Consider the following 72089-nt stretch of genomic DNA (forward strand, 5'->3'; position numbering starts at 1 on the left):
TATTAAATAAATCATGCTTTTGTATCCGCAGAGCAGTGCCTTTGTAGTCTAGGCTAGCATTTTTTCTCTACAGGTTAGCACTTTTGAGGAGAAAGATAGTGCATATGTTAGAATAGAGCTTTTGTTTCCAACTAACAAAATTTTCTTGCAGGCCCAAATGTCCAAGAAATTAGATTTTTTAAACTACTAACATGCATGTGCAGGATGGTGTTTAAGGCAAATTTTTGCATTTCCTCATCTAGTTAATTAAAGGCCTTATTTTGGGAAGTAATATATAATATCTTGTTCATTTAGTCTAACTAAGAGGATAAATTGACAACATGCAACTTGCATTTTTAATAACTTCTCTAAAATAGTTGCACATAGACTTCTAAAAAGGCTAAAATAAACACCATGTTTGTTGGAGCAACATCTCCAAATAGGACTTAGCCAACAATTGCTTTGCAAACGTTAAAAAGAACACTTATATTTTGTGTCTCGAAAGTGGTAGGTATATGCTCTCCCCTTAATTGGGTGACCAAAAAGCCAAACCCACTCTTTTATGCTTTCTTTACTTTCAAGCAATTAAATCATTTAGAGGGCCTGCCTTCTCGAGCTGCCTTGAGGGGGCCAGTGAGAGGGGAATGACCTAAAGTGGAAATGGGCTAATACTGAGTCCTTCCAATCCACTATAAATAAATTGTGTTTGTGACAAAAGTCCCAAACAACATGTGTTGATAAGTTCATAATGACACTATGTTTCCCCATAAACCCTATGGAGCATAACCTCTGTAGGCTGGGAACCTTCTGTATTTATAGAGCTAAAAGTGCTGAGTGTATGGCCACATGATCGGAAGTCTTTACTAAAAACCACTTGTACTAGTTGCCAAAATCCTTCTAGTTGTTGGCCCAGAAGGTCGAACCTCTGAAGTAGCTCACACACATACGGTTCCTAGTAGAGATATAATATTTGTCATGGGGAGTTTTCATGTAAACTAGTGGTTGGCCACCCCAAAGAAGTGAGTGCCAAGGGTGGAGCTAGTGGGGTCAAGCATATAAATATCCGCTTTGAATAGAGTAGCCTTGGGGGAAACCCCATGTGAGATTCAACAACTATTGTCTCAGACTGCCATAAGATTTGTACTTGCTTGTACATTTTGTTTATTAGACATTGTGTCTTCTATGTTTGTTACATGTTCCAAATGGTCAAAAAAATTGAAGAAAATTATCATCTATGCGTGAGAAAATCCAACAAATTGCTGAAAAAGTTTGATCAAAAGGGTAATACAAGAGCTTTCCAACACTTCAAACACTAGATCAAAACCAAAGTGTCAAAATGTTAGTATCAAAATAATTCTTGAAGTAGGTTTGTCTCTAAACCATCATGTATTTTCAAACTATCTCAACAACTAGGTCACTAATCCAACAAGTTATTCCCAAAAAATTCTATAAACATCAACATTCAACAAGATATTGATTCAAACATCTTAAGTGCAAAAAAAAAATCAACATCATTATCAAGTCTCTCATTAGGATAATCAAATCCTCTATCATGAAGCTTGATCAATCTATACTAGGTTCATAAATTTGGATATATCTTTTTTATTTTGAACCTAGGTTATATCAAAATCAGAATTGCACCAACATTGGAATCAAACAAACTTGTAAATTGTCAAATGCTTATATGACTTTTAAGTATCACATTAAGAAAATAAAACCTAGTTATAAAGCTACTCATAAAAGAATAAGATTCTTGTATATCAATCGCAAGATCTTATTAAAACACAGGACATTCCTACACCATTTTCATCACTACTTACATGGTTGCGGTACAGAGTTTGATGGTGAAATTTTGCAAAGACGTTCTTTTCAACAAAGAGATGCTTTATCACAATGAACAAATGATAGCGGTAAAATCAAAAAAGCATATCTTCCTAAACCAATAATCACCTATTGACTTTGTCCTTTGGAAATTTCAACAACTTTGAAATAATCACATGCAAGTTTGGACTAGAGCCCAATACGAACAACTTAGAAAACAACAACAAATGGAGGAAGAAGATAATCCTGTATTTCAAACTTTTGGGTTTACCACTGTTGACAAAGAAGTAGTCAGTAACACCATTAGAGACCTCGAGCAAGATTTCATATTTGATAGGCTAATGGAAAAATTGTTGGCAAAACAAAAAGAGAAATATCTCTTGATGTCGGCAAAATCTGGAGCTAAACTACCACAAGGATTTAACATAGAAATCTTGAAACAAGATGTAGAGGCAAGTAACACCCAAAACATAGATGATCCAAATAATGAAGATATGAACAAAGAAAGTCATGAAGAAATAAGGAAAGAAAGGGATGACACAAGAAAAGAGCGAAGAGATAAAAGAACTCACAAAGAAACAAGAAGAAACTATGTGGATAATCCATTATCAAACCTTACTCAACAAATGCAAACTCTACAACAATAGATACAAGACATGCAAAATGGAACAAGCTCCAAGAAGTATTCATTAGAATATATATGCACATATCCTTTCGATAAGAATTTGAATATGATACCATTTCTGCAACATTGTGAGATTCCTAAATATGACAAATACGATGGAAAATTTGATCCTCAGGATCACATTAGGGAGTTTTGTACTATGAGCATGGAATTTGCTCATGATGAAACTTACCTTATGCATTTTTTCCCTAGGAGTTTAAATGGACAATCAATGGAGTGGTTTTCAATATTACCATCCGGAATCAAATCTTTTGAAGAACTTGTGAATAGGTTTATTTCACAATACTCCTACAATATAAGGAATGAGATAACGATGCTGGATCTCTACAATGTTAAACAAAAGAATGGTGAATCTTTTATTATCTTCTTACAATGATGGAAACACATGTTTAATAGGTATCCCCGAGATGTACCTGATCAAGAAAAAATGGACATATTCATTGATAATCTTATTAGTGAAATGAGTTATCAACTAAGAATGCAATGTCCTCCCTCTTTTGCCAAAATGATCGAGAATGGTCTGAAAATAGAGAATGCAATGGTAAAGAAAGGAGAACTAAAACTTTACAATAATTCATACAACAACAATTCCAACAACAACAATAACAATGACAAACCCAAGTTCTAGTCAAAGAATGGGAATGTCAGCAATGAAGGAAATGACAATAATAGTACTACAAAACAACAACAACCAATTTTTAATCTATCAAGTCAAATCCCAAGCAATAATAATCCAAAAAACAATAAAGCCAAGTCCTTTTTCTCCAATCCTTGGAGGAAATTCACAAACATTGGAGAACCTTTGGAATCAGCTCTAAAAACTCTCCTTGCCAACAAATGGATTGTTTTACCAGAAGCAAGAAGTTATGAACCACTAGTCAAGCAACATTGTTGGAATGACAATCATTTGTGCAATTACCGTTGGAGTAAAGGACACCTAACAAATTATTGTCAAATATTGAAACACTTTATCCAAGATCTAATCGATAATGGAACCATCATAGTGGATAGCCATAAGACAAATGAATCATACCTAGCTTTCAAAATTGCACTTCCAAATTATAACAAAGGTGAACCATCACAATTAAAAGATGACAAAGGGAAAGCCAAAGTGAACTACACTTATACATATGATGATGTGGTAAATGTGATCATTGTTAAAGATAATCCATCTTCAGAGCCATCAATGTTATTACTAGAAGAAAAGCAAAGGTTACCTTTCCAGGTATAGCAAAAGACCCAACATCCACTTCACAGCAATACAATTTAGTAGAACAATTACAAAGAATACTCTCTCAAATATCAATTCTAGAACTTCTCAAGGTTTCACCTATGCATAAGGAAATTTTGGAGAAATCTTAGTAGAAACAATGGTTTCAAAAGATTTGGATATAGATCTGTTCCAAAACATGGTAGGACACCTTATAGCTCCTCATTGCTTATCATTTTTTGAAAATGATGACGCATCCTTACAACATCCTCACAATGCTCCCTTACATGTTGAAGTCTCCATTAATAAAACTCCTATCAAATGTGTACTCATAGATGGAGGAGTTAGCTTAAAAATTTGTGCATTAAGTTTTATAAAAGCTTTGGGATATTCAGAAAATGCAGTAGACCTAAAAAAGAAAATAACCATCAAAGCTTATGATGAAGCAACATTCTTCTAAAGGAATTGTTGTGCTACCAATAAAAATAGGACCTATGGAAAGGGATACATTGTGTCAGGTTTTAGATTTGAACCTCTCTTGCAACATTATTCTAGGATGACCATGGATTCACAAGATGTAAGCAATCCCTTCTACATATCATCAATGTGTGAAATTTCCTCATGAAAGACAAGAGATCACTATAATTGTAGATTCTAGTCAATATTGCTATAATTTGAAGCCAACACAAGATACAAGAGTTCTACATAACAAAGAATCAGTATATCCTACCAAAGAAATTAAGAAAATTTATGGGAAACTTTTGAGGAAAAGCTCAAATTAAATGATGAAGGATTGGGAAAATATTCTTTGCATAATTTTCCACTTTCCCCTAAGTCATATGGAAAGCCTACAGATATTCAATCAAAGACATCAGAAAGATCAAAACATATGTTTAAAGGGACATTTGTTAGTGTTGGAACTCTTGAAGAACAAAATGAAGATAAAGACATTCTTGGTTGGTTGTACAAGGATGAAGATAAAACTATAGCAATAGTAGCAAAAGTCAATATTCCCATAAAACAATATAGCAAAGGTTATGAAATCATGCAAAAAATGGGATATGAAGGAAAAGGACCAATTGGTAAGCAACATAAAGGTATTTCAAAACCTATTCATCCACACTCGTAATCCAAAGAAGATAAATCTGGGATTGGATATCTAAAATCCAATCAAAAGAAACATAATCATCCACAACAAAAGTGGAAAAAGAAATTAGTTTCTAAAGAAGAAAATTGGCAAGAAAAGCTACATCAAGCAGCAAAAATAGTAACAAATAAACAAAAGGAGAAAGAAGAACATGAAAAGCAAGACAAGGAGATTACCATCAAGGGTAAAGAAAAATCTTGTCAACAAGTTCTGAAAATACAAAAAAATGCAAAATTTGAACAAGATATTCCAGAAGCAGTAAAAATAGAGATGACAGAAATCAGGAAACTTTTTGCGCCAGACAACATTCCTGTATGGTATAGTGGAGTAGTCCTAGATCATGATTCAGAGACAGATTCAAATGAGTATGAATGGGGTCTAGATGCCTTATCTACTACATCAAGTAAGGAACACAATGGAGATCAAGAAGCTATCATAAAAGAAGACTTGTCTATTACAAAACAAAAGATGGAGTTAGAAAGAAGACAAGGAAAACTCAGAATTCAGAGAAAAGAGGCATATGCAAAAAGGAAAGGGAATGACAAAGACAAACAAGTAATGCCACAAGAAGTAAAAAAAAGGATAGATCAAGCATCTGAAAAATACAAGATTTTCATCAAAAGAGGAACAAGATGTATCCAGATATGGCAAAACCATAGAAGAATTAAGAGATAGTCAAGTTGGATTGACTATTAGTCCAGAAGAAGTTGAGTTTGAAAGGAGACAAAATCTAGTAAAAGAATCCTCTTTATCATGTACACAAGTATGTCAACTCCAAAATGTAAATGAGGTCAATCAAGAAGGAATTTGCAGTATTAAAGACGTGTGTGTTGATATAGTCCATTCATTTAAGGGACAAACATCAGTTGAAGAACCACTTGAGTGTGAACTACAAAATGCTAATATTTATTTTTTTTAAACTAATTCAAAGACACTTGAGAAAGACAATTCTCAAAAACATTTAATCTATGATAGTACCTATTCTATGCAAAAGCGAAATAAAACAAGGAAAGAGACCTATTGCTGAAAACCATTTCATGGCAACACTAGGTCAATCAAAAGAGAAAACAAAGGACGTATCTAATGGTGAAAACCTCTTTGAGGTGCTAGAAGATGGAAAGTTTGACATTCTTCCTGCATATTTTCAAGAGAGATTTGCTATCTAGATAGAACCAATAGAAGCAGTAAACATTGGTACATCAAAGGATCCCAAAATACTTCATTATGCTGCCTCATTATCAGAAAAAGAGAGGAATGAATACATGGAATTCTTTAAGAAAAGATAAATAAATTTTTCCTGGTCCTATGCAGATATGCTAGGACTTAATCCAAATCTTATCATGCATCATCTTAATATGGATTTAAATTAAAAACTAGTTAAGCAGAAGCTAAGAAAGATGCATCCGCATATTGCTCTTCTTGTAAAAACTGAGCTGGAGAAACTATTAGAAGTGGGTTTTATAAGACCTGTTGCTTATCCAGAATGGGTTTCAAGTATTGTACCAGTATCAAAACCAGATAAATGCATAAGGGTCTATACAGATTATAGAGATCTGAATAAAGCATGTCCAAAAGATGATTTCCCACTACCAAACATTGATATCATAGTGGACTTAACAACAGGGCATGAGATGTTTTCATTAATGGATGACTTCTCAAGATATAATCAAATAATAATGGCACCTGAAGGTCAAGAAAAGACAACTTTCACCTATGCATGGGGAACATATTGATGGAATGTTATGCCATTTGGGCTTAAGAATGCAGGAGCGACTTATCAAATGGCTATGACAACAGTTTTCCATGATATGATGCATACATTTATGGAAAATTATGTCGATGACATACTTGCAAAATCTCATACAAGACAAGAACATTTGAACATTTTAAGCAAGATTTTTGACAGGTTGGAAAGATATCAATTGAGATTAAATCCAAAGAAATGTGCATTTGGGGTAACCTCTGGAAAACTCCTTGGCTACATTATATCAGCTCATGGAATTGAAGTAGATCCTGAAAATGTCAAAGCTATCATGGAGATGGAGTCACCTAGGAACATAAGTCAATTGCGATCTTTACAAGGAATATTGCAATCAATCAGGAGATTTGTTTCTCAGTTAGCAAATAGATGTCTTCCATTTACCCATCTTCTACATAAAAATGTTCCATTCAAATGGGATCCAAAATGTGAAGAATCTTTTTTGCAAATAAAAGAATATCTTATGAGTCCTCCATTACTGATATCATGAACCAAAGGGAAACCATTGTTGCTCTATATCTCAGCAATAAATGTATCATTAGGAGCCCTCCTAGCTCAACATGATGATGAAGGAAAAGAAAGAGAAATTTATTATATCAGTAGCACGCTTGTTGGCTATGAATTAAATTATTCCTCAATAGAAAAGACATGTCTAGCAGTTGCATTTGCAACTCCGAAGCAGCGACATTATATGTTGATTCATTATGTGAAACTACTAGAAAAGATAGATCCTCTCATATATTTGTTGATCAAGTCAACATTGACAGGGAGACTAGCCAAATGGGTTATGATACTGAGTGAATTTGATATAGAGTATGTTGACCAGAAAGCTATCAAGGGACAAGTTATCATTAATCAATTGACTGATGCACCTTTACAAAATAACATGCCTTTGCACATTGAATTTCCTAATGCAGATATCTTGACAGTAAGTACAAACTTTTGGGAATTGTACTTTGATGGTTCTTATACACAATATGGATCAGGTACATGCATCTTTTTCATCACACCTTAAGGACACACAATTCCCAAATCATATAGACAGTGGTTTCCATGCACTAATAATACTGCAGAGTATGAAGCATTGGCTATTGGGCTTAAAATGGCTATTGAATGAAATGTCAAAGAACTACATGTCTATGGTGATTCACAACTTATCATCAATCAAATAAATGATGAATATCAAACAAGGGATGATAAGCTTATGTCATACAAACAGCTAATAGAGGAATTCAAAGGACACTTTACAGATATATCATTCACCCAGATTCCAAGAAATGAGAATAAAGCAATAGATGCAATGGCTACAATAGCATCTCGCTTGCAAAATAAGGAGAATCAACAATGTTACAAATTTCTCGTCTAAGATATCTTAACCCCTACCATTCAATCCCAACATACCTACCGAATTTGCCATATATCAGGAGCCAGTCAATCCTCATATGGTCAAACTTATCAGTATTTAAAAGACCATATCCTTCCTCTGGACTTATCTTGTAATCAAAGAAGGAAATTTATCCACCATTCCTCTCGCTATACTATAATTTTTGATATCCTATATAGGTGTGGTCTAGATGGTACTTTGTTAAGATGTCTTGAACAAGAAGAATCTAAGAAAGTTCTTAACGAAGTTCATGCAGGTATTTGTGGCACACACTCAAGTGGTTTAACATTGGCTAAGAAACTTCTTCGTATGGGTTACTTTTGGCCTACTATGGAAAGAGATTCATTCACATATGCTAGAAAATGCAAACAATGTTAGATCCATGGGAATCTCATTCATGCGCCAACACAAGAGTTATATCCTATGATAGGATCATGGGCATTTTCACAATGGGGCCTTGATTTGGTAGGAAAGATAAATCCCTCATCTTCTAATGGACATAAGTTTATTATGATAGCTATTGAATATTTTACTAAATGGATTGAAGCAGTGCCTTTAACAATAGTGACAGGAAAAAAAAAATCATCATTTATTTTGAATTATATAATCTGTCGCTATGGAGTTCCTATGACCATTATCACTGATAATGGAAGACCATTGAAAAATCAAGATGTGAAGGAGCTATGTGAACAATTTCATATCCAACATAGGTTTTCTACTCCATACTATCCACAGGGAAATGGTCAAGCTGAGGCATCAAACAAAACTATCTTGAAAATTTTGAAGAAAACAGTCAATGAAGCTGAAAAAGACTAGCACACTCAGCTAAATCCTTCTCTTTGGGCATACCGAACTAGCATCCACACTCCAACAGGGGCAACTCCATATTGTTTTGTCTATGGATCAAAAGCCATACTACCTATAGAAGTAGAGATACCTTCTTTATGAGTATCCTTGCAAGGTCTTATACCAGAAGAACAACAATGAGGCTCTTGACTCCAGGAACTAGAACTGATTCAGGAACACTACCAAAATGCAACAGATCATTTGAAAGTATATCTACAAATAATGGCAAGAAGCTATAACCATAGAGTCAAGCCGTGCATTTTTTAGATTGGAGATATAGTTCTGAGGGAGAATCCAAGAAATCAACAAGATCGAGAAAAGAAGGGAAAATTTAAACCAAATTGGCTAGGACCTTTTGTCATAGTAGTAGCATATGGATCAGGAGCATACAAGTTATCTAACCTTGAAGGTGATTGGTTTGATGAACCTATCAATTCTATCCATCTCAAGAAATTCTATGCTTGATATATAAAGTCCTAAAAAAATCAACAAAAATAATATAAAGTCCTAAAAATCAATCAATAAAAAGCATATAAAGTCTTGAAAAAATCAGTAAAAATCGAAAAAGAAAGAAAATCCCTAAAAAGTATAAACAACAAAAAAAAATTAAAAAAATGCAATAAATTTAGATAGTAAAAATTTGGTAAACAGGCGCTATCTAATAAGTAAGTTCCTTCATCTATGATATCGCTTTGAGCACCTATCTACTTCATCATATCCATCTATTGCTTCCATCATATCCTAACTTATCCATTCCATTTTTCACATCCATTTGCTCTGAACCATTTAGCAAGAAATATGCAGCTTACCAACAGTTATCAATCTTTGACATACTTGTCGTAGTCAATGTCTTAGATTTTATCAAAATCAATCATATCTGCATTTGTATCCCGCCATGGTTTGGATCTTGATCAATTCATACATCCATAATAATTTTGTTTCCACTGGGGGCAAAATCGTAATTCCTTTTGCTAAGGTGATCTTTTGAATCTTTGAAAATCCCCAAACATTCGAAAAACTTAGAAAAACCAAAAACACCTAGGATTTTGAAATAGATAACGAGCAACAAAGCAACAAATCAATCAAGGCATTTCATCAACAACTGAATCATGAAACTCAAAAACTGAAGAATCAACCAGCAAGTAATATAGGATTATTAAAGATCATTCATCAAGATGATTATATCAGTTAATGACCATAAGAAAATGTGAATGATATATAAGAGTCAGTGTTTATATCTTGATTTTATTGCTAATCATGTACTCTATGTGACTCAAGGATGTCCATGACTAGAGAAGCTATGATGGGGCATGATCATTTTATTTGATTGTTGTCTGTGGTTTATCTCTTACTACGGTATGAACTTGTCTTAGGATATGATCGGCAAAAGATCAAGGAGGACGTTCCAAGTCATGCATGAAAGGGGATACTCCTTGTCTATTCTACATGCAATACTCAGGTCAACTTGATCCATTATATCAAGTTGCTTGTATTAACTTGCTATATCAAAATCCATGTAAGAAATACCCAGGTCATCTTGAATCTTTATGTCAAGTTGCTTGTGTTTTCTTACAACATTTTAAAGCTCAATGATGAAATCAAGCACTGCTACAAGATAACATATGAATAATGGCAATATCATTTTAGTTAGATCATTTCATTAACTCATTATTCATCTGCATTATAATCATTCATGTTCAATTACATTATAAGCATTTCATTTCATTAATAGATCAATGGTGATAAATAAAGATTGAGTAGACTTGGACAAACAAAAACAATTTACATCTAATCATTATAGGTGCATTCATTTTTAGAATCATTTTAATCATCATCCATTTCATTTAGTTGCATTTAAATCATTGCATTAGTTTGCATTCAATAAAGTGCATTTCAATCATCATATAGTGTATCATCATTATTATTTGCATTATCATTCCATTAACGATAATTTAGTTGCATCTTTGCACTTTAGATTCATAATCATTATAAACATTACATATAAAAATAAAAAATATTTCATGTAGATTATTTGCATTTACATCATCATAAGCATTAAATCAATCATTCATTTGCATATCCATATAGATCATTGCATTTGCATCATTTAGATATCATTTAAGTTAGTAATCATTTTCATTTGCATCCAAGATCATCAAAATAAAAAATGAACAAAAGCATTTATCATTGCATCATCATATAAAGCATCATCATCAAAAAATAAAAAGAATAACATGCATAAATATCACTATCCATCTAAATCATTGCATCCATATAATCAAAGCATAATTTATCATCATTGCATCTTCTTGACTTGGATGAAGAGACCATCTAGACTGGTAGCGGTGATGCTACTCTGGTGGGTGGCATTGCGAAGAGGACCAGGGCCAGTGTCAAGAAAGTTGTGGCTGCTCCTGCAAAGAATCTCCCTAATCTTAGGGATAACATCAAAGAGTTGCATGAAATTAGAAACACTCTGGAAAAAGCTTTGGAAAAAATCAACTAGTTTCTTCTAGACTCTGGATGGCCTGCTGGCTTTATGGGGCTTTTTTTGGTTTTCTTTGGTTTTCTGCTGGTTTTTTGTAGGCATGTCCTCTTTTGTTTCTTGTCATTTTGTTGTTTAAGTTCTACTTGTAAAGGGTTTCGGAGCCCCTTCAAAACCTATTTTTACCTTAATCAAAAACATAATAAAGATCGTCATCATATAGAATCCATGTCTCCATATAGATCATCATAAAAACAATAAAAGTACAAGTATACAATGATATCAAATAAGCAATACAAGTTCCTCCAAATCAAGTCACGGTTGTCATGTACCACTACCACCTAACTTTTTCTGTCTGTGTGGCTATGGGAAAGAAGATCCTCCAGATGCTTGTCTCCCATGATCACCACTCCTCTAAGGAGGTCCCATGACCCCACCACTGCTAGTATCCATCAACACGGTGGTATGATAACTACATGCTCTCTAGCTTTCTTTAACTGCCTCCTCATATCGTCATCGCCAGTGGGAAGTCTCCTTCCCCATCCAAACTAATTCTCTAATAGTGTTAGCTGAGAGAGTACCTGATCCAACTTGTTGAATATGATCAAGAAGGCCTTGAGTATCTTGTTGTCTCCTAACAGCTCTATCCCTCTCAGCCATGACACTCTGCACCTATGCTCAAAGCTGATCAATCTATGCTCTAAGACTATCAACGGTCTCTTGCTTTGGCACATCATGCTCTGGGGCATCCTGCTCTAGCATATCATGCACTAGTGCATCTTGCTCTGGCAAATCCTGTTGTGGTGCATGAACCCCAATCCCCTCCTCACCACCACTCTATCTAACTATTGGAATCTTCATCCGAGTAGCTCTCGCAATCCATCATCTAATAAGGGGAAAATGATCCTTTGGATCCTCATCATCTCCACCATGAGATGCAATAACCCTAGGGTCTAGCTGAATCTAACCAAAATCAATGCCTCTCCCGCAACCCCCATCCAGTCTAGTCACCCTACCTCTTCCTATCAATGGAAACCCTCTCGATGATCTCATACCTACCTTGCCATGCTCCCTCCCAATCCATCCAACATCCCTCCCACCCATAGGACGTGGTCTCCCAATCCTGCCAACTAGTCCAAATGGTCCTCCATGGACTCTCAATCGACCTCCCCTCCATCTAGGTCTCCTACCACCACCACCTCCATCCCCACCCTCATCTCCACCTCCCCCAGCCTCTTAAGCAGCTTTGAGCTCTCATCTCCATCTACATCTCCTCACACCTAGATCATTTGAGTCATCATCCTCATCTCCTGAGCTGGGAGGAGGATCTGTTGGATCAATAATATGAGGAAATGGATGAGCTAGTATGTACTGAGCATAATTTGCAGTAACCCCAGGATAAAGAATGTGTAATCTCATATCATAAGCCACTCTTGGAGTAGAAAGAAACTTTGTGCGAGCAATCTCAAATGACAAAGAAGGTCCCCAATCTTGTCTATCTCTATACCATTGAGCATATATCGTCACACCAGTAGGCATAGGTTGGATGATCCCAAATTGTCTAAGAATGCGACTAATCAACTATTGCTCAACAATGTAAGGAGTCTGACTAATGAGATATCTACTTTGCATGATAAATGGTAATGTCCGTGTATCATTCATCCATGGCTCACAATCAACATATGGTCTCCAAGTAATGCTATCCAATGAATAAAGCACCCAATGCCAATACTCCATCTTACCCAGCATATGCTGAGTAAGGATACCTGCATAAAAATACACATATGGCAGCCTCTCTCCATGAACTCTATGATGGATAGGCCGAGTAATAGCAATGTGCTCCTAGCACTAGATCTACAATAAAGTGCATCCTGTAAAAGAACTAGAACTCTCATCATATGCCACCTGATGAAGATCATGATATAAATGTGCAAGCATGCAAACACACCAAGCATATCGAGTACTACGTTGCATCATACTCAGGAGAATCTCACCCCATCCAATAGAAAAACCTCATGATCACCTATCAGGATAAATAAATCCTCTAATCAAACCAGAAAGAATCATAGGGAGAGTCTCGTAATACATCACCATATCCTCCCATCAGATCTCTCCTCTAGCGATGCTATCTTCAGCAAACATGACTCTGGAAGCCTATGTCCCAGCATGATCCTGAAAATCATACTGCACTAACTTGCCAGTCACTAGGATGTGCAAAATCTTATACACATCCTTGAGTGTCACACTAATCTCACCAGTGGACAAGTGGAAAGTGTTATGCTCACTGTTCCATCTCTCGGATAACACCATCAACAATCCTTTATTATGCATAATCTCAAGCATATACAATAGATGGGGTAAACCACAGGCATCTATATGTCTAACCTTAGCCTGTGTCAGCTTTGGCACTAAATGACGTACTACCAATAATTTCTCCCGACACTGGAGAATATAAAGTTTCTCCTATTTATCAAGAGAATTCAATCAATCGTCAACTAACTATCTATCTATCACATCAAAGCGATCACTAATCTATCAAATCTATCAAATCAAACTGAAGCAACCTACGCTATATCTATCAAATCAAACTAAAGCAACCTACGCTATCTATCTATCAAATCAAATTGAAGAAAATTAAGCTATCCAATAATTTTAAAACCTATCAATCATTGTTTTCTATCAATCACCGAGTTCATTCAAAACTCTGCTAAGCTCTTCCATCAGAAACTAAATTGGTTTCTTAGAGCTACTCAATCAAATGAACCAAAACAAATCAACTCAAATCAATCAATCAATAAATCAATCAATCAAGTCCCTATTCATCATACATGCACATCAAACACGTTAAATCTAATCATCAAAGTAATTTTTAGCTTTTGCACTTATCAAAAACATCAATTTTGAGAAAAAGTGCTAAACTACAGCTTTTGCACTATCCTATTGAGAAAAAACACTAAACAAAAGCATATGCGCTATCTTTTTGATCAAATGTGCTAACCCTATGAACATATGCGCAAAAAAAAGCAAAAGCGCTAACTTTAGCTACAAAAGTGCAAACAAACAAAGCAAAAGCGCTATCTTATGCATATGTGCTATCATACTTAACATATGCGCTAACAAAATGATCATAAGCGCTAAACTATGCATATGCGCTAACCCAAATTGCATATGTGCTAAATAAAAATGCGAAAGCACTAACTTAATATCAAAAATCTTGAAAAGATTCAAAAATTCACAAAACGTGCCTAAAACATTAAAAGTTGCACGACAAGTTGAAAACAAAGCTCGACATAAGATACATACCGGATACCCATACTCGAGAGGTCACTGATATCGTCGCACACACTCAAATAGATGGTTCTCCATAGGAAGCACCATTTCGCCACCTCACCAAGAATATTTTCTTCACAAGCTGACAAGGATAACAATGAAATTAAAATTAGCCTTGGTTAGTTTTATATTTACTATTCGAAGAGTAATTAATGCTACTCAATGGGGCAATTTAATTTGTTTTTTACAAATTAATTTAATTGACAGAATTTTTATCAATTATCATGAGATCAATCATTCAAACCAAAGTTTTCAACAATTTCACGATCAATCTCCTGAGGGGGCACACAATCAGGATTTTGATCTTCATCAGGCGCATTATCTAGACTTGATTTAATCTTTGAAACAATGTTGTCTTGACATTATTTCAAAGAGAGGAAAAATGTATACACATAAAAATGGCTATAAGCAATTAAATAAATATTTAATATTTATTTAATAATTATTCTTCTATTAAATAGTTAATTCGAAAATATTAATTTATTTAATTCATTTTCATGTCTTTCTATTAATTAATTTAATTGAAATATTTATTAATTAATTCATTTATTCTATTCCTCTAAAATAATTAAATATCTAATATTTAATTATCTCCTTCAATCAATTAAATATCTAATATTTAATAGTTATTCTCCTATCCTATAGTCTCAAATATTAAATAATTTCTTAAATTATTTAATCTATTTTGCAACTCACCCTCCATCTCCACTTCATCTTCCCTTTGCCAACTCATCCATCATGTGGCTAAGGAAATTAATATTTCTTAAATATTAATTCATCATTTATCTTCAACCTCCAAACTTAATGAATATTGTGTACGTACACATATTTCAAAACCATCTCCTATATTCTCTCGAACACCCCCTACATCTTAGGAAGGACTTGAGTCCACTTGTCTTATCATGCCTGAATCTTCTCCAACCATCCTTAGATTCTCTTAGTCAACAACCTAGTCAAGGTGAGATGAGTGACACTTGTCTTCTTCTTCCCCCTTTCTCTCAACCTTCACCTTTTCTCATAGCCATCCAAATCTGCAGATATGATCACGACCATTGATCTAAGTCACATAATCTCATCCTCTCAAGGTCTATAAAATCAAGAGCTTTAGTTGAGAGAGAGTTAGACTTCAAGAGACTTCAAGAGACTTCAAGTGCATTTTCAAGCAAATTATTTGTAAAACTTATGCATCCATAAGTTTTAATCTTGAAGCAAATAGCAATTATCATATAGCATAATCATGTAGTATTTCATATCATAGCATTTGTTAACTATCAGTTATCAGTCCATTCTTCATATGCCATCTTGGAAGCTATCAGTGCATTGTCTGAGAGCACACCATCTGCAACTAGGAACAATGGAGTTAGGACACAATGAGACATAAACCATGAAGGTAATATTTGTATTTTTATTTCATATGTATTTCATGTAGTATCATTGGTTGAGTTTGGATTTCCTGTAGCATTTCCATTTGTATTTTGTGAAACTAACTTGTTGCAGGTAACATTCTGAGGATGAAATTCAAGTGGACACACATGCTTTAGTTAGGTGACAACATTTTCTGTTAGGGCGTGTGTTTGAGTTGCATAGTGATCATCGTAGCTTGCAGTACATTTTCACGGAGCTGAACTTGAATGCTCGATAGCATAGATGGATGGAATTCCTCTGTGAATATGATTTTGAGGTTAAATATATTTAGGGGAAACATAATGTAGTGGCAGATTCTTTGAGTCAGTAGATGATATGAGGTTTCAACATTGTCCCTTGGGGTGGATTTGAGAGATAGAATTCATAGGATTCTTCCACAGGATACCTTGTATCAGGATGTTAGAGTCGTGACTGAGACTAGATGACCTTTAGAGGGCAAATATTCTAGATATAACCTTGAAGCAAATGGTCTTCTTTGACATCTTGAGAGGATCTATGTACCTCCATTGGATAGACTTTGTACTTTGATTATGACTGAGGCCCATCATGCACCTTAGTCGGCACATCCTAGTGTCAAGAAGATGCACGCAGATCTGAGACAGATATATCATTGGGCTAGCTTGAAATGTGACATTGTTAATTTTGTGTCGAAGTGTTTGGAATGTCAGTGGGTTAAGGCAAAGCATCAACACCGTACATGGCTTTTACAACCCAATTTGGTATCGGATTGGAAATGGTACATCATTTCCATGAATTTCATAGTGGGGTTGTCAGTTTCTTTGTGTCATCACGAAGCCATCATGGTCATTGTTGACAAATTGACCAAAGTTTCTCATTTTGTTCCTATTCATTTTTCTTATACTACAGCAGTGGTGGAATGAGTTTTCATGGAAGATGTGGTGAGGCTACATGGGATTCCTAGGTGGATCATTTGAGATAGAGATCATGTCTTTGCATTTTCATTATGGACCTCACTTCAGCATGCTTTAGGGACCCAGTTGAACTTTAGGTCAGCTTATCACCCTGAGACCGATGGTCAGATTGAGCGCGTGAATGAGGTTTTGGAGGACATGCTTCACATGTATGTTATGGACCACCAGTCACGTTGGGAGGACAATCTTTATCTTGTGGAGCTTTTTTATAACACTGGATGTGATAGCTCCATAGGTATGTCTCCCTTCCAGGCATTGTATGGTCATCCTTTCCATACTCCTTTGAGCTAGGATCGATTAGAGGACAGGGTACATATAGGACCAGATATGCTTCAAGGGATGGAGTTGTAGGTTCAACAGATTCATGAATATTTGGTAGTAGCGTAGGATAGGCAGAAGAGGTATGTCGATACTCATAGAGTGGATCATCAATTTTCTATTGGTGATCAAGTATTCTTGAGAGTGTGTTCACAAAAAAGTCTAATCCATTATGGAAAGGGTTCTAAGTTGGCACCTCGCTTTGTTGGCCCTTTTGAGATCCTTGAGTTGATAGGACCTGTTGCCTACCATCTTGCCTTGCCATCAAGCCTATCCTACATCCACAATGTCTTTCATGTTTTTTTTCTTAGACCTTATCATCCTAATGTGACCCATGTTCTTGATTGAAACGCATTGCAGGTCGAGGATGGGCAGTTTTCCATGGAGCCTATGCGTGTTCTACAGCATTGGGGTTTGACCCTCAGGGGTCGTGCCATCAACTAGGTAAGGGTCCTATGGGACCCAAATGATGAGACCTTGACTACATGGGAGGATGCAATGAAGATGAGAGATTTTTACCCATATCTATTTTAGGCTTCTAGGAATAAGCCTAGTTTTGGGGGGGAGGATGTAGTACCCCTTCCTTGATCAGACTTTTTAGATACTTATTTTGACCATGGTTGAATTTTTAGTAGATATTTCTAGATACACCATGTGGTGATGTTTTATTCAGATATTATCCTATGTTAGTTTATGCTTTGATTTGAGATTTAGTGAATGTTGTTTACACATTATTTCCTTATTGATGATTAGATGTTAATTTTTTTGGGTTACTAACCATGGACTAACACAATTACTTTATGCATGAGATGTATTATGTATATGTCATCATGTATGTGTGAAAGTGTATGGGGTGCGAGGAGATGATTTTCCTTCACTCACTTCATTGAGACATGGAACGTCACAATTCTCCTTTGTCGATGTGTCTACCATGTTTGAATATATATATATATATATATATATATATATATATGCATGGTTCAGTGATGCAGGAATTACTGGTACAAGGTTCTGACTTCACCTGGTTCCATAGGTCTGAGCATACCTAATTAATCCAATGGAAGTGGATGAGATAGTTTTAAGGCCCTAAATTTCATCCCTAGACTTGCTCGATAGTGAGCATTGTCAGTTGGTTGTCAACCTTCCCTAGGTTGTTATGCGGGTCGTGTCTCTATTTTGTTTTGTTGAGTTGCATGTTATGCAGTTGTAAATTTAAATTATTCTCTTCTTATGATTTTTAGTGAGAAATTAATTATTAATACCTTATGGTTATCAATAATTAATGGATATTGTGTTTATAAAGTTAAATTAGAAATAAATGATTAAGAGCATTGTTGTGGTTAAATAGATTAATCAATTGTTTTAATTGGTTAGTTAAAATTGATTTTTGATTAATCAAATTAAAAAAATAGGTAAATGGAAATATATTGTTTGAAAAGAAAAGAAATTGATTTTTCAATTTTCATTAAAAAATGAATTTGACTTTGTTAGCCCTATTTCTAAACTAGTCAAAATTTGAATTTTTGAATTAAATTTATCACTTGGCTAGTCAAATACCTATGTTTCTTAAGAACATTCAATATTGGTTGTCATAATGGTTTCAATCAAAAAGACTTCATTGAGTCCAAGTTGATGGCCGTTACTTGACCACAAGTTTGTATAACTTCATAAGTTCAATCACTAAATGCAAGAGCTAGCTATCATAATTTATATATCAACAAGTTGGCCAAGTTTTTAAAGAGGCCGATATATTCAATCTCCTAGTATTATTGGTAAGTTGGGTCAGTTTACAAAGAGATTGACAAGAATGTAGACCAAGTGGAAAGATTGAGTTAGAAACTTCTTACACTAACCCAAGTTGGTGGTGAATGAGCACAAATGGTTACAAAAATCAATACCTTAGTCTTCAAGGTTGCCTTAGTATGATCGATTGGTGAGTTATGTTAGTTTCCAAAGTGACCAAAATGATCAACTCATAACTCAATGAGAATTGTTTTAGTTTATAAAGAGCTCTATGCATTAACTCATCATTAGTAAGTAATGAGAGGCATCAGAGTTACCAAAATGCTACATCAATTAACTATGGGCATTTTTGATGTTTATGTTGTGATTGTCATTGATGGACACACACTTGTATTGAGATCCCCTTTATATGTATGAGCTCATGCTCAACTGGTATTTGTTCCAACCAGTATGTTGTATTCTAGTCTTTAGACTAGTGGTGATTTTGCAGAATGTGTTTCCCAGTCTGAAGTGGCATGTCGACCCCAAGCAGTTCGCAGATCACAAGCGGTACGAGGAAGCAAAGCGGCACAACACATTCTTACCAGTCTTCATTTTTGTTAAACCGGCAACCGGCATTTTGTATGAACCGGTAACACTCTGTGATGAGTTACCAATCCATCGATTATTTGACAGTGCTGACACATTGATGGTGATTCTTGTGTCGTGTTACTGAGTATGTCTAGATTCACTGAACCTAGGAAATTATAATGTAATCCTATTGGACCGACATGAAATCAGATTCCTTTAAAAGGACATCATGTCTAGGTTTTTTAAGTTGTTGAAGAAGTTGCAAATAGGGTTTATGTTGAGCTAGGGTTTTAAGGTGGAAGTGGAGAGCGATCTTATTAGAGAAGATCGAGTTGTAACTGAGAGAGATAAAGGAGACTGAAGTAATACTGGAATGCATTAGCTGTGAGCAATACTGGATCTAATCAAGCAATTTGTGCTAGTAGATAGATCAAACACTTGTTGATTACTCACATCTTTGACAAGTTTGTAGCCCTTAACAGAGTAAGCCTCAAAGCCTTTGTAAAATCCTCTAACAAGGTGGTTCACACATGTGATTCTAAAATCCTCTAACAAGGTAGTCTTTAATCGGACTTATCTCCTAATAGAGATTGAGATTCCTAACAAGATCTGTTCTGGTGAAGAACATTGTAAGACCTTAACCGGTCTGGTTTCTATTCTGTAGATAGTGACTTGTGAGTTCCATCTCACTGTGGTTTTTCCTAGTTGGGTTTCCATGTCAAATATCTTGTGTTATGGTTGTATTGCTTTTGTGGGTGAATGTTTTATTCGCATTTTGGTTTGTATGTGTGATAACCAATTTGATTGTCAGACTACTTTACCGGTTTATCTTTAGACTGTGTAAGTGTTTTAGTGCAAAGGTTTTTGGCATACTAATTCACCCCCCCTCTTAGTATTCATCATTAACATCATCGATGAGTTGTGACTTTTGGCTAGGTCACTGAAAGAGTTTGAATGTTTATTTTTGGCAACTTGTGGTACTTATACAAGTCATCGATGGGATGGTAATGTAAAAGAAAAGTGGAGTTATAATGGGTCATTTTGGTGAGTTTCCCAAGTGATACAAAAAGCCAAAAACTATATGGATGAGGTAGTTATCATAACTACCTGTGCATACAACAAAGAAGCATAAAAGATGGCATGTTTTATTCAACATGATGATCTTCTCTCACGGAACATAGTTGGCCTTCATGTTCATTTTTGTTATCAGCAGAACAAGGCACATGAACTTTTTGACAAATTGCTTGAATGAAAAGTCATCTCACCAATTGCGTGATTGTAGCTCATGTACACTTGATTAGTAGGTTCCCATGGTTGACCCTTACCCTTGTATTGGCTATCTTGAGAATGTCCTAATCATTATTATTAAGATGCAAGTTAGGCCTATGATGAAATGTGTACTGAGCACATTTTCTTGGAACCTGAATCATTTGAGTATAGACTACCTTCAAATTGATGTAACTTCATGCTATGTTAAGGTCTTAGAATTTTTGAATAAAATGCAAGCGATGGGTGTAAAGTCAAGTTCCACAATCGTCTCATGTGTCATCAATTCTATACCTAAATGGGATTTTTGGAACACGTTATAAACATTCATCAAAGCATGCGAGGTGCTCATAGAGACATGCATACATGTGTGAAATCTCAAACAATTGATAATGGTGATTGCAAAATATATTTTCACAAAATGAATTTGTTGACAAGGTTTTAGAAACTTTCACGTAGATACAAGTATTGGGACAAGTGCGCAAACATGCATGTTGATTATGGATTCATACACCAAGCACATGAATTATTTCAAAGAGTTCATCTGATAAAATGAGATTACAAGATACTCCACAAAACTCAATTGTTGAAAGTAGTTTAGAAACTTGAGGCCAATGCAATCGGTAGGAACAAAGCCAAAAGAGTCAACCATCGACAACTTGTGATAATTTCACAAATGGCCGATAAGCTAAAAACCAATCCAAAATCTAAGTCACTCCATCTTTGGCATTTATCAACAACTTATCTTTTTCTTTCTCATTATTAAGTTTTGGCTTTGGACTAGGTCACCTATACAAGCATATATATTTAAAAAAGATCATTTAAAGCCTTCATGATGATTCGATGAGTTGTTTGTGATTGCAAAAACACTGACGCCTCCTCTTAGAGTTAGTCGCTATAACTAATTATTGAACTGTTTGTAAACTCCATACACATGGTTCTTATTAGAATCTTCTCATTGTATACACACTTTTGGGTTAGGTGATGTGAATCAGTTAGAAAGGCTCAAGAAACGTCTAAGGCAAATGCATACATTTGGCGGGTGTAAAGTCAAAATCCACAACCACTGTTGGCATTCTCCCTGCCCGCACAAAAATGGAAGCTTCAAAATGGTGTATGGACATGCATCAAGATATATTGTTATCCTTATTTTTTGTCAGATTATATGGTTGGAAATGATATCACATACATGTATGCAAAATGTGTAACCGTGGACAATGCACCAAGGTTATCATCGAATGTTTTAGTTGCTATTACCCTGACCAAGGTGAATGCAAAATGTGGAATCATATACGCACAGCTAAAGTGATTGGCCAAGATCCTCAAAGGGATGTGATTTCAAGGATGAAATAAAAAGGTTGCAAAATGTGTCAAGAATTGTGGTCTCACAAAATGTACAATTTCATCTTACACATGATAGATTTAGTGAGATCTATTTGAAAAATTTTGTTTGCTAGCATTCTTCATGCATGAATCAAAGCTCTTGAGGATATTATTAAGAGGTTTGATCAGATGTGTGGTGGTTGTGTGGACATAATCTTCTGTTATTCCCAACAACACTATAATTTCAAGATTATTTGCTCATAGAGTTGATGATAAAATTCATAGAGTTGATGATGAAATGGTTACAAAGACATGGAGGCCACCTCGACAAAATCAACATCGAGTTCTTTCTTCAATGTAATGGGTTTCAAATTGTGTTTTAAAAAAAAAGTGACTTATGTCACTTATTGTAATTAAAGTTAGCCTTTTGAATTAGCTTTGTAAAAGTTAGGTAGATCCTAACTTATCTTCAAAAAGGTAATTTTTCTAAGAATTCACTTAGGTAGTTATCTTATATGGGTTAGCCAGGTAGTTATTCTAAGTAGTTATCAAAGGTGCTTATTCAAAGTGGTTAGATTAAGTGGTTACCAAAAGTGGTTATGAATTAGTTATTCTTTTAAACCTATAAATACAAGGCTATTTCATTTGTAAAGGGGGACTTTTTAGAGAGGGGAAACTCTACTGAAATTCTAGGAGAAACTTGTAAAGACATTTTTATTTGCACTATGTATAGAAATGATTTTGAACTTATATATTTCCAAAAGGATAATGAAGAATACATCTTAGTTCGTGTGTTCTAAATGTATTCATGTGTTATCAATATTGATTTCTCGTATGTCAAATTGGTAGTATTTTTATGCATATGTGATTTGTACAATTGATGTGATGATACACAAGAAGCCTTTGGTATCTTAGTTTGAATGTTGAAGTATCTTATCTCTACGTATGTTGAGATTTGTCATTCTTCTTTATCATAATCTCATGGCTAAACATATTATGTTATAAACTCCCCTTGTAATTTGTTACAAATGTTGAGAAATATCAGTTGATGTTTGTATGTCTATTTTTGGGGTTTCTATCTTTTATTTCTTTTTAGTTTTATGTTTTCTCCTTTATGTACTTTCAGGTTAAAAGTACATAGAAATCCCAAAAACACCCCATCATATGAGGGAGTTTCCCCTCTCAAACACAAAGGAAGATTGCAGTTTGATTGCAATCTCTCCAATTTTTAGAATGGTTGTCACTACTCTTTTGACAAACAGGGTCAATTTTGAAGGATAATTCACAGTGAAAAATCTGATTACTAACAAATTTTTGGTGACTATGTTGGGGAGCGAAATACCAGTGTGTTTTGTTCCTTGGAAATTTCAAGGTATCTTATTCAAAATGAAGGTTGGTGACTCTATCTGAAAGATCAAATTTAGAACAATGGTTTGGTACAAAGGAAATTTGGAAAGTGACAGTGAAAGTGATGATGAAGACTACTCATATCAAAAGAAGCAAGATCATGATGAGCCCATACAAGTTGAATTTTCAAAGAGCTTTTATGGTGGCATGTAGTTTACTCCTAATAAGATTCACCCCTCCTTATGTCAAGTGTTGCAAGATATTGAAGAAAGGATGAAAAAGAGATTGGTTTTCTTGCTGATGATCATTTACTCAAATCAACAACAATGAAGAGAGATGAAGATAAAAGTGATCTTTCTCCTGTACCACTTACTCAACATAATCAAAGTCTTGATGATCATGAACAAGTCAACTTCTTGAAAAAATTCTATGGTGGAAAGCAACTTGATCCTAATAAAATTCATCTTTATCTACTCCAATCTTTGAAAGTAATTGAAGAGAAAGAAGGAAGGGTAAAATTATTTCTTGCTCATAATCATTCACTTAAAACAGAGGTAAACAACAACAACAATGAAGAAAAAGATCTTCTTGTTTCATTGGCTGCTCAAAGAAATCAAGATCTTAATGATGTTGAACAAGTTCAATTTTTGAAAAGCTTCTATGGTAATAGGCAACTTCATCCTAACAAAGTGCATCCTTCCTTGTTTCAAAAACTGCAAATGATTGAATAAAAAGAGGAGAGAGAAAATTATTGTCTTGAAGATGTGCACATTCCTGATGAGATGTCTTGTGATCCAAGTTTTGAAAAGGATCCATCACATTATGCATGTATTGAGGAAGATGAAGCCATATCAGTTCACAAGGATACATGTCAAAAGAAAGATCAAAATAAAGTGTGTAAAGAAGAAAAAGAAGATTGTATCCATGGATGCCATGAGCATTATGAAGATTACCACATAAAGGAAGAAGTCTTCCATGAACCTGGAAACAAGGAGCTTGAAGGAGAAATAAATGATTTCAAGACTTCCATGCAACCCAAGCTTCAAGAGAATGATGAAGAGGAGAAGAACAAAGATGAACCTCACATGATATTTATTCCAAATTGGTGTCTCAATGCTTTTGAAGATGATTTCCTTTGTGGAGAAGATATTCCTATTTGCCCATCATTAATTATTGAAGAGGATAAATCCATTGATGAAGTCAAATATTTGAAGACTAGTAGTCAATCTTTTGCTGTAATTAAGAGGAAACCACAAGTGAACCTTATATACATGCAAATTTTCTTTCCTCTTTTACATTTTCACATTCTTCAGAGAAAGAATTTTTCAAAATTATTATGGCAAAAGAGGAAGAAAATATTATGATAAAGGATGATCCTATTCTATTGGAAATTGATATTTAGGAACAAGATTCAAAGATTCCACCTATAGAGGCTTCTTCACATCTCAAATTATATAAAGTTTGTGGGTCAATATTTCTCAATTCAAATCATCAAAAGGATATTCAGATAGAGAAAGTTGATATGCTTAGCACAATGCCAAGAAACATTATCAACACTATAGAAAGAGGTACCAATATCATTCAAGAGGAGTCACAATTTATAATGAGATATGGTTGCTTGACTTGTTGATCAAAATTCTTCCACATCTCACATTTGTCAATGTTTTCAACCTACTGAGCTTATAGGTGTTACATGGATGCACATCACTTTTTTGCAAAGGTACCTATTTCTCTAAGTTTGTAAATGGCTTTGTATCACCATCTTGGAGAAATTTGAGGTAGGCTTTGCCTACCATGTACATATTTAGTCATAATTTTTAGTTATGTTTGTCCCATTTTTGGTTTGTGTCTAGTCTCACCAATTAATCTCTTTTGTTGTCTTCTCTCCTTGAATCTGTTACCCAATGGATAAGGCACTAATCATCTACAAAACCTCTAGGTTCATCATGTATCCCTTACAGTCTTTGTCCCTAGTCAGAGTGAGCTATTAGACCTATTTCTAAACTAGTCAAAATTTGAACTTTTGAATTAAATTTATCACTTGGCTAGTCAAATACCTATGTTTCTTAAGAACATTCATGATTGGTTGTCATAATGGTTTCAATCAAAAAGACTTCATTGAGTCAAAGTTGATGGTCATTACTTGTCCATAAGTATGTATAAGTTCACAAGTTCAATAACCAAATGGAAGAGCCATCTATCATAATTTATATATCGGCAAGTTGGCCAAGTTTTAAAAAAGGCTAGTAGATTCAATCTTCTAGAATTATGGGTAAGTTGGGTCAATTTACAAAGAGATCTAAAAGAATGTAGACTGGCCAATGATATTAAGTTAGAAACTTCTTACACTAACCCAAGTTGGTGGTGAATGAGCACAAATGGTTACAAAAATCAATGCCTTATTCTTCAAGGTTACCATAACATGATCGATTAGTGAGTTATGTTAGTTTCCAAAGTGACCGAAATGATCAACTCATAACTCAATGAGAAGTTGTTTTAGTTTATAAAGATATCTATGCATCAACTCATCATCAATAAGTTATGAAAGGCATCAAAGTTACTGAAATGCTACATCAATTAACCTCATCGATGAGTTGTGACTTTTGGCCAAGTCACCGAAAGAGTTTGAATGTTTATTTTCGACAACTTGTGGCACTTTTACAAGTCACCGATGGGATGATAATGTAAAATAAAAGTGGAGTTATAATGGGCCATTTTAGTGAGTTGTCCAAGTGATACAAAAACTCAAAAACTCAAAAACTATATGGAAAAATCCAAAAACTATATGGATGAGGTAGTTATTATAACTACCTGTGTATTCAACACAGAAGCATCAAATATTTTCATGTTTTATTCAAAATGATGATCTTCTCTCATGGAACACAGTTGGCCTTCATGTTCATGTTTGTTATCAACATAACAAGGCACATGAGCTTTTTGACAGATTGCTTCAATGAAAATTCATCTCACCAATTGCGTGATTGTAGCTCATGTACACTTGATCAATAGGTGCCCATGGTTGACCCTTACCCTTGTATCGACTATCTTGAGAATTCCCTAATCATTATTATTAAGATGCAAGTTAAGCCTATGATGAAATGTGTGAGCATGTTTTATTGGCACCTAAATCATTTGACTACATAGTACCTTCAAAATGATGTAACTTCATGTTGTGTTAAGGTCTTATAAATTTTCAAGAAAATGCAAGCGACAGGTGTAAAGTCAAGTTCCATGGTCATCTCCAATGTCATCACTTCATACCTAAATGGGTTTTTTTGAACAAGTTATTAACATTCATCAAAGCATGCAAGGTGGTCACAAAGACATGCATACATGTGTGACAGATCAAATACAAGGCAAAGGTGCTATTTGATAATGGTGTTTGCAAAATATTTGCACAAAATGAATTTGTTGACAAAGTTTTAGAAACTTTCACATAGATACAAGTATTGGGGCAAGTGCACAAACATGCACGTGGATTGTGGATTCATAGACCAAGCACATGAATTGTTTCAAAGGCATTTCATCTGATGAAATGAGATTGCAAGATACTCCACAAAATTCAATTGTTGAAAGCAGTTTAGAAACTTGAGGCCAATGCAATTGGTAGGAACAAAGCCAAAAGAGTCCACCATCAGCAACTTGCGGCACTTTCACAGATGGCCGATAAGCTAAAAACAAATCCAAAATATAAGTCACTCCATCATTGGCATTTATCGACAACTTATGTTTTTATTTCTCATCAGTAATTTGTGGCTTTGGACCAAGTCACCAATACAAGCATGTATATAAAAAAAAGATCATTTAAATCCTTCATGATGATTCGATGAGTTGTTCGTGATTGCAAAAACATTGACGCCTCTTTTTAGAGTTAGTTGCTATAACTAATTCTTGAACCATTTGTAAACTCCATACACATGGTTCTTATTAGCATCCTCTCATTGCATACACACTTTCAGGTTAGGTGATGCAAATTAGTTAGAAAGGCTCGAGAAACTTTTGAGGTAAATGTATGCATTTGATGGGTGTAAAGTCAAAATCCACAACTGCTGTTGGAATTCTCTCTGCCCATACAAAAATGAAAGCTTCAAAATGATGTATGGACATGCATCAAGATATATTGGTATCGATATTTTGGTCAGATTATATGGTTGGAAATGATATCATAGACATGTATGCAAAACGTGTAACCATGGACAAGGCACTAATGATATCATCGAATGTTTTAGTCACTATTACCCTAACCAACATGAATGCAAAATGTGGAATCATATACGTGCAAATAAATTGATTGGTCAAGCTCCTCAAAGGGATGTGATTTCAAGGAATGAAATAAAAGGGTTGTAGAACATGTTTATAGAATGTGTCAAGAATTGTGGTCTCACAAAATGTATGATTTCATCTTACACGTGACAGATATAGTGAGATGCATTTGAAAAGTTTTGTTTGCCAACATTCTTCATGCATGCATCAAAGTTCTTGATGATATTATTAAAAGGTTTGATCAGACGTGTGGTGGTTGTGAGGACATAATCTTCTATTATTCCCAACAATACTATAATTTCAAGATTATTTTCTCATAGAGTTGATGATGAAATAGTTACAAAGACAAAAGTTGCAGATGAAGACATGGAGGCCACCTCGACAAAATCGACATTGAGTTGTTTCTTCAATGTAATGGGTTTCAAATTGCCTTTTTTTTTTTTAAAGTGACTTATGTCACTTATTGTAATTAAAGTTAGCCTTTTGAATTTATCTTTGTAAAAGTTAGGTAAATCCTAACTTATCTTCAAAAAGGTAGTTTTTCTAAGCATTGGCTTAGGTAGTTATCTTAAGTGGATTAGTCAGGTAGTTATCCTAAGTAGTTACTTAAGGTGGTTATTCAAAGTGGTTAGATTAAGTGGTTACCAAAAGTGGTTATGAATTAGTTATTCTTTCAAACCTATAAATACAAGGCTATTTCATTTGTAAAGGGGGACTTTTTACATAGGGGAAACTCTGCTGAAATTCTAGGAGAAACTTGTAAAGACATTTTTATTTGCACTATGTATAGAAAGGATTTTGGACTACTATATTTCCAAAAGGATAATGAAGATTGCATCTTAGTTCATGTGTTCTAAATGTATTGATGTGTTATCATTGTTGATTTCTTGTATGTCAAATTGGTAGTCTTTTATGCATATGTGATTTGTACAATTGATGTGATGATACACAAGAAACCTTTGGTATCTTAGTTTGAATTTGTTGACGTATCTTATCTCTGTGTATGTCAAGATTTGTCATTCATCTTTATCGTCATCTCATGGCTAAACATGTTATATTATAAATTCCCCTTGTAATTTGTTACAAATGTTGAGAAATCTCAGTTGATGTTCGTATGTCTATTGTTGGAGTTTCTATCTTTTATTTCTTTTTAGTTTAATGTTTTCTCCTTTATGTAATTTTAGGTTAAAAGTACACAAAAATCTCAAAAACCTCCCATCATACAAGGGAGTTGCCCCTCTCAAACATAGAGGAAGATTTAAGTTTGATTGCAATCTCTCCAATTGTTGGAACTATTGTCACTACTCTTTGGGAAAATAGGGTCAATTTTGAAGGAGAATTCACAGTGACAAATTTGTTTACCAACAAACCTAAAAAAGATATTTGTGGAGAAAAATCCTATATATTTGGAAAATGTTTCCAGATTATGCATCTAGGCATTTTGGAAAAATTTCTTGACTCTCTGGTTTTGAGGTGGTTTTGGTTGGAGGATTTGTTTGGTTTAAAAATTTGGTTTCTTATCTTGAAGGGGTTTCAGTTTGTAGAAGGCTTGGTTTCATATCCAAACTTGTCTTCTAGGAAAGCATTTATAGGTTGGAGTTTCACACCTCTATTTTAGAATTTTAGTATAGTTGAAGAAATTTTTGTTTGTTGTGTGCTATGTTTAGTAAGGGTAAATTATTGTAGAATTTTGAAGAAAGAAAAAAAGGGGTTTGAAATTTTGTTTGGGTAAATGAAAACTTCTTGTTTGGTTTAATTTAAATTTTCCCAGTTGAGTCTCAGGAAATGAATGATTGTTTAAATCTGGGTTGAGGGTTGTTAAATTTCCAAAAAAATTATGCCCATCCTCGAGCTAGCCTTTGGAAAGAACTTATTTGCCTAAATATTTGGTGGTTTGTTGTTGTGTAGGAGAAAAAGCAAGACTAGGCTAACATGCCTTAATCCTTCCTTTTGACACACATTGTGGAATACAAAAGAGCCTAGAGGTATCACACAATTGGCTACTTCTTTTTGTGGAAGAGAGAGCTATGGGCTGCCTATTAGGGTTTCTATTCCTCTGTTGTAATTGAAAGATAAAATGATGCAAGTTCAATTCCTAACCCCAAAGTGCAAGTATGAACTAATAAAAAGATTGCAGAATTGAGATTAAACAATGGAAAGATGTAAACACAAGGACAAGACAAGAATGCAAATGTGTACCCGGAGTTAAAATCTGAGTGAAAATGTTCGGGATGGGGGCCCAGGCACCACTGTCCTGATTCTACCCTTGAAACTGCTCCTGAAACTGTTGTTGTGCAACCTGAAAAGCTGTCAAAAAACTTGTTGTCTAACAGAGGGACCAGGGCGCCCATTACCACTGTCCTAGGGACCAGGGCACCCAGCGCCCCTGTCCTAGCAGGACCAGGGCGCCCCACACCCCTATCCTGGTAGGACCAGGGTGCCCCACGCCCCTATCCTGGTAGGACCAGGGTGCCCCACGCCCCTGTCCTGGTCTTCTGGGTTGTAATTTGGTGTGAAGTTCTGTCTCAGTCCGCTTCCATTGGATCTGCAATTTGCGGTGTCGTCTGAATCCCGAAATCTGCACTTATATCTGAAAAGGTATGTTGGGCGGCTATATAGGGTTTTTCCTTAATCAAACCCCTACTTTGGTGATTTCCACCTCCATGAATAGCCAAGTTGTATTGTAAAAGTAGTGTGTGTGCAAACCTTGTGTGTGTGCAAGATCCTAAAATGCAAGTAAGCAAACTAGAGCAACCTAGAAAGTAAATCCTAATTGCTTGTAAATGATAATGTAAATGCTCCAAATCAAGATGCAAAGTGATCTAAAGCATGAATACAAATGATATAATGAGGCTTATGCAAAGACATGAAAACAACATGAAATCATACCCAACCCCAAGGGAGGGGTACAAGCCAATCTTCAGTCGGTGATCCCTTATTGCTCTTCAATGCCTTCAAAGCCCTAAATGAATGAAATTGATGAATGCTTGATGGATGGATGTTGAATGTTGTTGAAGTCTTCAAAGATCTGCTCTTTAGCTACCTAGAAGGTCCCTGAAACCAAAAAATTCCCCTCCTTTCAAATGAAGAAAGAGAGCTCTTATATATGAAACCCTAGGTCTTAATTTCAACTTTTGGCCGACCTAGAGATTGAATCTCCCGCCAATTTCTTTGGGTTAAGCTTTATTTTATGATTGGATTATGCTCCTAAAATTTTGAGAAAAATGTTTGGGACCGTGTGCACTCCGGGTGCCACGGTCCCGACAACTTTTCACTAAATTTTTAGGGCCATCAGATATGATGATTTTAGAGCGAATCCTGAAGTTACAAGTGATTTCGAGATGTTTTGAGCCCCAAAATCAAGCCCCCAGGTTCAAAATAGGACCTAATTAGGGTTTTTGATTAAATGATGTATTAGAGGAATAAAATCAAAAGGGCACACTTTAATGAAAGGGCCCAACTTTATGATGTGGAAGATGATGAAATATAACCTTAGACCTAATTAAGTGCTAAAGGGGAAATGCAATGCAAAATGTAAAATGCACCAAGGCGGGTGCTAAACTAGGTGTGAAATTGTACCACTCTAGCAAGTGCGTACAATTTACTACGCTACATTTAGCCCCCACTTTAGCGGTCGTATGAACACTACGTGCATATGCAAGCTAAAGTACAAAAAAGTAAACATTATTTGAAAAAGGATATATCCATAAGTCTGTCGAAAGAAGCCCCCAGCGGTATCTGCAGTACTCAGTTAGGAACCACAACCTACAAAACCACATGTTAGATCACAAAATCACCTAATGCTTACTAAGGAAGGTGATGAAAATTCGAGGGTAGCTATATGCCCCCCCTGTTTCAGCTTGCTAATTTTAGTGAGTTGAAACAGGGTATCATGTTTACCACTTCAAATTGTTAAAGAATATTGATGACAAATGCTTACAAGAAGATTTGATATGAGATCAAAAACTAATGGAGAATCATTTGGTAAGAAAGAGGACTAAATCTCAATTCCAATCACAACAGAGAGTGTGAGGATTTGAGAGTTCTTTAACATAAGATGAAGGATGTAAATGAAAATAAAATGCAAAGAGAAGAAAAGAAAGGAAAAAAAAGCATGAATACACACATTGGTGATCCATGAGAAGAATAGTGAGAGAGAAAACATGGACTTCTCGCCCCTAGATCTTGTCTAGGTGATCCATGGGAAAAAGGACATGGAAAACTAGCCCCTAGAGTCTGTCTAGGTGATCCATGTAAGGGAGGAGAGTGAGAAAGTCTAGCCTTATGTCGCTAGTTCCACTCAACCTCATGCATGTGTGTAAGGGAGGTTAGAAGCACCTCATAGGAGTCTATGCCCAAGTATGCTACAACCTGTATATGTATAGTACAACATCGTGACCTCTCGCTCTAAGAGTCTGTGCTCTGGTTCCAAGAATAATCACCTTGCATAGAAGAAAAATGGAGACATCTCGCTCTAAGAGTCTGTGCTCTGGTTCTGAGAATGACCCATTGCTCAAAAAGTGTAATGTTTATGTCATAAGCAAAGTAGAACAAGGATACCTACCTTCATCACAAAAGAAGATACCCCAAAAATGCAACAATGTCATAGATCCAAGCAAGAGAGTTTTGTACTCTTTAAGCAAGGATAAGATAGTTGAAAAGGGATATCTTGTAGTATGTGTAAAGGAGATCCTTAGAGGAGAAGAGATCTTTGTACAAAAGACACCTATCCCTGAGAGGAATTGTCTTAGACAAATATAAAATCTTCTAGAATAAGACAAAGAAGAGAATAAGAATGCAATACTTCCTTCTTTTGCGAGGTGAAAGTGATTCTTAATGAAGGATGATGCTCTTTTTAACCCAATTGGGAGAGTGAATTCATTATGGATGTATTTTACCAAGTGCAAAAGAGGTTGTAGTCAAGGACTTACACCTCTTGTAAGAGAGAATCCTTGAACAAACAACAACAAATGCATACAAGGAATAACATCAAGTAATAAAGTTCACACCATCCACGAAATAGGAAAATGTGGATCCTTAGATAAAAATAAGGAAAGATCATTGCCTCCCAAGGATAAGGACAATGAGAAGGACTTACAAAATCTTCTACAAAGAGATTTAGACATAAGAAAAATGTACTACATACTCACATGAGTTCATGCAAGCAAGAAATTAGTGTAAGTAAAATGCTCCTCACAAGAAGTGGGTAGGATAAGAAAGAGAATACACATCTTCTCCCATATGTAGGAAAAGAGGATTCTAAAGAAAAGATGATCAATATTTCCACACTATTACCCAAAAGGGAAATTTTAACCATAAAAAGAAGAGATGTATGAAATCACTCTTGTCCCCATAGGAACAAGAGATAACATAGAAAATTAGGCTATTATGTTGCTTCAAAAATATATGATTGCACTTGAAATTGTACCATCATGAATGACAATGAGCCCCCAGTAAATGAGCTACCAATGTCACATAATGATGAGAAACATAATAGCCATTAATGTTATTTAAAGACATGATAGATTGAATGAATATGACATGCTAAATGCTCAACTATAAGTGAGATCAAAAACATGTATAAAATGATAAAAATTGAAGAAGAAAAGTCACAAGAAATCTTAGAAGAGGGATGAGTGTAATTTATTAGAGCCTTATCCCTAGAGGAAAGGACTTTATGATGAATAGGAGATAAAGATTCATAAATGGATTTAGAAATTTGAGGGGATTCATAAAGAGATTTGTTCATCGCCAAGATTTCCTTATGAGGGGAATGAGAGTTGATAGAAGTAGAGGATGATTTAGTTGAAGTGAGATCATCATCACTACTAAATATAGCATTCACATTGAGAGATGGTCTTTTAGGTGCTTTGGTGGGCTTAGAAAGATTATATCCAAGTCCAAATGAATATTCATGCATGTTATGTTCTAAAGGAACTTTAATTCCTTGTTCATTTGTGCCACAACCATTTCCACTATAGCCACTCTTAGCCAAAATGTGAAAACCATGACCGTAAAGGGATGCTAAATTAGAGAGAGATGGTGATGCCCCATAGGTCTCAGTGCTATTTGTATTAGAGGAAGATGTTGAAGAGTTATTTGAATCAGAGGTAGCCACAAAGTTGTTACTGAATTGCTTAGACAAAGTGGGCTTCTCTTTAGTTTCTTCCTTCTCTTTAACTTTAAGCTCTCTAGGAGGAACCCTATACTCACCTACAAAGGTGGGATTAAAATCAAGAGATCCCCAATCATCTTCTGCGAGAACCTTCTCAAGATCAAAAGCCTTCTCATGTGTAGATTCAAGTTGAGAAGAATCTTCTTCAGGGACTTTAGGCTCATCCAAAGAATTTTGATTATTAGAGGGTGATGATTCGTCCCTAGGTATCCTGTTTAAAGAGTCATCACTAGAAGAGGAAGGTTTAGAAGAACTCCCTTTGGAAGTAGATGTTTGCAAACAAGCTTGAAAATTAGTATCACCTATCAAGGTATATGTCTTATTGTTATAAATAAATTTAACTTGTCTATGCAATGTAGAGGGGACAGCTTGCATACTGTGAATCCAAGGTCTCCCTAATAACAAGTTATATGTTAGATTTCCAACATAACATGGATAGGAGTAGGAAAAGTAATAGGTCCCACTGTGATGGGTAAGGTGATAATACCTAATGAAGACTTAGCCACATTATCAAAGCCTCTAATGGGACGAGAGTCAAGCTCAATAAGGAATGTATCCACATTCATCTTATGCAATAGATTAATGCTACACACATTAAGGCCAGAGCCATTATCTACCAGTGTTCGTCTTATAGCAGTGTCATTTATGATAACCACAATCATCAAGGGATCATATTGATGTTGAATTTCACTAGTAGGCAATTCATCTTGAGTAAACACAATTTGAGCTTTAGGATTCATCACAGAGTTAACCAAAGACACTATATTACTAGATGTATTAGTTGGAGGAACATTCAAATCTTTCAAGGCATCTTGTAACATTCTATGATGAGCAGAAGAAGTTTGGATCAAATCCCAAAGGGATATCTTAGCAGGGGTAGCTTTAAGTTGTTCTATGAGATCATATTCCTTAACAAAAACTTGTGAAATACATGGAGCTTGCGGAAGAATTGGTTGAGGATTAGGAAGAGAAACTGGAGTAACCAGAGGAGGATTAGGTTGCCTATTGTTTCTTGTGTTATAGGTATGAGCAACCACATTATAACTCTCTCTAGTTAGTTGCTTAGCATACTCATAAGGGCTCTTAGTAGAATAACCTCCTTGCACAGTAATAATAGGTTTCTTAGGAGTGCAAAAAGAATAATTAGCATAACCACCTTGAACCACTAAGATAGGGTTATTTAAAGGTTGAGAATTTTGAGAAGGACAAGCACCTTGGATAGTGAAGAGAGGTTTGTTAGGTGTTTCATTCGCATGTATAAAATTGATTGAGGATGGTTTAGAGGAATGAACAAAAGTGTTGGAAGAATTATTGATAGTCTTCTCTTGCACTAAAATCTTATCACGGATTAAATCAATTTTAGGAGAGAGACAAGGGGTAGGAATTGATGCTCTAGTAGGAAGAGTAATACTAGGAAAGGTCATATCATCCTCTACCATCAAAGGATATACATGGGGAATAAACTCTCTAGGAGAAGGATCAACATTACTCTCTAAAGTCTCACTTTTGTGAGGGAGATCTTTGAAAGATATGTTAACCATCTTGCTTTGAACTAGGGTTTCCTTATGAGTAGAACCAAGTTGAGGAGAGGGAGATGCTTTATTTTTAGAGGGAGAATAATTGAGATTCAAGGAAGGTGAGAAACTATCAAGGGAGTTTTCAATCTTGATTTCATCCCCTTTGGCTAGGGTTCTCTCATGGGGTAGAGATTAATCTACACCTTCTTCTAATGGTTCATCCCAAATAGTGAAGTTGTTGAAAGGAATGTTTGAAGTATTGTTAATTTCGGGAGAGGAGATAACATTGTTTATTAATTCCTCATCCTTGGGAGGGAGAGTATCAATAGATGTGTTAAACTCATCCTCTTTCCTCAAAATATGTTCAATATGATCTTTAGGGGAGAGATAATTAAGGAAATTGCTTATTATTTCATCTTCTTTCTCTAAGGGATGCTTATGGGTAAGACCAACTTTAGGAGAAGGGTAAGCGTTTATCATTAATTCATCATCTCTAGTGGGAATTTTGTTGGAAAAGGAAATGCCATCACTAGGAAATGTAGGGATAATGTCATCTTCTTGCACAAAAGGATCCTCATGAAGGGAGTGTTTTTTAGGAGCCACAAAGTCATCAAGGGCATCATCCAACAAAGCATGATCATATCTATTAAAAGGTTTATCTTTTGATTCAAAAGGAGACATCTCTTCATAGAGGGGATCATTGAAAACAACAATGTTACTAGATTTAGTGGAAGAGTTGATAGGAATGTACCCTTGAGAGCAATCATTTGACTTATCTTTCTCAGCACAACGAAATGGAATAGTAACAATGTTTATGAGTTTTTGGTAAAATGAAGGTTTGGTATCTTTAGGGTTCAAAAACTCATCTAAAGCTTCATCTAATTCATCTTAGCTATACTCATAATAAACATAATTGCATACATCATCATAAGTATGAACATCTTGCAAATAAAAATCTGACATTTTGAAATAAAAATTGCATAAAACTTAAACACACAATGCAAAGAAACAAAGAAACACACTCTTTCTTTTTCCTCCTTTTTTTTTTTTTTTTTTTCTTTTTCTCTTTTTTTTTTTTATTTATGAAAATGAAACTTAAATGAAACACACTAAATCTAGATCTAGATCTAACAAATGCAATGCAAGAGAAAGCAATAATAGTTTCACGTCGGGTTCACCAAAATGTGTAGGAGAAAAAGCGAGACTAGGCTAACATGCCTTAATCCTACCTTTTGACACACATTGTGGAATACGAAAGAGCCTAGAGGTATCACACAATTGGCTACTTCTTTTTGTGGAAGAGAGAGCCATGGGCTACCTATTAGGGTTTCTATTCCTTTGTTTTAATTGAAAGATAAAATGATGCAAGTTCAATTCCTAACCCCAAAGTGCAAGTATGAACTAATAACAAGATTGCAGAATTGAGATTAAACAATGGAAAGCTGTAAACACAAGGACAAGACAAGAATGCAAATGCATACCCAGAGTTAAAATCTGAGTGAAAATGTTTGGGATGGGGGTGCAGGCGCCATTGTCCTGGTTCTACCCCTGAAACTACTCCTGAAACTACTGTTGTGCAACCTGAAAAGCTGTCAGAAAACTTGTTGTCTGACAAAGGGACCAGGGCACCCAGCGCCACTATCCTAGGGACCAGAGTGCTCAGCGCCCCTATCCTGGCAAGACCAGGGCACCCCACACCCCTGTCCTGGTCTTTTGGGTTGTAATTTGGTGTGAAGTTCTGTCTCGGTCCACTTTTGTCGGATCTGCAATTTGCGGTGTCGTCCGAATCCCGAAATCTGCACTTATATCTGAAAAGGTATGTTGGGCGGCTATATAGGGTTTTGCCTTAGTCAAACCCCTACTTTGGTGATTTCTACCTCCATGAATAGCCAAGTTGTATTGTAAAAGTAGTGTGTGTGCAGACCTTGTGTGTGTGCAAGATCCTAAAATGTAAGTAAGCAAACTAGAGCAACCTAGAAAGTAAATCCTAATTGCTTGTAAATGATAATGTAAATGCTCCAAATCAAGATGCAAAGTGATCTAAAGCATGAATACAAATGATATAATGAGGCTTATGCAAAGACATGAAAACAACATGAAATCATACCCAACCCCAAGGGAGGGGTACAAGCCAATTTTCAGTTGGTGATCCCTTATTGCTCTTCAATGCCTTCAAATCCCTAAATGAATGAAATTGATGAATTCTTGATGGATGGATGTTGAATGTTGTTGAAGTCTTCAAAGATCTGCTCTTTAGCTACCTAGAAGGTCCCTGAAACCAAAAAATTCCCCTCCTTTCAAATGAAGAAAGAGAGCTCTTATATATGAAACCCTAGGTCTTAATTTCAACTTTTGGCCGACCTAGAGATTGAATCTCCCACCAATTTCTTGGGGTTAAGCTTTATTTTATGATTGGATTGTGCTCCTAAAATTTTTGGAAAAATGTTTGGGACCGTGTGCACTTCAGGCACCACGGTCCCAACAACTTTTCACCAAATTTTCAGGGCCGTCGGATATGATGATTTTAGAGCAAATCCCAAAGTTACAAGTGATTTCGAGATGTTTTGAGCCCTAAAATCAAGCCCCCAGGTTCAAAATAGGACCTAATTAGGGTTTTTGATTAAATGATGTATTGGAGGAATAAAATGAAAAGGGCACACTTTAATTGAAGGGCCCAACTTTATGATGTGGAAGATGATGAAATATAACCTTAGACCTAATTAAGTGCTAAAGGGGAAATGCAATGCAAAATGCAAAATGCGCCAAGGCGGGTCCTAAACTAGGTGTGAAATTGTACCACCCTAGCAAGTGTGTACAATTTACGACGCTATAGTTGTTTATTGTTTTTAATTTGTTTTTTACTTCTCTATGTTTGCATCATAGAGAAGAGGGGAAAAAAAATTTAATTTATACCTTTAGTGAGGGGTTATGCTATTAAAACTTTTATTAAAAAAACAAGGAAGGGGCTGTTAAATTTCCCCTGTAAATTGATTTATTATGGGCATGTTTAAATATTTTTTGTTGCTTTGTTTTTAAAAAAAATGAAAAAAAATATAAAGAAAAAACTATATTATATTATTTTTGGTTGGAAAAGGGGGGGGGTGTCCCCGTGGGGCCATAGTCATGGCATCCACAACTGTGGGGAGCCACAACCTTTCCCACATGTCATGGGGTGCCATGGTTGTGGGTAGCCATAGCGTGGCCCTCCCCCATTGTCAATGAGGAGATCACAAGTTGTGGGGCGGACCACATGTGGTCCCCACGCCCTCTTCCCGATTGGTTTCGATGTTAATTTTTTTTTTTGATGTTTATATATGTATATACATATATATATTATGTTTTTTTTAATTAATTAAATTATTAATATATATATATATATATATATATATATGATTTTGGAAAAATAAGGAAAATAAAAATTTCAGTTTGATAGAAAAAAAAGAATATCAGTGTTATAATATATATACATATACATATATACATACATATACATACACACACACACAAATATATATATATATATATATATATATATGAAGAGGATGCATCTGCAATGAAGGAAGCCATGAAGGCTATATTCAGTGGGTTCACCGATGATGTCTCCTCATAGGTGGATAAGTGCAGATGGGCAAAAAGTCTATAGGATAGACTAAAGAAGCTTTATGGAAATGAGCCATGCACTGCTGAATTGGATTGTGGAAGCATGAAGAACAACAAAGTAGACACATGTGGAAGTGTTGTTAGCAGATCGATCAGGTGTTGTAGTTTTTATGAAGCGGAAACTCATCTCTCCATGGCACAAGAGACAGAAAATGAAGTGCACACATCAAATTGTGACAAGGTAGATAGATCTCACTGATAAGATGTGTTTGGGAGTGATGATGAAGATGAAGCCAAAGTAGATCTTGAAAGTGAACTGGTAAGTGCACTAGAAGAGCTACAAAATGTTAGAAAGGATTTTAAAAGGTACATAGATTCAATTCATGATGAATGCAACCGGTTGAGAATATGCCTTGAAGAATCAAATAACAATATTTGCATATTGACATGTCAACTAGAAGAGGCAAAAGGATTGACTGGTGAGTTCAAATCAGTCTTTGATGATAAGGAGAGAAGATGTGAGGATCTCCAGATAGAAGTGGAAAAATGAAGTCAAGGTAAAAAACCGGTATGATGGTAGCATTGAAGTCTTGGACAAAATGTTAAATCAGCAAAAACATTCCAAGGATACTGGAGGATTAGGATGTGTTGTCGGTGAATTCTCTACAAGCAAGGAGACCTCCCACAAAGATATTCAATTTGTCTCCTCAAATGGGAATGGAAAGGGTTAGACCTTCACGACAAAAAATGATCCAAGAAAGAAGATTGATCTGACTACAAACGGTGAGGACATGAAGAAGAAGATGAGTGTTGCAAGGATGAATGATATAGATACAAAAGGGAAAGGGAACTCGAGAGAAGGCAACTTCATTGGAAGCAATAAAATGAGAAGGCAACATAGAAGGCCTTTCACCAGTAGAAGACAAGCATTTACTGTTGCCCACACATAAAATCAAGTGTGGAGGAAAAGGGGATCTGTTAGAAGTGTTGGTTTTTTGGTATGGTTTTGTCATTGATGTCAACACCTACTAAAACTCTAGCACTTTGGAGAATCAACAACATTCACCGACAGGCAAGTGACTCATGCACAGTCACCGCTATCTGGCACACTAGCAAGATATAATGATCATCGGTACTTGGAATGATATGGAAAACACATGGTTATGTCAAAGACATCGTTTGGACATCTTGTCTTGGAGAATTGTTTATAGGTATATTCATATTTGCATATTTGTTGTTACCTACAAATAGGTCTAGGTTACACCAGTAGGTTTATCTTTTCCAGATCAACACGACACGCTATGGAGATGATTAATTATTGTTGTAAGTGCATTAAGCCAACATGTTCAATCGGTTATTGCATCGGATATAGTATTGTTTGTAAAATGTTTTTATTGTAATATCTTGTAGAGCTGACCTACTAAAATTGGTCTTAGGTTATGGTATAAATGTAAGATCTTATTTGTAAGATCAAATGTGCAATGTGAAAAAAGATTGTGTGAAGGTATATGCGAGAATAAGTAGAGCTATACATGCAGACATCATTTGAAGATTGAAGGAGGGTTTTTATGAAGAAATCAGAACTACACCGGTACTGAATCCAACATATGAAGATGCTATTTTGTGCAGTACATTCTTATTGGATTTAACCATCCAACTGTAGTCAGTGTGACTCCCATTTTGTGATTGAACAGTGAGCTATAGGCACTTGGCCTTTCTACATGTGCATACCCCATTTATGTACACTTACTAACTATAGTAGTATCATCTGATTGTGGGTAAGGTTTCCCACTGTGGTTTTTCCCCTTATAGGGTTTCCGCATATAGATATTGGTGTTATGTGTTGTGGATGACTTTGTCTTTATGTTTCATGCACTGATCCTTACTAGTATAACAATTAACTATTAAAACTATCTACCGGCATGTTAAACTGGTTTACCGGTATTAAGTATTAAGTTGGTTAAGTTGTTTTGGTTTGAATTTATTTGACAACTGATTCACCCCCCCCCCTCCCCTCTCAGTTGTCTCTGGGATCTAACAATTGGTATTAGAGCTTAGTCCTCTTTTGTAGAAGTTTAACAGCATGAGGAGATCCAATGTCTACTAACTATTTCAGGAAGGATAGTCCTAAACTTGATGGAACCAACTATGGCATATGGAAGATCAGAATGGAGATACATCTAAATTGCATTGGAAAGGACATCTGGGATGTTACTAAGTATGGTTATACTGGTCCTACTCAGAGTTAGCCCACTCCACCCAACTTCACTAAAGATGAAGAAAATGATTGCAAAGCAAGAGAAGCACGTTTGAGCACTTTATCAGATCAACAAATCATGGGACTATTAGATAGGTCTACTACTAAAGCTATTTGAGATCATTTGGAAATAATAAATGAAGGAGATTCCACAGTCAAAATTGCAAAACTTGAAAGCTTTTGGGTCAGGTATGAACATTTGGAAATGGAAGAAGATGAAAGGATTTTTGTTTTTATGAAAAGAGTAAATGAGATTGTTTTGGGTATTAAATGTTGTGGAGGAACCTTAAGTGAGAATGAAATTGTTTCAAAAGTTTTAAGAGGATTGCCACTAGCATATAAAATGAAAGCTACTGCTATAAATGAGTTAAGAACAATGCCTAATACATCAGTAACTAGGGATACATTGATTGGGAAACTTTTAGCTTTTGAAATTGAAGAATTTGGTCTTGTTGATACTATAAATACAGATTTGGCCTTTAAAGCATCAACATCATCTGCTCCATCATTTGATAAATTTGATTGGAAAGCCTTTTATGGAAGAGAACTTGAAGAAAATAGGAAAGAGAATGAAGAACTTGAAGCACTATTTGCAAGGAAAATTCCTAAAGGTCCAATTGGAAGTAAGTATGAAGGTAAAGCACCCTTTAAATGTTTTAACTATAATAAAATTGGTCATATGGCTTCAAGATGCCCTGATAGACATACTAGACTAAGAGAAGAAGTTAGAATAACATACAAGCCCAACCCTGAATATCAGAGATACAGATTTAAAAAGGATAAAGACAAATCTTGTTACATTGTTGATGAAGGTGTGACTGATGATTCTGATGAGGATCCAATAGACAATGGGTGGGTTTTTGTTGCTATCATAGAAGATCAACTGACACCTATGGCTCAACCGGTAGAATAGGCCTTGGCAGCTAAAGTTGAAGTAAAGGATGAATGGATCATTGATTCAGGATGCTCACATCATATGACAGGAGACAAAGGTACATTCTTGAACTTTCAAGAATACAATGGAGGCTTAGTAAGATTTGGAGATGACAAAGCTTGTTTGATCAAAGGTAAGGGTACAATATCTCTTAATGGTAAGCATAACACTGACAATGTTTACTATGTTAAAGGATTAAAGCATAATCTTTTGAGTGTTGGTCAATTAGTTGAGAAAGGATTTCAATTACAATTCAAAAATGGAAAATGCAAAATCATGAATAGAACTAGTTTAGAAATTGCAACTGATAATCAGACTAGAGGTAATATCTTTCATTTGAATAACATTGAAAAAACATACTTGATTGCTCATATTGATGAAAGTTGGTTATGGCATAAGAGACTTTGTCATGTAAACTTTGATTGTAGAAGATCAATACTACTAAGGAGTTAGAGATTTACCTAAAATTGTCAAACCTCATAATACAGTATGTAAGGAATGTCAATTTGGGAAACAAGTTAGAGATAGTTTCAAAAGTATTCCAGAAAATTCCAATAATGCTCTTGATTTAATTCACACTGATTTATGTGGTCCAACTAGAACTAAAAGCTTACAAGGTGATAGATATTTCATGCTAATCATTGATGACTATTCTAGAATGTGTTGGGTTACTTTTCTCAGAGAAAAATCAGAAGCACTTAGAAAGTTCAAACTGTTCAAAGCAATGGTAGAAAATGAAACCGATAAGAAAATCAAATGTCTAAGATCGGGTCAAGGACGAGAATTCACATCTAAGGATTTTAATACATTTTGTGAAGTAAATGGAATCAAAAGACAACTATCAGCACCTCAGACACCACAACATAATGGAGTTGTTGAAAGGAAAAACAAAACTATCTTGGATGTAGCAAGAAGTATGTTATCAGAAGAAAACCTACCACATGTATATTGGAGAGAGGTAGTCAGTACAACAGTCTATACATTCAACAAAGTTCACATCAAGAAGAGATGAGTATATTGGCAAATTTGATCCTAGAAGTGATAAAGGAATATTTCTTGGTTATTCATCTAAGAGCAAGGCATATAGATGTTTTAACAAAAGATTGCAAAAAATTGTTGAAAGTACAAATGTAAAGATTGATGAACAATTCAGAGGAACTTCAAGGTATATAGACTCTAAACTGGCAACAAATTTTTTGAAAAATGAACCTACACTAAATCCACTAGTACAGAATGAAGATCTAGTTACCTCGGTATCATCTAAGGATTCCACAGTAATTGAGGAACAACAACAAACAAAGACACCCTGGTATGTAAGACTGAATCATTTTGAAGATCAGATAATTGGAAGCAAGTTTAAAGGAGTTATGACAAGAGGAAGATTGGCAAATGAAGAGGTATGTCTTATTTCTTAAATTGAACCATCATCTGTAAATGAGGCATGTGAAGATAAATTTTGGATTAAAGCTATGGAAAAAGAATTAGAAAAAATTGAGAAAAACAACACTTGAACATTAGTTCCCCAGCCTAAAGATAAAAATATAATTGGAACCAAATGGGTTTTCAAAAACAAGCTTAATGAATATGGTAAGGTTGTCAGAATTAAAGAAAGACTAGTGTGTAAGGGATATTCTCAGAAAGAAGGAATTGATTACAATGAAACCTTTGCACCAGTAGCTAGAATTGTGGCAGTCAAATTATTTTTGGCTTTTGTAGCACATAAGAACTACAAAGTGTATCAAATGGATATTAAATGTGCATTTTTGAATGGAGATCTTGAAGAGGAAGTCTACATTGAACAACCTGATGGATTTTCTTTGACAGATGACAATGATATGGTTTGTAGGTTAAGAAAAGCTTTGTATGGATTGAAGCAAGCTCCAAGAGCTTGGTATGCAAGATTGGATAAGTATCTTTTAAAGATTGGTTTTACTAAAGGAAATGTAGACAACAATTTATATTATAAAATAACTAATGATGACATCTTGATTATAGAAGTATTTGTTGATGATATAATCTTTGGAGGAGAAGATGGATTATGTAAAGAATTTTCTATTAAAATGTAGAAAGAATTTGAAATGTCTATGATTGGAGAAATAAAATTATTTTTAGGATTGGAGATTTCACAGACTGATAAAGGTATATTCTTGAGTCAATCCAAGTACTTAAAAGAGTTACTAAAGAAATTTGGAATGGGGAACTCTAAACCGGTAAGCACACCTATGACAACAAATGACAAATTATCACTAAGGGATGAATCTACACCTATTAATCCAACTAGATACAAATCTATGATAGGAGGTTTACTGTATTTGACATAAACTAGACCTGATATTATGAATACAGTATGTATTGTTTCAAGATTTCAAATTAATCCTAGAGAAAATCATGAATCATCAGTAAAAAGGATTTTTCGGTACTTACAAGGCACTATAAATCTTGGATTATGGTATCCTAGAGATGAAAACTTTGAATTATGTGCATACACAGATGCAAATTGGGTAGGAGATGTGGATAATAGAAAAAGCACCACCAGCGGAGCATTCTTTCTTGGAAACAGATTAGTTTCTTGGTTGAGTAAGAAACAAAGTTGTACATCTTGATCAATAGAAGAATCAGAATATGTTATAGCAGCAACGAACTGTACACAGGTACTAGGGCTTAAGCAAATGTTGAAAGACATAAAGGTAAAATGAAAGGAACCTATTACTATCTATTGTGATAACACTGTAGTAATTGATATATCTAAGAATCCGGTATTACATTCTTAAACCAAACATGTTTCTATCAAACTGAATTTTCTAAGGGAAAATGTTGAAGCAAAGGAAATAAAACTGGTTTATGTGAATACTAAAGAGTAGATTGCAAATATCTTTACTAAACCTTTGCCTAAGGAGACTTTTGAATATCTCAGAGATCAGCTTGGGGTCATACCCCCATCGGTAGAGACTTAGGAAGTTGATGATTCTCATCAATCGACAAAATTAATAGAGAAATTTTTTTTCCGGCTTTGATGGGAAGCTACTTCTCAGGGGGAGTAGTTGGTATACTAAATTGACTGGTATTTTGTATATGAACTTGGTTTTATTGTAACTTTGGCATTTGATGTCAAAGGGGGAGAGATTGGTATGGAAAAACTTTGAAAAACACAAGGAAAACACAAGTTTCTCCTAGGGGGAGAGATTGTTGTTTGGGAGAGATTATTACTCTCTGTATCTGTATTTTGATTTCTGGTTATGATCTCTTTTTGGAGATTGTTGGTTTTTGATATTTGGCATTTCTGTTTTGGCAATTTGATGGTTTTTCCATCTTCTGTTTCCATCAATACCAAATGGGGAGATTGTTGGTATTTTGGTATGGTTTTGTCATTGATGTCAACACCTACTAAAACTCTAGCACTTTGGAGAATCAACAACATTCACCGCCAGGCAAGTGACTCATGCACAGTCACTAGTATCTAGTACACCGACAAGATATAATGATCACCAACACTTGGAATGATATGGAAAACACATGGTTATGTCAAAGACATCGTTTGGACATCTTGTCTTGGAGAATTATTTATAGGTATATTCATATTTGCATATTTGTTGTTACTGGCAAATAGGTCTAGGTTACACCTGCAGGTTTATCTTTTCCAAATCAGCACGACACTCTATGGAGATGATTAATTATTGTTGTAAATGCATTAAGCCGACATGTTCAATCGGTTATTGCATCGGATGTAGTATTGTTTGTAAAATGTTTTTATTATAATATCTTATAGAGGCGACCTACTAAAATTGGTCTTAAGTTATGGTATAAATGTAAGATCTTATTTGTAAGATCAAATGTGGAATGTGAAAAAAGGATTGTGTGAAGGTATATGCAAGAATAAGCAGAGCTATACATCCAGACATCATTTGAAGATTGAAGGAGGGTTATTTTGAAGACAATCAGAACTACACCGATACTGAATCCAATATATGAAGATACTATTTTTTGCAGTACATTCTTATTGGATTTAACCATCCAACTGTAGTCAGTGTGACTCCCATTTTGTTATTGAGCAGTGAGCTCTAGGCGCTTGGCCTTTCTGCATGTGCAGACCCCATTTATGTACACTTTCTATCTATAGTAGTATCATCTAATTGTGGGTAAGGTTTCCCACCATGGTTTTTCCCCTTATAGGGTTTCCACGTTCAAATATTGGTGTTATGTGTTGTGGCTAACTTTGTCTTTATGTTTCATGCACTAATCCTTACCGATATAACAATAAACTATTAAAACTATCTACCACCATGTTAAACTAGTTTACCAGTATTAAGCATTAAGTTGGTTAAGTTGTTTTGGTTTGAATATATTTGACAACTGATTCACCACCCCCCCCCCTCTTATTTGTCTCTGGGACCTAACAAGAAGACCTGCAGAGAATGGACAACCCTGGATCCATTCCCGAAGAAGTTGAAATGGAGAATCCAAACTGGTAAGATCACCTCATGTTTGGCATAATAAATTTGTAAGTAACAAGTCTCCTCTTTCTGGTTATTTGTTTGCGTATAATGGCTATGTCCATAGAGCGGAAGAGTGTAGAAAGGTATCTAGAAGAAACAATCTAGGATATCCTAAAAATCATGCATATGAGCATAATGCATCTAAGGGTAGAATCATGCATATCCCATCTCCTAGTTATGCTAGAAAGAATCCATTTGGTGTTCCTAATAATGTAAATGTTTTTTTGTTATAACAACAATGGATTAGGCCATAGAAGTTATGAATGCAAGAAGAAGAGTATACATTCCTATGGCAACTAGTGGAACAACCATGCTCAGTATTAGAGCAGTTACAGGGGATATGAGCAACATAGACCTGCTTGGGATAAGAGGAGAAATGTTCCTACAAAATCAAGGAATCCAAGGAAACTGGTAATCAGCCACAATGACATGATCAGAAGAGGAAGAGAAAACCGGTATAGTAGAAGGTTCCCAAATCATAAAGTTGGGATGGATGTAGTGTTCTACTATAGCACTACACCTGGTTATGATGCAGAGTTCGGAGATGAATGGACCCATCTGCAAAAGGTGGTAAGACCTGCTCCCATGACTAGAAATGGGAAGAAGAATGAGATCAAGTAGGTATGGAGGAAGAATGATATCTCCTAAGGACTAGAGGAGATGAATGGACCCTAGGGGGAGTAATACACTAAACTTATCATTCACTCCTCAGTGAAGAATGACACATGGAAGAACAAGTTGTTGCCAGCATGAAAGTTGGAGATGAAAAGATAAGTGAGTGTAGTGGCTACCTGGGTTGCAAACCTTTATATCAGTGTTTGATCACTATTGTTGTGTCAATATATGACAAGGTAACAATTGAAATCAGATACAAAGTGACACAAAATGTCAGGAGTCACAGGAAGGTGCTCTAGTAGTGATGATGGATCGGTATAGGAAACCAGTATGTGTAGAATGTTACCAACATGAATGCTAACAGGTACTTGCAGGTTATGTAAGACAATGAGGTTCAAGATCATTGCAATAGCCTTGGTAACATGGAATGGTAAGTTATGTCTCATCTTCTCCACCATTTGCCTATATATTGTGAATGTCTTATAAGCAATCAACACATGGATCCATTCAATTCAATAACCTATGATGCCACAAAGCATCTTTCAGTTGTATATATTGGTCTATGTAGACAACTGCCTACTTACTTTCAAGGATGCAAGTAATTTTAGTTATTTGAGGATGACTTCTCTCACAAGACATGGGTATATTTTTTCATGAGGAAGAGTGAGGAATTTTTATTCTTTTAGGATTTCTACCATCAAGATATGCATGAGTTTAGAAAGCCTCTTCTTCTTCTTCTATGCTTAGATCAAGGGGAAAAATTCATCTTTAAGGAGTTTGTGGAGTTCTTGAAGTGTCATGGTGTCAAAAAAACATTTGACAACCCCTATACTCCTTAGAAAAATGGCATTACAAATCATCCCAATCAAAGTGTCATGGAGTTGTCTTGATGTATGATTTCCATAGACAAGATGGAGGATCATTTTTGGGTCAAAGTAGTCCAAATAGCTATTTATCTAATTAATAGAGCTCCCACCAATATTTTACAAGATAAGAAACAATAAGAGCTATAGAGTGGTTATAAACCATAAATTTCTCATCTTAGAGTGCTTGATTGTATTGCTTATAGGCATGTATTAGCTAATAGAAGGAAGTAGCTTGATTTTAAGACACTCTAGTGCATCATTTTGGGTTACCATATTACCTCAAATTCTTATTGTCTCATGGTTCCTAAGACATAATATTTATAAGATTCAATGTGTGGTTTGTGATGAGTCATCTTTTAAATCCTTGCAGCATAAGGAATACCCATCCACTTTCCATTGATTGCTCTCATAGTAAAAATATTTGATAGAGTAAATCTTGTCAAAAATAAGATGAGATGCAAGGATAATTGTTTGTTGATCTTGGTAATTTGGAGAATCATTCTTCAGAGTAGCAATAGTATCTATGTCTTAAGTGGATTCAATCTACCATCAAGGAATCTCACTAAGTTCTCTTCTAGATCTCTCCTTCAAAGTAAAGACTATAAGTTAGGTAATAAATAAGGTCAAATCTTGATTTGATGTGTTTAAATATTAAGAGTATTTAACCTAATACAACTTTTGAGACCCTTAGCCATCCACACTTGAAGAGATCCATGGATGCTAAATTTAACTATCTAATGAAGAATCAAACATTAGAGCTTGTAAATCTTCCTACAAGATAAATCCATAGGTTGCAAATGGGTTTTCAAAACAAATACAAGGTAAATAGATCCATCAACAAATATAAAGAAGGAAATGTTGCAAAGGGATATTCTCACTAGGAGGGTATTGATAATGAGCATACCTCTGCACCCATTGTGAAGATCAAAACCATTAGATTTATTTGTGCAAAATTAGCCATGTAGAAAGGATGGAAGGTTCACTAGATGTCATGAAGAGTGCACTCTTGAATGGTCATGTCAGAAGAAGTCTATATGATCTAACCTAAAGGCTCCATTAATCAAGATAATCCTCACAAGGTATGCTATCTTATTAAGTCACTTTATGGGCTTAAATAGGCTGCTTGGGCATGGTACATAAAGATACATGGTCTAACTCGTAGCCCCTCTGATCCTAATTTGTATATTAAGAAGGTAGAGAAAAAGATTATCATTCTTGTCTTATATATGGATGCAAAGCAAGGGAAATTCTTTGCAAGGTTAGGATGTTATTTCAAATCCAAATAAACATAAAAGACTCAATGATATGCATGAAAAAAAAAAAATTTATACCTTTGCAAGAGAGCTCTCTTGTTCCTCAGATTGGACCTTCGATGAAGTAAAGAATGTGCCCATTCCTTGCTTGAGTGGAGTGGTCCTTGATGGATGTGTGGAATTATCTCCAAGTTCTCAACAAGATAGATTGGATTTGATAAGATTTTTATAGGATTTTGGGATGAATTTGAATTGGAAGATTGAAGAAGGAAGAGAGAGGAGAAATGGATAGCATAAGGATGCTATGAGAAGAAGTGGATGCTTTATGAGGAGATGAGACTCCAATTTATAGATTGGAGGAGGCCAATGAAGGGCCAAGATAAAGGGTGCGTTGGGAAAATAAATAGGAATATTAAATTCCTTGAGAGGAAGGGGGAAAGGAAATTTGCATTTCAAAATGAGGAATTAAAAATTCCAAAATAGAGGATGCTATAGGAGTTGAGAAAATACAACACCACAGGAGCCTGAAGATCTTCTGCAAGCCGAATAACCTGTTACAAGGAGAAGCAATGAAGCAAAATCTGAAGAACATACAAAACACAGAGAATATGCTCAAAAAAGAGAGAGCCCAATATTCACAAAAATATGTAATGTGATTCTTACAATGAAAAGAAAGAACTCAACCTTTAATAGGTCAAGAAACCCTAAAAAGGGAAAACCTAGGTTTGCACATAATAATTAATTAAAACAATTAATTATATGCACCTAAAGTTAGCTTAAGTGTAATAGAGATAAAGGGAACTTAAATAATTAAACAAAGAATGTTTAATTAATCAAGTAAATACCCGAATACTCTAACAACCCCCCCTTAAGCTAGACTTAGGGAGAAGCTAAAACCTAGAATAGCTACTGAAAGCAATAAAGATGGGTCCCGGCAACAAGGCCTGATCAGGTACCCAAATACAATGAAATATCTATGAACTAGAGAATTAGAGAAAACCACATGGGAACAAAACTCTACTCCAAAAAGAGATGGAAAAGAATATCACTGAAGCATGAAGACCCTGCAAACTCTGTCGAAGAATAACTGCTGATCTGAAGAACATCCATTGAACTAGAACATGACCAGGTAGAGAAGACTGTAATCTACATGAGTGCCCTCAAATGACACTACTCAAATCAGGAGGCAAACAAGGCAAAACAACTGAAATCAAAGATACAGATGGCATGAGAAACCAAAGCCTGAAGAGTTGATCAATCGAACCACGGAAGCATTAGAACCAACAGGATAAACCTCCCCATAATGCGAAAGTGGGAGAGGGACAAAAACACTGAAAAGGACAGCCAAAAACAACTACATGACGAAGAACCAAGAACATCAAAGGTGCTGAGACACATCATCATGAGGCGAATGTCATGGAAGGAACACTCACTTGACAAAGGAAGATGGCAAACAAAGGCAAATATCAACCCCCTCATGCCACTTGATCAACAGTGCATGTACAATAAGACACAAGATATGCAAGATTCCAAGTAAACAATGCATGGTGGCACTTTATCTCAGTGCGTTTGCATAATTACAAGCTACAATGATAAGAAGACTAGAAATAGAAATGAGAATCAAAACAGAGACACCCTACTCAGAAAAGAGATCCCAAGACCTGAAACAACCACGATATCCACCAGAGTGCTGAAAAGCAAAAAAATGAATAAAATATGCATGGAGTAGAATTTGGAAAAAAAAACTCATATTTCTGGAAAGTACACAGAACATGCTTTCCGAAAATATAAATTTTTCAAAAAATGGATGTCAGATGCTCATTCTACGTCTCCCGGAGTGCAAAAAAGAGACCTCACTTTGACTGTAAAAAAAAATAGTCAAACAGAAAAATTGGAAAAAATTACCAACACCATGAGGTCGGCCTCGAAACCAGCTTTTCGACGCCTATCCGTTCGCCAAAATCCGACTCCGTATGCCCAAGATAGGGCCAAAAAACCAAACCCCCCCTTAAAAGGCCCAAAAAAGGGGTCTGGTGGCCTGTTGGTGGTCCGGTGGCCAGGGAGCGGAGATCCAGTGGTGCACCGGTGGCAGCCGGGTGGCAGGGCGGTGGCAGGGTGGTGGCCCGGTGGAGGAGCGGTGGCTGGCCGGAAAATAGGCTGGGCAGAGGCGGCGGGCCAAGGCAGAGTGGGCGGAGCCGGGCCGGGAGAACGGCGGCGGCAACTAAAAGGGAAGCGGCGGCAGGTGGCAGGGGCACAGGGAGGTGGCGGTCGGAAGGAAAACAACGGCCGAGCAGGGCGATCGGGACGATTTTGGCGGTGGGAAGACCAACGACAGTGGGAGTGGAAGCCGAGGCCGGCAGGGGCTGGGGTCCGGTGACCTGTAGGCGCGGGGCCCAAGGAGCCGTACTGACACCTGTAGGGGTCCCACGGTACCCTGCATACCATGGGAACCCCAAAATATTATTTTCTTTTTGCCCAAAAAAAAATTTTTTTTCTTAAAAAGAAACAAAATCTTCTTTTTTTTATTTTCGCCTTTTTTGAAAGATTTTTTAAAAGAACATTTCGGCTTGCATGCCATAAAAAGGCAAAAAATAATTTTTTTTTCAAATTTTTTTTCTCGATCTATGTGCTAGGGTCGTACGGCCTGGATCAGAGAAAAAAATAGCTCCCAGAGGCTCAGAAACCAAAATAGGTCAAATTTTATATGACCATAGGGGTTTTTGGGCCTTTTGAGTATGATGGTGAGGTCCGTTTAGGCCCAAAGTGCTCAGAAAAAAAAGCTCAAACCCTAGGTACACAAAAAAATTCCTGAAACCCCAGATCTACTTCCAAAGCCAAAAATCGCAAAACAAGAACAGGCAGTTGCAGATCCATGCTCTGATACCATATAGGGGTTGAGAAAATACAACACCACAGGAGCTTGAAGATCTTCTACAAGCTGAATAACCTGTTACAAGGAGAAGCAATGAAGCAAAATCTGAAGAACATACAAAACACAGAGAATATGCTCAAAAAAGAGAGAGCCCAATATTCACAAAAATATGTAATGTGATTCTTACAATGAAAAGAAAGAACTTAACCTTTAATAGGTCAAGAAACCCTAAAAAGGGAAAACCTAGGTTTGCACATAATAATTAATTAAAACAATTAATTATATGCACCTAAAGTTAGCTTAAGTGTAATAGAGATAAAGGGAACTTAAATAATTAAACAAAGAATGTTTAATTAATCAAGTAAATACCCGAATACTCTAACATATGCATGGAGGGATTCACAAAAATTTGAATTTCTTTGAGAGGCCCAATGTTGATGTGACATGAGTGGGGAATATAAAATTGTGAAATAATGATAAGTGGGATTAAGAGAGATTCTAGAAGAATTAATTAGGCTAAGTGGGAATTAGGAAAAGTGATTTGTAGGAATCACATGATTAGGTTAATTAATTAAATCTAATTAACCAAAAGGGATTTAGAATAATTAATGATTGAGATGACTTTGGAGGAATAAATAAATTAGTTATTTATTTTATAAATTAATTATTTGACTATAGTGACAGGATTAATTAAACTGGATTTAATTAATTCTAAGAGGAATAAGGATAACACAATTAAATTAATTAATTAATTATGTTGATAGACTTAAATTAATTAAATATTAATTTTGTCTACATTTTGCCCCTCTTTGATATAGCATCGTGAAATGATGTTATATCAAAGAAGAATAAAACATAGTGGAAGAAAAGGATAAGGACTAGTAGCATGATGCCCCAGTCATAAGATGAGGAAGAATAACAAGGAATAAGGATGATTAGGAAGTAGTTGTATGCCCCCTCGAGAGGACATTTGGCTTCGAAGAACATGGGTGTGCTCTTGAAATGGATTAGAAGACTATATTAAGAGAGGAGAAGGGTAAAGGTGGATGGATAAATTGGAGTCTCTGTATGGAATGAGATCGATGAATGAAATGAAATGAGTGGATAGGATTCCTTTTTGAGCAGATATAGAGAGAAAACCTAGGTTTGATATTGACATGGAAAGTCTACACCACTGATTATAAGAACCAGGATCATATGAAGATCTGAGGCATGGACTGATGCTCAATCAAACATTAATGCCTTGCACACAATCATGCAAGTGTTGATAAACACTAATGTAGGGTTGCTAGATCGTACAAGGAAAACCTTCAAACAAGCCATGCAATGAAAAATATGCCCCATTATACACCAGCCAACACATACCAAGATATAGGATGATCAAGGCAGTCCTAAATAAGTATAGTCCTGGGACACAAGATGAAAATTAAAGCGAAAAGCTCAAGCATGCAAACAACATGCACATGACCAACTGACATCTCTTGTCAAGAGAAGGATGTGGATTTGAGTGAACTTTCAGACTAGGGAAGGATGCATCCCACTGGGCAGGTGATGGATTTGGATGAACTGCTAGACATGGGAAGGATTCATCCCTATGGGCAAAATGATGGATTGATTGATGGATGACAAAAGACAAGTTGGATCTGCAAGATCTGCAGATGAGAGGATTGCCACTTGGATTTGATTAGCAAAGTATGGATGGGTGCTTGGATTAAGAACAAGTCAATGTGAGCTCAGGTAGATGGGAAAAGCTTAGTTTGATGGATTGGATAGGATGGAAGAAGGATAAATGATTAGATAGGATGATAAAAGGGGGATGGATGATTGAGTAGGATTGGATTGAGGATGGGATTAATGATTGAATTGGACAAGATGGAGAATATGATTGGATGAGATACGATTTGATTAGAAATTGGATAGGATGGGGTGGATTGGTGGATAGGATAAAATTGACTAGAACCAATGACAAGGGGAACCAAGGACTGGTAAAAGGATGGATGGATGGAAGGAGATATTGTTTGGATGGGGACTGATGGATTGAGTGGATGGATATGTATACGATATGGAGGAATAGAGGGTAGGGTGATGGAGACCCAAGGAATATGCTGCAAAGGAGTGCAATGTTCCATAGTAGAGGTAGTGGAATTAAGGATGTAAGGATGGTGGATCATGATGGATGAAATGGGAGGATAATGTGTAATGGATATGGATGGTAGAGGATTAAGGCTTTGTGTGTTTTCAAAGCATGTATGCATATACATTATTTTTCCTCTATATGATTAAGACCAAAGATAATAATGGAGGATTCATTTTGATAAGATGAGGGATATGAGATGGAGGATATGGATAGGATAATCAAGATCAAAGATAGGAAAGGAGAATGGACTTAGATAGGATGCAGATGGATGGGAGGATTGCATGGATGAAGCTTGCCTCCAAGTATATAGTGCAAGAGGATGAGGGAATTACACATGACACTTGTTTGCCAAGTTTTCATCATGGTACTTACCTAAGGCGCCACAAGAAGTGGTTTTTGTAAGGAAAGCACATTGCAGAAAAACACTTTCCTAATGTCAATTTGTAGGGGATATAGGACTAGTATGTTTAATAACTTTATAGAATACTAAGATTAGCATATACAAAATAGAGACAATATCAAAATTCAAACACACATAGAGATAAACACCATGAATTTACATGGGAAAACCCTTTTGGGAAAAAACCCACCATCGACAACAAGAACACTTTATTCACAGCAAAGAATCTTTACAATAAAATCTGTTATCATAGCACAAATGTTCACTCTGATAATTTTGATTACACACCACAGTATATGGCTTATCATTAGAACAACCGCCTTGTTTGAGTTTCCTCTTGGCTTCAAATACATTTTCATGTCGACCGTTCAACTATTAGTTTGCACCAATCGGTTACACATCTAACTATCTGCGTCGGTCTGCATTTATGAGAAAACAACTATCCCACATGCATCCAGGAATCAAACCAATTCGTATTCAAATACACCAGCTCAGACAAGTCAAACCCATCAGGTATCGGAGTAGCTTCAAAAAATACATCTCGGATGGCTGATGAAAGACCCAATCGCCAAAGGCAATTCCATCAGGTATTGGCAAGACAAACAATCAGCTATCCTGAATGTCTGATCTTTCTTTTTGCGCTCCACCATGTGGCACCCCCCGATTGGTTCTGGCGTCCCTTCTCTGACATCTTAGCATGGCCTCACTATCCACCCAGAATTCTTCTTTGTCGCTAGGTCATGATGGAAAGTCTCACGAGCAATTTCCCATCGCGACCTAGTGACCACCGAGCTACTCTGAGCTCTGATAAGTAGAGTTCATTGGCAAAGGTTATACTGATAGAGTTCACAGATTTTCTTCACACTGTTTCATTGGCTAGAGTTAACCCGATCAGTATGAGCAAAGGTCAAGTGAATTAGAGGCATAATTCTAACAAACTCCCACTTGACGAGGAATTTACTGGACTAATTGGGCCCTTTCTAAACATTATACAGAGGGATGGGTACTGAGACCCATTGAGTTAGAACACCACCTGAACTTGTGAGTGCTCACTGGTTTTGTTAATGCATCTGCAAAATTTTCTTGAGTGTCACACACAAAATGCAATTGCACATCTATGTGTTTAGACTTGGCATGGTATGTACTATTATTCACTAAACATATAGCACTCTGACTGTCACTTCACAATTCAACCTACCCTGCATCAAAACCAATATCTGTACTCAAACGCTTGAGCCAAAAAACTTCTTTACAAGCATGTGTGGCTGCCATGTATTCTGCCTCTATAGTGGACAAAGTGACTATAGACTGTTGCTTGCACATCCAACTTATTGCTCCACCATTCAGAACAAAAAAGTATCCACTGGTGGATCTTCTGCTGTCAATGTCCCCTGCCTTATCAGAATCTACATAACCACAAATGCTGAGAGTTTTCTTTGAATTGTTCATATTTCCATGATAACATAATGCAAATTTTGAAGTACCCTTTAGATATCTAAAAACTCTCTTTACAACATCCCAATGCGGTCTTCCTGGGTTTGACATAAATCTACTTAATACTCCCACTAGTTGGGAAATGTCTTGCCTTGTACAAACCATTGCATACACAAGCTGCCAATAGCACTTGCATAAGGTATACTCTTCATGTCATCTATCTCCTTTGGATATTTCAGGCTATCATGCACAGATAGTTTGGTTCCCTGCAAAATAGGAACACCTTGTTGTTTACTATTAGTCATATTAAATTTATCAAGAACACTAGTGATGTACCTTCTCTAACTGAGCCAAAGTTTTCTCTTAGACTTGTCCCTCTTGATTTCCATTCCCAAAATGTAGTTTGTTGACCCCAAATATTTCATTGTGAATTTCAAGGAAAATTGGGACTTCAAGTTTGAGATCATACCTTTGTTATTTCCAAGGAACAACATGTCATCAACATACAAAGCAATACTAAATATCTTATCATCTTCAACCTTGTAGTACACACAATGATTGGCATTTGATCTCACAAATCCCAAAGACAACACAAACGTATCATATTTTTGATACCACATTCTGGGAGACTATTTCAAACCATAAAGAGACATCTTTAGTTTACATACCAAATGTTCTTTACCCTTTTTCACAAAATGCTTAGGCTGGGACATATAGATTTCTTCTTTAAGGTCCCCATGAAGAAATGTTGTTTTCACATCCATTTGCTCGACTTCCCAATCATATGCAGTTGCAAGTGACAAAAAAAAATCTAATAGATGTCAGCTTAGCTATAGGAGAGAAGATTTCTCTATATTCAATACCTTCCTTTTGAGAATACCCCTTCGCAACTAATTTGGCCTTGTACTTGCTAATGCTGCCATTTGGACCATACTTCCTTTTGAAAACCCATTTACATCCCACAAGCTTTTTGCCTTTAGGCAAGGATACCAAATTCCATGTTCCATTCATGTCCAAAGATTTCATTTCATCATTCATGGCTTCCAACCAAGAATTTGAATCTGACATATCATGGCTTCTTTTATAGTCCTAGGCTCATCAGTATCAGCAAGTAAAGCATAGGCACAATTTACATTCAACATTGAAAAATTATACCTATATGGGGTAAACCTATCAGGTTGTCACCTCTCTCATGTAGATCTTCTTAATACTTGTGGTGAGGCTTCATTTTGTTCTTCTTCTGAACTTTTAGAGCTATTTGAACTCTCTCCATTCTCATCTTCAGGTACATCTAGAGTTGTCATTTATTCTCCTACAGGAAATTAAACCACATCCTTCTCTTTTTCCTTCTCTATTGGTTTATCTATAGACATAGGTTTCAGCTCTTAGAAGATGACACTTCTGCTGTATACAACCTTTCTAGTCTCAGGATTCCAAAGCTTGTAGCCTTTAATTCCAACTCCATATCCAATGAAAATACATTTGACTGCTTTGTTATCCTGTGAGGCCTCACCTCAACTCAGTCTGACATTCAGTGGATTTTATATTTAGACTATTATGGATACTTTATTTTGATGCATTTTGAGACTTCGAACTTATATAATTTCAGGAGTTGGATAACATTGCTATGATTTGATGATTTACTTACATGCTTTATGAGATAGAACACTACATGATTGTTAGATAGGATGATATTGCAATGATAGATGTCGTTATTGAATTTGTAGGACTTTACTATGAATATAGAACTATGATGTATGGTTAGTTTATGTGAATTGGGATGAAATTGCTTATGTGAAATTGCTTAGAAAAAATTGTATTTAATCTATGCAGATGAAAATTGTATGCAAGTGATGATGTGTATTGTTATTCCTTTGAATTATATTATATGTGGATATTTGAAAGTACTAATGTGTAAATTGAGATGCGCAAGACATTTACCATGCGACCATGGAAAATTACGGAGAACCAAACCCAGACTTATGTATGTTCGTAAGCTAGGGGTTGTCTATTTGGAGAGACAACACCCCGTTTGTGTTGTATTTTATTCGTAACAGTATATGCTGCATGAGTGTTAAGTGTTATTTAAATTTAATGTGTAAAAACCACAAGAGACAATTTCATGTTTTATTTTTGTAAAAGTGTTTTATTTGTGTCACTTGACACATGCGTGCATTTAAAATTTAAATGTTTTATTTTGTCTCTTGGTGGGAAAGTGTTTAATTATAGTTTTTCTTAAATAAAATAATGTGTTGTCATAAATACTTTGGGAATATAATATTTGGGGTGGTCAACATATGTTTGACCCGAAAATAAACTTCAGAGGGGTTTAAAATGGGTTAAATGAACACCTAGGGGTAGTTTAATAGGGTTTCCTAAAGCCCATAAGGTATACCTAGGGGTTAGGGGTAATTTTAGGCAAGTTTCTGCTTTTAAATGATCTTTTTGACGATTTAAAAATTGGTTTTTTTGAGTTGAGCGAACATGGAAAATTAGAAGTTTAAATCTAATTAAGATTTTTCCTTTTGGAATGAGAGTCTTTTTGCATTTTGCTTTCCTTTCTTTTTTTGGTTTTTTAACTTGTGAGAACTTAGAGAATGAGCTTCTTAAGCAAGATTTTGAGAATTTGAGGGTAATCACCCACTCTCCATTTTTGGAGACGAGAAATTTTGAAAAGAAAAAGAATAGATTTGGAATAAAATTTTTAACTAAGGGTAGATGAAGAAGAATTGTGGATTGGGCAGCTCTTCCTCAAATATCAAATTTACCATTGGGCAGAATAAGGTTGGTTTGAATATTCTTTAGAATGGTTATTTCTTGCATGTGTTTGAGTGTATGAATGGTGAAAGAAATCTGTGTTTTTTTTGTGTGTATGTCTTGTTTTAGAATTTCATTTGAAAATCCTTCATTATGCTTGTTGTGTTTTGGGAGTTTTCTCAAGACCTCTTACTCTTGGGAGAGAGGAGGATCTTGTGGGTGGTAGCAGTGACAACCCTCGAGTGAGAGACTCTCTTTTGAGAGTGATCACAAGGGATCTTTGTGTGACCCTTGCTGCATGGCCTGTTTGTGCAATGGGGGTCATAAGGAGGGATATAAGGCTAGAATGCCTTTGGGGGGCATAAGGAATAAGGGGTTGAGATTCTTGATATATTTATTGTACCATGAGGTGGCTACTTGTTTATTCCATACTTGCAGTTCTCCTCAGGGTATTGGTCCACTACCACCCTTGAAAAAAAGTCACCACCAAAGTGTCGTGCTGTGAAGCCAAGTTGGGAGTGTGTTTGAAAATCTATATGTATTTGCCTTCTATGTGTTTGCCTGTTTGTTACCCATCTAGGAATTGGTTCTCTAAGATCGGGGGTGGCTACCAGATAGCCTAGACTAGGAGGTGAGCACTCCGTGGTCATATTTGTGTTTCTATTATGCAGGAAAATCAGGAGAAGAGGATAGGAACCATGAAAAGATACAGAAGATTATTGTCGGAGATACTTAAATCCATTTGCAAATATTTGTTTAAATTTGATACAAAAGTATGCCCTCATTCTTAGAAATGAGAGGCAAGTTGTAATTCTTGAAAATAGACTTGAGGTTTATTGTTGTAGCTAGACAAAGAAACATCCTGTAAAATTTGCAAAATATCTTAGAATTGTAAAAAGCTTGTTTTATTTCTACTTCTGATTTTTAGAAAAAGAAAAGCCACTTTGAGTTGCATGCAAAAGCTTCTTTTGTATTATGGAAAAATTAGTTTTCAAATAAATTTTATCTATATTCTACTTGATTGAAAAATATGAGTTATTTTTGCTGAAAGATCCTAAGTATTTAAAAAAAAAAGGTGTTTTAAGTAATTATTTTATTAGTTGAAAAATCAATGAATCTATTTATTATAGAAAAGTATATTGTATTTCCTAAATTGTATTTCTAAAGTGTATTTCTAATTAGTGTTGATAAAAAGCTTAACGATAGATTTTGCTTCATTCTTTTATCAGCAATTAAAACAAATAAACAAAAGAGCCTAAGTTTATATATATATATATATATATATATATATATATATATATATATATATATATATATATATATATATATATATATATATATATATATATATATATATATATATAATTTTGGTTATATTTTGGGGTAAGTATTTAATAGAGATTTAAATATTTAAATACCTCCGTATTGATTACTAATAGGTAGTAAAAGAAAAAAAAAAGAAATATACATTTTTAAGAATAAAGCCTCGTCTTATAATTTCGAATGTATTTAGTGTGTTAAATGCTTAATATTGCCCTAGTTAATTTAAATAGAGCATTAAAATTTTAAAATGGTTGTTTAGACTATATAGTCGTATTGGAGATTGAATTAATTTTCCTCTCCTATTTTCTTTAACGTGATTGATTTAATAAACATAATGACTAGGTATCTCATGGAGATAAAATTAAACTAGTTAGTTTACCTCAAATAGAATCAAACAAATTATCGATGCTTGGTTCGTATCAGAATTAGATCGAATAAAGATATGACAAATACCTTAATGCTTGTCGTGTAAGCGAACTTGTTAATTTATTTGTATTTTAAAAAAAAAATCGTTCCATTTTTGCCCTAAATTTTGGGCATGACATTTTGGTATCAGAGCGAGGTTTCCACACTAGGAACCTTAATCACTTACGTTTCGCCTTAGAATATTAAAAAAATTATTTTGTTAAATTGATTTTTGAATTTAATTGAATTTATTCTAAAAGAAATAAATTAATTGTTTTGCCTTATTTTCCTCTTAGGATGCCTCTGACGACGCGACAAGCTCGCAAGCGCGGATGGGGTCCTAGACGTGTGCGCATAGCACACAAAGAGGTAGAGAGGGAGGCATCAGTTCCAGAGGAGAACCCAGGAGCACCTCCCAAACAGCCAAATGAACCTAACCGAGACCTCTTAGCAGCCATTCAGAATCTTATTGGCATAGTTCAGGAAAGGATCCCAGCAGAGAACCCTCAGGTTAGGAGTCATGACTCTGGGAGTCATAGATCTGTTGATAGAGAATGAAGCAGGAGCCCAGCTCCGATTCCTATAGAGAGTCAGGGTGGTAATGAGCCAGAGTCAGTGCATATGTCAGGACCACCTCCAGCGGTGGAACCAGTTTATTTTGAGAGAGCTCGTCGAGATCCGGGGGATCTCATCAAGGAGGTCATGTGCCTCCAACCACCATCCTTTGGAGGTTCTACAGATGGAGTAGAGGCCAAGGCATGGCTTCTGAGTCTTGAGAGGTGCTTTGCATTGCGTTCTTATGAGAGCAACTTGAAAGCACGTGTCACAGTTCATCTTCTGAGAGGGACAACCTCCACTTGGTGGAGACTGGAAGAGTACAAATGTGGATTAGTTCTTGATACTCTCACTTGGGAGATATTCACAGAGAGGTTTCGTGAGAGGTACCTATCAGAACACTTCAGGCAGCGTCGTATAGATGAATTTCATGATCTCCAACAAAAAGGCTTGTCAGTAACCCAGTATGAGAGTAAATTCTTTGAGTTGTTGCCTTATGTAGATTATCTAAAGGATGAGAAACTTCTTGTAAACTGCTTCATTAGGGGATTAAATGTTGGTATAGCCGGGCCTGTTAGGATGTCCGCTCCAGAGAGCCTTCAAGTTGCTGTGGAGAAGGCACTGATTGTCGAGGAAATTCAGGTCAGACCACAAGACAATAGGGATCAGTTTCAGAACTGAAATCCCGCACCTCAGACTTATGGATTCCAAAAACCACATTGGAAAGGGAACAACCAAAATTCTCAGGGGTTCTCCAAACCCCCTCCTCCACAATAGACACCACAGAACCAGAGACAGAAGCCTCCATAGTATTAGTAGGGCTCCAAGCCCAAACAGTGGCAGACTCAGGGACAGAAACGTGATCAGAGAGCACAGGGGCAGTACACATAGCCGACGGGGACTCAGTAGTCCTCAAGGGGTGGTTACAGCGGATCCAGTAGGACAGGAGGTCAGGCATTCTCTAAGCCTCAGGGTGCCCAGTTTTAGGAACGGGGTGCTTGCTTTACGTGTGGAGCCATGGGGCATATGGCAAGGGATTGCCCTTAGGGACAGGTAGCAGGGAGTCAGCGGATGGCCACTTCAAAGCCGACAGTTGGTGATATGGGCAGGTCCCATAGAGTATTCGCAGTGGTTGACAACCGCCAGGCTGAGCATCAGGCCATGGTTATCGAATCTACAGGTATAATCAAAGGTAACAATGTATCTATTTTGTTTGATTCAGGAGCTACTGACTCCTTTATATCTCCATTGGTTGTGGAGCATTGCGGGCTGGTGGCAACTAGATAGGGTGTCAGTTGGGAAGTGGAATTAGCTTCAGGAGCTAGAGTGTTAGTGGAATCAGAGGTTAGAGCTTGTCAGCTGCAGATTGGCAAGACCACCACTTTAGTAGACCTTAGAGTGACTCCACTTGGATCTTACGGAATCATACTTGGCATGGATTGGCTTTATGCCCATAGAGCCAAGATGGATTGCCGCTTGAAAAAGATCGAGTGTGAGGATGATCATGGTTCGCCCATAGTTATCACCGGGATTCAGAGGCCTGTGTCTCTTCGCATGATCTCTGCAATGCAACTTAAGCAGAGCATGTGGAAGGGATGTCAGCTTTTTGCTATCACTATCAGTGACAGAGGAGAAGAGGAATAAAAAGAAACATCGCTCGATGACCATCCTATCCTTAAGGGATATTCAGATGTGTTTCCTTCAGAGTTACCGGGAATGCATCCCCGTAGAGAGATTAATTTTCATATAGACCTAGTACCAGGAGCCGAGCCAGTTTCCAGAGCACCTTATAGGATGACCACAAATGAGCTAAATGAACTTAAAATTCAGCTTAAGGAACTCCTTGAGAAGGGTCATATTCATCCTAGCATATCCCCTTGGGGTGCACCAATCATCTTCGTTAAGAAGAAGGATGGATCTCTCCGATTATGTATGGATTATCGGTAGCTAAATAAAGTAACCATCAAGAATCGATATCCTTTGCCCAGAATTGATGATTTATTCGACCAGCTTCAGGATGCCAAAGTATTTTCCAAAATAGATCTGAAGTTAGGATACCATTAGTTGAGAATAGTGGAAAGTGATATCCACAAGAACGTATTTCGCACAAGATATGGTCACTATGAGTTTACTGTAGTCCCCTTCGGACTTACGAATGCCCCAACAGTTTTTATGAGCCTCATGAATGGGGTGTTCCGTACCTTTCTGGATTGTTTTGTTATTGTGTTCCTCGATGATATATTGATATATTCTTAGAATGAGAAGGAGCATGAGGAGCACCTGAAACAGGTATTGCAGTGTTTGCGGGATAATCAGTTGTTTGGCAGTTTGGCAAAGTGTGCTTTCTTTCGGTCTGAGGTTAAGTACCTTGGGCACGTTATCTCTGGTGATGGGATCTCAGTTGACCCATCAAAGATTAGGGCTATTATGGATTGGCCAGCTCCTACTAGTGTGACAGAGGTCAGGAGTTTCATGGGCTTAGCAGGGTATTACCAACATTTTGTCGAGGGATTCTCTAGAGTCACACACCCTATTACTTCTCTTCAGCGTAAAGGGAAGAAATTTGAGTGGACAGAGAAGTGCGAGAAGGCCTTTTAGGAACTTAAGAAGGCACTTACTAGCACTCCTATCCTTGTTGTACCAGATCCTACAGTTAATTTCATGGTTTGTACAGATGCTTCACTAGACGGTTTAGGGGCAGTTCTTTTGCAGGATGGTAGGGCCATAGCTTTCGAGTCTAGGAAACTTAAGACTCATGAACTTAACTATCCCACTCACAACCTTGAGCTCGCAGCAGTAGTGCATGCACTTGTGAGGTGGAGACACTTCCTTATAGGACATCACTTCGAGTTGCATTCAGATCATCAGAGTCTTCAGTACATCTTCACTCAGCCGAACCTTAATGCCCGTCAGAGGAGATGGATGGAGTTCTTGTGCGAATATGATTTTGACGTTCACTACATCAAAGGAAAGGAAAATGTAGTTGCAGATGCCTTGAGTAGGAGACGTCACGATGTTTACACCGTATCCATGGGCACGAACTTGAGAGACCGTATACTTTGGCACTTGTCAGAGGATGGATGGTATGCAGAGGTTTGTCAGGTATTACGTTCTCAGGTCACTCTAGAAGGGAAATATGTGGATTATTCTTTGGAGTCTGATGGACTGTTATGCCACAGAGGGTGCATTTATGTACCTTCCTCCGAAGGGTTGCGAGAGTTCATTGTCATGGAAGCTCATAGAGCTCCTTATGCAGTGCATCCTGGGGTTAAGAAGTTGCATGCTGACTTGAGGTAGTTGTATCATTGGCCAAGAATGTGGCAGCTCATTGCTGAGATAGTAGCTCGATGCCTCAAGTGTCAGAGGGTAAAGGCGGAGCACTGCCATCTAGGTGGGTTGCTTTAGTCTCATGCTATAACAGAGTGGAAGTGGGATACTATATCCATGGATTTCATCATTGGTCTTCCTATGTCTTCTCGTCGCCATGATGCTATCTTGGTGACAATTGACAAGTTGACCAAAGTAGCTCACTTTTCACCAGTTTGTACCACATTCACAGCTCCAGCAGTAGCACAGGTGTTCTTGCGAGACATTGTTAGGCTTCATGGCATACCCGGCAAGATTATATCTGATAGGGATTCTCTTTTCACTTCTTCTTTTTGGAAGTCATTACAGGCAGCTATGGGCACTAAGCTCAATTTCAGTACAGCCTATCACCCGGAGACAGATGCTCAGACAGAGAGGGTCAATCAGGTGTTAGAGGATATGCTTCGCATGTACGTCATGGATCATCAGACCCGGTGGGAGGAGTATCTTCCCTTAGTGGAGTTTGCCTATAACAATGGGCATCATACTTCTTTGGGGATGCCACCCTATCAGGCATTATATGGCAGGCCTTGCAGGACGCCCTTGAGTTGGGATCGCATAGAGGATAGAGTTGCTATTGGTCCTGAGTTAGTTCGGGATATGGAAGAACAGGTGGATTTGATTAGGCAACGTCTCAGAGAGGCTTAGGATAGACAGAAGAAATATGCCACTGCAAAAAGGATAGATCGTAACTACTTGGTTGGAGATAGAGTTTTCTTGAGAGTGCGACCGCATAAGAGTCCAATCTGTTATGGAAAGGGTTCTAAGCTCGCACCTCACTTTGTAGGACCTTTTGAGATTCTAGAGAGGATAGGCCCAATTGCCTACCATTTAGCTTTGCCACCTAGCCTGTCATGCATCCACGATGTGTTTCATGTTTCAGTTTTGAGAAAGTATATCTATGATGAGTCTCACATTTTAGATTGGGATGCCTTGCAGGTGGAGTCGGACGGGCAGCTAGCTTTGGAGCCCATTCGCATTTTGGCACGCCAGACATTGGCCCTTTGAGGTCAAGAGCTAGACCAGGTTAGGGTCTAGTGGGATTGTTATGATGAGGTTACGGCTTCATCAGAGGACGCAGCACGTATGAGAACAGAGTACCCCCACCTCTTTGATGAACTCCAGGAGGAAGTTCATGCCTAGAGGGGGAGGATGTGAGGCCTCACCTCGACTAAGTCTGACATTCAGTGGATTTTATATTTAGACTATTATGGATACTTTATTTTGATGCATTTTGAGACTTAGAACTTATATGATTTCAGGAGTTGGATAACATTGCTATGATTTGATGATTTACTTACATGCTTTATGAGATAGAACACTACATGATTGTTAGATAGGATGATATTGCAATGATAGATGTCATTATTGAATTTGCAGGAGTTTACTATGAATATAGAACTATGATGTATGGTTAGTTTATGTGAATTGGGATGAAATTGCTTATGTGAAATTGCTTGGAAAATTTTTTATTTAATCTATGCAGATGAAAATTGTATGCAAGTGATGATGTGTATTGTTATTCCTTTGAATTATATTATATGTGGATATTTGAAAGTACTAATGTGTAAATTGAGATGCGCAGGACATTTACCATGTGACCATGGAAAATTACGGAAAACCAAACCCAAACTTATGTATGTTCGCAAGCCAGCGGTTGTCTATTTGGAGAGACAACACCCCGTTTGTGTTGTATTTTATTTGTAACAGTATATGTTGCATGAGTGTTAAGTGTTATTTAAATTTAATGTGTAAAAACCACAAGAGACAATTTCATGTTTTATTTTTGTAAAAGTGTTTTATTTGTGTCACTTGACACATGTGTGGATTTAAAATTTAAATGTTTTATTTTGTCTCTTGGTGGGAAAGTGTTTAATTATAGTTTTTCTTAAATAAAATAATGTGTTGTCATAAATACTTTGGGAATATAATATTTGGGGTGGTCAACATATGTTTGACCCGAAAATAAACTTCGGAGGGGGTTAAAATGGGTTAAATGAACACCTAGGGGGTAGTTTAATAGGGTTTCATAAAGCCCATAAGGTATACCTAGGGGTTAGGGGTAATTTTAGGCGAGTTTCTGATTTTAAATGATCTTTTTGATGCTTTAAAAATTGGTTTTTTTGAGTTGAGCGAAAATGGAAAATTAGAAGTTTAAATCTAATTAAGATTTTTCCTTTTGGAATGAGAGTCTTTTTGCATTTTGCTTTCCTTTCTTTTTTTGGTTTTTTTTTAGAAATTTGTGAGAACTCAGAGAATGAGCTTCTTAAGAAAGATTTTGAGAATTTGAGGGTAATCACCCACTCTCCATTTTTGGAGACAAGAGAAATTTTGAAAAGAAAAAGAATAGATTTGGAATAAAAATTTTAACTAAGGGTAGATGAAGAAGAATTGTGGATTGGGCAGCTCTTCCTCAAATATCAAATTTACCATTGGGCAGAATAAGGTTGGTCTGAATATTCTTTAGAATGGTTATTTCTTGCATGTGTTTGAGTGTATGAATGGTGAAAGAAATCTGTGTTTTTTTTTTGTGTATGTCTTGTTTTAGAATTTCATTTGAAAATCCTTCATTATGCTTGTTGTGTTTTGGGAGTTTTCTCAAGACCTCTTACTCTTGGGAGAGAGGAGGATCTTGTGGGTGGTAGCAGTGACAACCCTCGAGTGAGAGACTCTCTTTTGAGAGTGATCACAAGGGATCTTTGTGTGACCCTTGCTGCATGGCCTATTTGTGCAATGGGGGTCATAAGGAGGGATATAAGGCTAGAATGCCTTTGGGGGGCATAAGGAATAAGGGGTTGAGATTCTTGATATATTTATTGTGCCATGAGGTGGCTACTTGTTTATTTCATACTTGCAGTTCTCCTCAGGGTATTGGTCCACTACCACCCTTGAAAAAAAGTCACCACCAAAGTGTGGTGCTGTAAAGCCAAGTTGGGAGTGTGTTTGAAAATCTATATGTATTTGCCTTCTATGTGTTTTCCTGTTTGCTACCCGTCTAGGAATTGGTTCTCTGAGCTTAGGGGTGGCTACCAGATAGCCTAGGCTGGGAGGTGAGCACTCGGTGGTCATATTTGTGTTTCTATTATGCAGGAAACTCAAGAGAAGAGGATAGGAACCATGAAAATATACAGAAGATTATTGTCGGAGATACTTAAATCCATTTGCAAATATTTGTTTAAATTTGATACAGAAGTATGCCCTCATTCTTAGAAATGAGAGACAAGTTGTAATTCTTGAAAATAGACTTGAGGTTTATTGTTGTAGCTAGACAAAGAAACATCCTATAAAATTTGCAAAATATCTTAGAATTGTTAAAAGCTTGTTTTATTTCTACTTCTGATTTTTAGAAAAAGAAAAGCCACTTTGAGTTGCATGCAAAAGCTTCTTTTGTATTATGGAAAAATTAGTTTTCAAATAAATTTTATCTATATTCTACTTGATTGAAAAATATGAGTTATTTTTGCTGAAAGATCCTAAGTATTTTTAAAAAAAAGGTGTTTTAAGTAATTATTTTATTAGTTGATAAATCAATGAATCTATTTATTATAGAAAAGTATATTGTATTTCCTAAATTGTATTTCTAAAGTGTATTTCTAATTAGTGTTGATAAAAAGCTTAACAATAGATTTTGCTTCATTCTTTTATCAATATATATATATATATATATTTATTTGTGGACATGTAATTTTGATTTAACATAATGCTTTCCCTTTGTTATTTTTGTTTAAAATTTTGCATGTAAATCTTATTAAAAAAATATATATATTTTTATATATATTCACCATTAAAACTTTTATATTTATAAATTTATATAAATATAAATATAAATATATATATATATATGTATTTATATAAAATATATTTTAAAAAATAAATAAATAAAAAAAAAGGGAAAAATTTGGCTGCTCGCGGACCCCACTATGTGTGCACACAGTGTGGGCTGCGCGGCTTTCAATGTGCGTACACATAGTGCGGGCCACTTCGGCTCCCACTGTGTGGACACACAGTGTCGGCCACGATCGCCACTATGTGGACACATAGTGGTGTGAGCCGCTAGCGGCGCCCACTGTGTGGACACATAGTGGTGCCGTGCCACCACTGTGCATTCACACAGTGGCGCCCTCGGCCCTTCGCCTTCTTCAAACCCTGCATTAAAAAATGGCCACCGCCGTTGTTCGGCCCTATGAAATTTTAGTGGTAATAAAAATAAAGAGATTAAACCCTAGCCCAGGTAGGGCTAGGGTAAATGAAATAAAAATAATATGATAGTTTAGAGTTGTTAAAATATATATATATATAAAATAGAACCCTAATTAGGGTTGGAAAAATATTGATTATTATTTTGGAAAGTTATTTTTTTTTAAAAAAGAATTAATATATATAAATATATATATATATATGTATATATATATATATATAATTATATATATATATGTATATATGTATATATATATATGTATATATATATATGTATATATATATATACATATATATATATATTTAATTCTGGTTATATTTTGGGTAAGTATTTAATAGAGATTTAAATATTTAAATACCTCCGTATTGATTACTAATAGGTAGTAAAAGAAAAAAAAGAAGATATATACAATTTTAAGAATAAAGCCTGGTCTTATAATTTCGAATGTATTTAGTGTGTTAAATGCTTAATATTGCCCTAGTTAATTTAAATAGAGCATTAAAATTTTAAAATGGTTGTTTAGACTATATAGTCATATTGGAGATTGAATTAATTTTCCTCTCCTATTTTCTTTAACGTGATTGATTTAATAAACATAATGACTAGGTATCTCGTGGAGATAAAATTAAACCAGTTAGTTTACCGCAAATAGAGTTAAACAAATTATCGATGCTTGGTTCATATCAGAATTAGCTCGAATAAAGATATGACAAATACCTTAATGCTTGTCGTGTAAGCGAACTTGTTAATTTATTTGTATTTTAAAAAAAAAATTCATTCCGTTTTTGCCCTAAATTTTGGGCATGACATATCCAGTTTAGATCTTTTAACATCAGGCACATGTGTATATGCCTCTAAACAAAACACATGAATGTGTCTTAGAGAAGGTTTCTTACCAGACCATGTTTCCATAGGTTTCTTCTCTACTAACGTTGTTGTAGGTGACCGTTTCAACATGTAACATGTTGTAGCAACTGCTTTTGCCCAAAACTTCTATTCCAACCCAACACTACTCAACATGCTTCTTGCTTTCTCCATCAGAGACCGATTCAACCTTTCAGAAACTCCATTTTGTTGTGGAGTATAAGGCGTTGTTCTATGTCTTTTGATTCCATGGTCTACATAGTACTTGTCAAAATCTGTATTGCAATACTCACCACTGTTATCAGTTCTTAAACATTTTATTCTCCTTCCAGTCTTATTTTAAACCAAGTTTTTAAATTCCTTAAACTGATTGAACCTTTCTGACTTACTATTCATAAAATAAACAAATGTCCTTCTCAAATAATCATCAACAAAGGATACATAGTAATTTGATTTAGACAAAGAAGGTACATCCACTGGACCAAACACATTAGAATGCACATAGTCCAGAATGTCAAACGATTTACGAGGACTTGAATAAAATTGAACACGGTTTTGTTTTCTGTATATGCAATGTTCACAGAAATCAAACTCAAGGTTACAATCAGTAAGTCCTTCTACCAGATTTTTACTCTTTAAAGTTTTCAAAACCTTTTTCACCAATGTGACCAAGCTTATAATGCTAGAGCATTTTCATTTCTGCAAGAAGTTTATCCTCCATAGAATTTACATCATATGTCAACTTGGTAGTTCTATCAAATTTCTTAGTGATTATATTACAGCACACAGGTTCAACATTTAACTTGTACAATGTACCAACGTGTTCACCCTTAGCCAAACTAATAGACCCTCTAGTCATCTTACAACCACTAGACACAAATGTTACCTGGACTCCAACATCATTCAACTTTCTTATAGAAAGTAGGTTTCTTGCCAAACCTCATATGTGCAGAACTCCATTGACTCCCTTTATTCTCCCATCAGGCAATTAGATTTTAATTCTTCCTCTCCCAACAATCTTCAGTGTTGAGTCACTTGCTAAGTACACCTTCCCACCAGCATATGGTTCATACTTTGAGAACCACTCCTTGTGAGATATCATATGGAAGCATGCCCCTTAGTCAATCAACCACACATTGTCAGAAGCAAGCACTGCCAGAGCTTCTACAAAGGCGTCTGCATCATTGTGAGAAGATTCATTATCAGAAGAGTTCTTTATTTTCTTCTCCTCTTTGTAGTCTATTTGAATATGACCCTTTTGTCCACAGTTCCAACATTTCACCTTAGACTTCTTTCCAGGAGACTTGGACCTCTCTTGAGACTTGGACTTGGCCTTCTTCCCTTTCTTCTTGTCTTTGTCCTTTGGTCTGCCTTGAACAAAGAGTGCATCTTTTGTCGTCTCAGAAGAATTATTTCGTATTTCTTCTAACAAAAGAGTATTGACCACAATATCCATCTTGAACTGGGTCGTAGTACTACCAATGGCCATCACCAAATGTTCCCAAGAATCTAGCAACGAGCATAGCAGCAACATGCAACATTCTTCTTCTTGAATAGCCACATCGACTGATGTCAATTGAGAGAGAACCATGTTAAATGCATTCAAATGATCTATCGAGGTTGTTCCTAATCTATTTTCAGAGAATATAACTTCTTCCTAAGGAAGAGTTTATTCAACAAGGTTTTGCCCTGATAGATGTCTCTTAACTTCTTCCACAAATCACTTGCAACCTTCTCCTCATGTACATTCAACAGAACTGAGTCTGCAAGGCTTAGTCTTATGAGTCCTCTAGCTTTTTGGTCTTCTAAATCCCAATCTTCTTGACTCATGCCTAAAGTTTTCTATCCACTCACTGCAATCCAAAAATCTCAATGAACCAAGAGGTCCTCAATTTAAGTTTCCATAACTCAAAATTGGAGCCATTGAACTTCTCAATATCCATTCTCCTAGAAGTGCTTGCCATCTTAATCTGTAAACAATTAGAAACGTTAACAGACTCCCACTGAAACAAATTAACACAAAAAACCAACCCTACCCACAAGGATAACACAATTGGCTAGGCTCTAATACCACTTGTAAGGAAAGCACAGTGCGGAAAAATGCTTCCCTAATGTCAATTTGTAGGGTAAATAAGACTAGTATGTTTTATAACTTTACAGAATACTAAGATTAGCATATAATAAATATAGACAATATCAGAATTCAAACACACACAAAGATAAATACCATGAATT

This window comes from Cryptomeria japonica, chromosome 4 (assembly GCF_030272615.1).
Source record: "Cryptomeria japonica chromosome 4, Sugi_1.0, whole genome shotgun sequence".
NCBI lineage: Eukaryota > Viridiplantae > Streptophyta > Pinopsida > Cupressales > Cupressaceae > Cryptomeria > Cryptomeria japonica.